The following is a 72,089-nucleotide window of genomic DNA, read 5'->3' on the forward strand; positions in this document are numbered from 1 at the left end:
AAACTGCCATAGGCATGATTGCCCCTGTTGTCATGCAGAGCCAGCAATCACCAGCAAGGGTGGGGTTCGAATTATTAAGCTAGGAGAATGTAGTTTCCAAAATATCTAATGTATTGGTATCTAAACCTGGAAACTGGGATTTAGGATACATTAAGGGATGATATGTGAGCTCAGGGATTTGGGGTTTCAAAAGTTTGATTATCTGAGGATGCTTGACAGCATAAGTGGGTCCTTCACCATCAGAGACCCCTGTAGGGGCCTTAATGGGCCAGCAGGAAGGTTTTCTGACAGTGCCTTGGCACCCAGCTGACTGTAGCTTGCTGTATTTGCCATCTCCTCCCTGGTCAAAGAGAATGGGGGTATAATGAATCGTGGTCCCCCCTGCTGCATGAGTTTTATTTAGGGAGGCTTCAAAAAATTGTTCTCCCTGTTTGTTAACACAAATTGAAGCCGACGCATAACAAGAGACATGCATCGCCTGGGTATGCGTACAAGTTGCAGAACAATTTTGGAGAGCTTTACTTGTACTAGGGGGAATAATCTTTGGCTTGTTAACACACACCCATTTAGGCTGATGAACTCCTCCGAGATTATGGTCAACCTTGGCACAGAGGTAAGCCACCTTAGTCATGCAGTCAGAAGTCTGGGTCCAACTAGTGGGAGCCTCAGTCCAAGATCCTCCCTTGCATTCGCAGGGGGGGGCAAAAAGGTACTCCATCATGTTGGAAGGTGGAGGGCCAAGGCCTCCGCGTTCAAACCTGTTCAGCAGAAGTGCCTTAAGCAGGATCCTCACACAGATTGTTGGCTGTATCTGAAAAGGAGGAAAATTTGTCCTCAGGGGGACGGCCTTCATCCCTGGGTTGAGGTAAGTCATTAACCTGTTTAACCAGGCATTCTGGTAACCATCTTGGGGATGCTTGCTCTTGGTCCAAAACACAAGCTGAGCCTCATCCCCAGATGAGGATAGGATCTGGGCGTTTCCATTTATCTGTAGTGGGATTGCACCACATAACAGGTGTGCGAACAGAATTGGACCAGGGATGCCAGTGTCTGTCTGTGACCAAATGGCCTTCACTGTCTAGGGTAAGAAAAATAAGGGCTAATAATGCATGGTTAAGGCGATCCCTGGGAGTGGTAAATACAAGGGTGGGAGCCTTAAGGCGGGATTACCAAGTCTTTAAGGTAAGCTGGGCAAGTTTCACATGCCTTGGCCCTGAGGGTTGTATGGAATTCCAGTAGTATGACAAATTTGCAAGGTAGCACAAAACTGTTTAAACTTGGCACTGGTATATGCAGGACAATTATCTGTTTTAATATGTATTGGTTTACCCATTACAGAAAAGGCTGAAACAAGATGAGAAAGGACATCTTTGGTATCCTCTCCAGAATGTGGTGATGCAAAAATAAAGCCGCTGAAGGTATCTATAGAAACGTGTATATATTTGGTTTTTCCAAATTCAGGAAAATGAGTAACATCCATTTGCTAAACCTGATTGGGCAGTAATACTCGGGGGTTAACTCCCAAGTGTTGAGTGGGGAGGAAGACAGTGCAACCAGGGCATGTGTTAACTGTTTCTCATGCCTGTTGCCTGGTAATTTTACAAAGTAATCGAAGGCTCTGGGAATTTATATGGTGAAGATTGTGTAACTACATCGCCTTTTGAATGGAGCCAACAAAAATTGGAAAGATGGAACGAGTTGCTGCATCAGCTTGGGCATTACCTTGTGTTAGAGGGCTCGGAAGATCAGAGTGTGACATGATGTGTCCTAAGGAAAATGGATGTTTTCTGTCCTGAATTAGCTGCTGAAGCTGGTGAAACAGAAAGGGTGAATTGGAAGAAGCCTTAATGGTGGGTGAAATCTCCAGCAGGGGCACAGAATGAGCAATGTAGGCACTGTATGTATAAATATTAACAGGATTATCAAAAAATGTTATAAAAACTTGTGTTATGGCAAACAATTCCACAAACTGTGCTGACTGATAGACAGTATCAAAGGTGGTAGGCTTGTTATTGACAACAGAGACTGCACGGCCATTACTGGAACCTTCTGTAAAGACAGGGCTTGAGGAATGGGAGACTTTTGAGTAATTTTGGGAAAAATAAATGGATGTAACTGGACAAAATTTAAAAGGGGGTCATTGGGGAGGTGGTTATGAATTGTTCCCAAAAAGCCTGAAAGGGCAATACCCCATTCATCCCTGTCTGTAGTAAAAATTGGGTTTGGTCCTTAGTATATGAGATTAAAATATTATCAGGGTCTTTGCCAAAATGTTGTCAAGAAAGCAAACGACCTTTAATAATAATAGAAGCTACCTGAGCAAGATAAACGGTAATAACCTTGGAAAATGTGGTGGGTAATAGGACCCAAAGCAAGGGCAGCCTTTATTTTTAAAATGTGGATCTCGCTGTCAAAATATTCCTTTGGGTGTACGAGGAGTGTGGAAAATAACCAGAACCAGAGGAAGGTTATAAGAAATTTGTGTAACAAACTGTTGGGCAATGGCTTCTGTGGCTTGATTGAATGAATGTCATGCCTCGGGAGTAAGCTTTTGAGGGGAGGAGGGGTGGGAATCACCTCTCAAAATATCATTAAGGGGCAAAAGTACACAAGTGGGTAATTTTAAATATGTTCCTAGAAATTGAATATCCCCCAGTAATATTTGAAAATCATTAAGGGTGTGTAGATGGTCCACACATAGTTGTATTTTAGGAATTTGTATCTGATTATCTTGAAGTTTAAGACCCAAATAGGTATAAGGGTCCTGTGTTTGAACCTTATCAGGAGCTATCTGTAGTCCCAAGGTAGTGAGGGTTTTGTCAAAGTCCAAGTAACAATTATTAAGGTCATGGGTATTAGTTTCAGCAATTAACAAATCATCCATATAATGTAAAAAAATTTTGTGGCCATCGCTCTCTCACAAGGTCTACTGCTTGAGCAACGTATTTTTGGCCAAGCCTAGGGCTGTTGGCCATACCTTGTGGAAGAGCCTTCCATTGAAATCTCTGCATAGGGCCTTGAAAATTAATGCGAGCAAGACTAAAGGCAAAATAGCGTCTACCCTCAGGATGTAAAGGAATGGTAAAAAAGCAATCTTTTTAAGTCAATAACCATTTTACAATAGTTTTGGGGAATCGCCACTGGTGTGGGAATGCCTGGTTGTAGTGCTCCCATTGGGCGCATAACTTTATTAATGGCTCACAAAGATTGTAAAAGGCGCCACTTGACTGATTTTTTCTTGATAATAAAAATAGGAGTCATCCATGGTGAGGTTGAGGGCTTTACATGGCCTGCTGCCAGCTGTTCCTGCACTAACATGGAGGTAGCCTCCAATTTTTCTTGGGTAAGGGGCCACTGATCTACCCACACAGGAGTCTGAGTCTCCCAAATAATTTTATCTGCATGGGGTACAGGAGGGTCAGGGACCGACACTAAAAATCCGAAAACACAAGTCCATATGTATTTGTTTTTTGTATGGGTTGTATAGGCTCCACCAGTCCTTGTTTCAGTCTTCCCAGGCCTGTACTAGGAAAAAAAATTCATAAGAAGCATTTGATGAGTCACCATGGAATTGGGACTGGCAAGAATAACTTCCAATGACTCAAAATATCTCGGCCCTATATGTTAACAGGGAGGTCAGGATCAACAAAAGAAGTGACAGTTGACTTATTACCCTCTTTATCAGTCCAGCTAATAGACCTAGAGCTGACCAGAGGATTTTTTGATTTTCCTATCCCTTTAAGGTCAGTCAAGGATGCAGTGAGGGGCCAACCTGATGGCTAGTATTTTTGAGAAATAATTGTGGCATCAGCTCCAATATCTAGAACTCCTTGGAATTCCTTTCCTTCAGTAAGTAAGGTAAGGGTGGGTCTATTGTGAGAAATGGGCTGAACCCAATACACATCAGAGGAGCCCAAGGAGGTAGTCCCCTGAGCTAGGTTTGGGTGGTGGAAATGCCTCCTGAATCCAAGGGAAGGAGTATTAATTGTGCAAGTCTTGTTCCTGCTGGGATGGCGGCAACTCCATTAATAGCAGTGGCCAGTATTTTTATTTCTCCAGTGAAATCATTATCATTAATGCCAGGGAATACCTGAACATCGTGTATGGTAGTAAAGGCTCTTCCAAGAATAAGGGCACACGTATGAGATGGAGGGGGACCCATAATTTTAGTGGGTATTATCTGGGGCCCTTGCATTGAGTCTAATATTGTATCTGTGGTGGCACAGAGGTCCAATCCTGCGCTGCCTGGGGTGGCTAGTTGGAGGGAGGCAATTGTGGAGAAGGATTTTGAAGTAGGTTGGGAGTTTGGAAGGGAAAAAACCTTATTGCCCCTGTGTTTGTCCTGGGGGATGTTGTGGCCAGTGGCTGGCCCTGCAGGGAGTTTCCGGAGAAGCAGGAAGAAATAGGCTGTCTGAGGGAATTTGTCTTAGATCTACACTCACTGGCCCAGTGATGACCTTTACCACATCTATGGAAAAGGGTAGCTGGGGGCAGATAAGCCCCAGTTTGAGGAGACGCCATTCCTAGGATTTGTTTGCCTGTCGAACACTCACGTGCAAAATGGCCAGGTTGTTTACAAGTAAAGCAAGTAGGTGAGCCAGGATTGTGAAAGGCCTTGATAAAGGCAGCCCCTAAAGCGAGACCCATAGCATGGGCTGCACCCACGCCTGCACAGAGTCTAATAAAGTCAGAAAGTTTCCCTTTATCTTTATGTGGTCGAAGGATATCCTGACATGCTGGGTTGGCATTTTCAAAGGCAAGATGTTTTACAAGGGTGCTTTCACATTCGCTTGGTCCATGCAAGCATTCCGCAGCTAGATTAAGCTGGGGAACAAAGTACCTATAAGGCTCATCGGGCACTTGTTGAATTTTTGCCCGGGAATTGGTAGGCGAGGCCTTTTGAGGGAGGTGTCACCAAGCAGGTAAGCCAGCCATCTGAGTCTGCACCAAGATTCCAGGAGGGACACGTGCCTGTTATTTTTAGTGTCAAAAGGCTCATTGCCCACTAGCTTAGCTTAAGTCCCAGATTAAGAGTAGGCCTTAGTTAAAATTTTTTGAGTAGTTTCCCGACATTGCTCTTCGAAATCTGCATTCCATAACAGGAAGTCTCTGGCACTGAGGGTAGTTTGGTCTTGAAATTTCCAATCATTGGGAGTAAGCCATTGTGCGCTGTGGCTTTCTAATAAAGCCAACGTGTCGGGCACAGTGGGGCCATAGTGAGCACAAGCCTTTTTAAGTTTTTCAAGAAAACATAGGCTTAATTTTTTGTAGACTCTGGGTTCCTTCCTGCCTAGGGGTGAACACCTCATCCTCTGAGTCCTGATCTCCTTGATCCATTTCCCCCGCTTCATCCTCTTGTTCCGCGTCTAAATCTGTGACCTCAGCCTGGCCAGGCTTATCTATCTGACTGGTGGTGACTGGGAAGGTGAGAACAGGCCGATGGAGCAGCTTCGCCTTTGTATTAGACCGCTGTGGGCAGGCTTGCGTTGACTCCGTAGCTAAGGCCAATGAACAGAGCTCAGAGTCAAGCTATCTTAATTCTTTTAAAAGTTGGATCTGTTACCGTTTATGTTGGAAGGATGCTGGCAAGGGAGCGAGGTTAGGCAGGGGAAGTGGGGAAAAATATCTGGGGGGGTCACTTGGCCCCTGAAGGGCCAGAGCATAAAAGGCAGGAGGGATATAGGAGGGAGGTGGATGTGTAAATCCTATAGGCTGTGGCAGGGTCCTGAGAGGTGACAGGTCTTCTGAATGGTAGATAGCTGCTTCCTTCTCCAAGATAGCCTCCTCCCCAGGGGTCAAAGTGTCTCTGGAATTTAAAACTGGATAAAGGCATTTTTTAATCATTGGAGCCTAATTCATTAGGGTCGTATTTTGAGGGGGACCTTGAAGGTTCCCAGGGTCCGGGGGAGACTGAGAAGCGTCTATGCGTATACTAATGATGGGCATGCAGAGGGGGGACAAGAGGTCTTTTGCATAGTCTCTTCCCCAATCCTGACAAGTTGTAAGGTACCATTTTCAAAGGGTGAACTTTTAAGAATTTCATTAATTAAGTTCCAGTAAGAAAAGGTGGGAACTGGCATTTTTTCTGGGCCAAAGGGTTCATAATAATCTTTTAAGCAGTCTCCTACTCTAAGCCATTTTTGCCATCAATGGTCCCTTCAAGAAGAAACCATCGACACAATTCTCCTATTTATGAAAAGAAAAATTTTAAGTCCTTTTTCTTAACACGTGCCCCCCATGTCTTGAAGGACTCCTTGAGGCCTGACAAAAACAAATCATGTGATGAAACAGCTTGTCACATGGTGGGTCACTCACCGTGCATCATCCCCACCCTCCTCCTGCATCTGTTTCTCGGTGGTGTCTGCTGAGGCGATCGCGAGCTCCGCTTGACCAAGTCTTCCAGGAGGACGGGGTTCCCCCTCAGTCAAAGGCTTGAGCCCCAGTCGGTGGGTGCCAGATGTCCTGGCCGGCAGGACACATCAACGTGGGCAGCGAACTGAGATGGTGAGGAATGAAGGGACAAGAGACACGAGAGATGACAGCAACACAGGAGTTCTGATCAAGCTGCAAAATTTTATTGTTCACACAGGGGTATTTATATGCTGGATTTGGGAAAGCTCTCTTATTGGCATTTCCTTGATGTCTTCACAAGGTGAGATAACTTCAGGATGTTTCAGGAAGAAAGATGGCCACAGGATGTCTCATGGACACAGATGGCTACAGGATGTCTTCCAGACAGGATGTCTCCTGGGGGCTGTTTCTTGTAAGTGTCTGGCTGTTCTTTGAAGAAGAATTCCTTCTACCCCTGACAGTCAGGGATTCAGTATTTCGAATGGAAAATTGGAAAATGAATCCAATGTGTATGCAAATATGTGCTATCCAAAAATCTGCCCACTCTCATTCAGAACAATGCCTTGACATTTTCTTCACCCCAAGTAAGACACAATTAGAGGAGAAGAGTTTGAAAACCTGTGAATACACATCGGGAATGGAAAATGCTCAGGAGTTCACAACCTTGGAGGTTGTAGAGGAGTTTCCAAAAGTAAGGGACAGGGTAAAAACTCCACAAACATGGAACTCTGCTGGCCTAAAGACTTCTTGAGAAACTGCCTCTGAGGTTGGGCACATGAAATATATGTTGATGACAGAAGCTTTAGCTTCCTTTGTAGTGAGATCATCAAAGCTGGGTCTGCATCTATATGACCTGGAGGACATAGTTTCTTATTTTTCAATGTACCTGAGGCAGCAGGGCCGAATTCTCTCTTTATAGGTAAACTGTTGCCACTGGATGCTAAGTGTCTTTCAGTGTGGACTGTGAAGCCATTTGGTCATCCTCCACTTTTCGTGGTGTTTCTTGCATCTGCACTGGGAGTTTGGTATTTGCTTCACAAAATACCAAAAGTTCAACTGGGACACAGTGCTAGAGGGAGTTCTGTCATGTGTGGTGGGTAAGGGTCTGCAGGAGAATGCACCAACCAGGCTTATATCCCACATAGCTTGCCCCCTTGACCATAGCAATCTGATTCTAAACATTGCCCTGCAACCTCTCCATATAACAAGATGCCTTTACATACAAGGGTATGGGGGCTGCACCATATCAGTCACAAAGCATTTGGAAGCCAATGGCATATCCACATCACCACACCACAGATGTTTTAACACACACCTGCACACCACTGCTCTAGGCCGACTACTCATCAGGCTTCAAGTTACTGACATCTCTGTTCTACACCATTTTCATGAAACCCAGTCAATCAAGACACTGTCTCGTAAACTCATGATCAGCAATAGGACATCCAAAGGTCCTCCAGTGCCACCAGGTGATGGGAATTTCCAAACTTTAATGGTATTTATCTAGCCATTTTTCAAGGATGAAGTTGGAGGCACTGTGGGTTTCAATTCATTCAGGAACCATTAAATGGAGAAGAAGCTCATTTCAATGAAAGCTCTGCAGAATTCTAACAGGCAAGGCTTCCCAAAGACAGGCTAAAAGGTCACAATAAGCCAGGCGTTTGAGGTCTACAATTTGAGGTCCATATGTGTTTTGACTTGCAACGATGGCTGCCATGTCTTTAAGAATAACATGATGTGATACCCTTCCTGAGATTTCCAGTGCTCTTCCAAAAGCCTCCCTGGGCCTAGATCTCAGTTTCCAAGGGTGACTCTCATGCATGGCCTCCTAAAATCCCCAAAACAATACATGGCAATACTTCTTTGACGTCAGTTCCAGAACTCAGTCTCTAAGTGGAATCACACCAGTGTTCAAGCCCAGGTGGACATAGTCATCTCTTCCAACGGCCACAAAAATGACCACAATTAAAACCAAAATACTCCCACATGGCCCTCATCTTCTTCCATGAAGACACTCATCATAACCTCAGGCTATAGGTTTCCATGAGGGGTGCAGCACAAGACAGTATCCAAAATAAGTTCCCTTGCGCCCATTTGCCTAAAGTCAGTGTGGCCGGGACACACTTACTGTAAACCAGGAGTGATCAAAGAGGCCTGCCGTTAATACTGCTCTGATTCTCCATTTTGAGGCCTAATTACAATGGGGTTGAGATTATTTATGTTAATTGGAGTCATGAGAAAACCCAAGCACCTATGGTCTAGCTTCTGCAGGGGTGTGAAGAACTCATTTGACCAAAAGGATCCCTATTCTCAAAGATAGAGGTCAGGAACCTTACAGAGGAAGGCGAGAGACTTCATCCACCATGACTTCTCTTTTGGCCATTTTGGTTTTGTATGCACACATGGGATCTTTCTTTAGATCCATCAGGTGCTGAGAATTTAAGCCACAGCCTCACACAGGGCCAAGAGGCTGATTCAGACACATCCCTTTCCAAAGCAATTAAGCAAATAGCCACAGGTGACGCCCATACATTTCTATTTGAAAACTGTTTTCTTCAGGCTTCACAAAGGGGTGGCCTGAGGCAAAGACCTTCCTGACATTCAGGGCAACAGAAGAATAGGTAAGCAAAATGTCCAAAGCAGGGTTTCTCCACTGAGACATTCCTGGTCACACTGATATCTGAGTTTTCTGAGATGCTCGCCATTCCCTTCAGCTATCCAGTACATGGCCATGTCACAGAGATTTGAGGTGGTACATATCTTGGACACAAAACCATGAGCCTATTCTGGAGAGTGCCCACAATTCAGGCAGAAAACAGGAACTTTAGAAGTTAGCAGGTGTTCCCCATCGATAAGTCAAGCCGCAGTCCATTCATAAATTGGGCAGGATGAAATGTGGGAAGCTTTCTACTAGACAGGACTCACCCATTGATGCATTTTCTTTTCTAATGTCTACAACCAGGGACACAGTGGTATACACAGACATAGAAACACTTGCCTTGTCAAATGACTTACTAGAAACAGTTCCCTCCAAACCAAACAAACCGCCATTCCTGCCTATTCTCAGAATATGAGACAAAACCACAAACCCACACCCACACCCACAAAGACACCTCCTTCCCCCAAGTAGGTCTGTGACTATCCAGAGTGTCCTCTGACTGGTGGGCCATACTATGTTCCAATGAAATGGCCTGTCCTGTCTCAGATCTGGTCTCCTTGGCAAACTCTATGAAGTTGTCAGGATCCAGCAGTGAGCCACAACCTGGTTTCTCAGGAAAAGCCCCTCTTCAGAGCTTTCCTCGTTTTTGGCCATCCTCACATCAGTAGGTACCAAGAATGACTGACTCTGTCTTTGGTAAATCCAAACAAGTGAGACCACTGGGACTGGGACTGCCTCTTGGTGCTTGGCTTCTTGGATACCAAGTTCAGAGAGTTCAATCAACAAAGAAGTGAGGTGAGGTCACTTTCTTAAAGAACTGAATCAGATCACTGCCTTGGTAACCACTATGTCCTAACAGTTGCTTCCAAGACTACCATGAGTTGGATGCTGCCCCTACTTCCTGTGACACTTTCACAACGTAGAATGGTATATCAACCATTGGCACCCGGGAACAGCTCTCCACACCAACCTGGTTTCATCCATCTTCTCTGCATTAAGAAGAGAGAGGCTGATTCTTAAACAACCCTTTATCCTGACCAGGTTGTTTGCCATGGAAGCTGACTTTTGCTCTCTCAGGTCCTTCATAGTTGCCTACATCTTCTCCAGGGATCATATCTGCATGGACCTTGAGGTTCTCAGGAGGTGGAAGATCCCCTACCTTCCTGTATTGTAAGACCAACTCTGTCCCTGCTCTTCTGTAAAGTTAGATTGAGGGAACAGTGTATGATTAGGGTTAATAATATGTTCGATTTGGATTAGGAATCATTCAGCTGGATGAATAATGGTATTGGGAACCTGCGACATTTATAAGTATATTTAGGTGAAATATATGTATAAAAACAGAAATCTAAGTAACATTTGAAGCGCAGAATGGGAGTGGGCCCTTGATTGTAATACTTAGTGTTGAATTATGTTCTGCTCAGATGTCTGAGATAGATCGATATACAATGGTTTAAGACCCTGTACTTTGGATTATTGAATGTATAAGTGAACATCCAGTCAAACAGGGATAATGGGTAGGATTAGGAAGATAGTCAGTAGGTTTAGGAAGAAGAGTGAGTATTGGATTTGGATCAAAAGTTCCTTAGCAATGGAGTTTCGATTAGAGTGTGAATGTAAATGTCAGCACAATTGAAGAGTCAGTCACAATGATGAACTGGGGAAAGTATGTAGGAAAGCTGATATAAATAGAGACATTATGAAATCAGAAAAAGTATAAAGTGAGAGATAGGATTAGATATTTTCAGCAGGGTTGAGTTTGAATATATAATCTTAGGAAGAAACAAATATGTTGTCACAAATAGGATTGAATTTGAGAGCATAAGGCAAACTTTACATGGATGGTTTTAGAAATCCATGTTCACTTTACATTTAGGCTTTGGTGCAAACATAAGTGTGACCTTTTCTTTTTGTGTCCAGAATATTACTGTGATAAAATGTATATGTAGATCAGATGACATGAGTATTTCTTCCACCATTTCTGGGAGAAATATTTTGAAGACGTATAAATTAGTATTGGGTTTACAAAGAGGTGTACCCTGTGTCTATGAATATAGAGACAATGCATGAATAGACAAGACTGTGAATAATTAATATAACTGGTTCCACTTTCATTAATGGATTGATTGAATATCTGAAAATATATAAGAAATCTTATATTGATATACAATCATTCATTCCAACCAGTTATACATCTAATAGTAATATTAGGGTTATTGTTATCATGAAGGGGGTGTGAGTTTTGCTTCAAATATGATTATGGAAATCGAAAATAATATGTTTGGAATGGTATCTCATGAAAAAACCAGTCAAGAAACATGGAGGATTACATGTGTTCTAAAGCAGAAAATGATTGACAGTGAAACAAATGCTTATAATTTTGCTAACGTATGGATGAAATATATATCCTATAATGTGCATAAACTGAAGAAATTGTAACGTACCAGTGGTGAATATGAATGAACATCAAAATACACATCATGTCCCATAGGAATCTACTTGCATTGATGAGAAACTGGATCAATTATTGTTGAAATATTAGGATTTGTATCCACCATTCACTGAAGTTAGTTTTCATTTCTAGGAAAAAAAATATGTATTTCAGGTGGATGAATATTTCCGTGAATAATCTTGTGAAATGTTAGCTATAAATCAACCTACATGAATATGAATGAATTTAGGGAGTGTATAATAAGACACATATATTTTATATTTTAGAAAAATTTAGAGTGTGTGTATATATACACACACACACACACACACACAAACACACACACACACAACCACACAGACATTAAAAATTAGCAATACATATGCCAATCGAAATTCACCATGAAATACATGTCATCCACAGATCCAAAAATATTCATTTTACTGAACATGGGTTTATGTATAATGTTGTTCAACTAGGAAGTTCACCCATAGTTTGAAATTTCAGTTCCAACCGCGTTTAGGAGGAGTGATCTCTTCTCACAATATCTATCTGCCAAGTCAGCCACCTCACAAGAGTTTACGTGTGGTACCAGGTAGAATTCTATATTTGTATATAAAAATACATGTGCTGAATAGGCTACAGAGAAAGGGAGACAGGAATTCACATATTTGTTAACTTTAAAAACCCATGGAACTATTTCAATTAAAAATTGACTAGATTTATAACACCTACACTTTATTATGCAAAAGCCAAGTCTAACTATACACCATGCCTCCTCTGAAATGCTTGTATTTCTATTCTTTTGGCGTTATTTTACTCCATCATATTAGGATTAGAAGTAAGAGTCTAGTAGGGTATGGGTTAGTGTCAGATATTCAGTATTTCAAATGGAAAATAGGAAAATGAATCCAATGTGTATGCAAATATGTGCTACAAAAATTCCCACTTTCATCCAGAACAATGCCTTGACATTATCTTCACCCTTAGTAAGACACAATTAGAGGAGAAGAGTTAGAAAATCTGTGAATACATATCTGGAATGGAAAATGTTCAGGAGTTCACAACCTTGGAGGTGGTAGAGGAGTTTCCAAAAGTAAGGGACAGTGTAAACACTCCACAATCATGGAGCTATGCTGGCCTAAAGACTTCTTGAGAAACTGCCTCTGAGGTTGGGCACTTGAAATATATGTTGTTTTCAGGAGCTTTAGCTCCCTGTGTACGGAGACCATCAAAGCTGGGTCTGCATCTATGTGACCTGGAGGATATGGTTTCTTATTTTTCAATGAACATGAGGCAGCAGTGATGAATTCTCTCTTTCTAGATAAACGGTGGCCACTGGGGGCTAAGTGTCTCCCTGTGTGGACTTTAAAGCCATTTGGCCATCCTCCAATTTTTGTGGTGTTTCTTGCTGCTGCACTGGGTGTTTTGTATTTGCTTCACAACATACAATTATTTTAAATGGGACACAGTGCTGGTGGGAGTCCTGTAAGGTGTGGTGGGTCAGGGTCTTCAGGAGAATGCACCAACCAGGCTTCTGTTCAACATTGCTTGCCCCTTGACCATAGCAACCTAATTCTGAACATTCCCCTGAAACCTGTTCATATAACCAGATGCTGGCTGCACCAAGTCAGTCACAAGCCATTTGGAAGCCAATGACATACCCACATGGCCACACCACAAATGTATTATCAGACACCTGCACACCACTGCTCTAGGCCCACCACTCAGCAGGCTCCAACTTACTGGCATCTCTGTTCTACACCATTTTTATGAAATGCAGTCAATCAAGGCACTGTCTGGTACACTCATGAGCAGCAATAGGGCATCCAATGGTTCTCCAGTGCCACCTGGTCATTGGGAATTTCAAAAATTTCATGGTTTTATCTATCAATTGTTCAAGAATGAAGTTGGAGGCACTTTGGGGTTTTCATTTATCCAAGAATCATTAAATGGTGAGGAAGCTCATTTCAATGAAAGATCTGGAGAACTCTCACAGGCAAGGCTTCCTAAAGAGTGGTCAAAATTTCACATGAAGAAAGGCCCATTGAGGTCTAAAATGTGAGGTCCATGTGTGTTTTGATTCTTAACTATGGCTGCCAAGTTTTTCAGAATAAAATCATGTGATATCCTGGCTGAGATTCTCAGTGCTCTGTGGAAAGCCACCCAGGGCCCAATCTCAGGTTTCAAGGGTGACTCTCATGTGTGGTCTCCTACAATCCCAACACAATTAATGGCAATACTTTCTGTGGTCAGTTCCAGAACTCAGTCACGAAGGGGAATCACACCAGAGTTCAAGCCCATGTGGACCCAGTCATCTCTTCTAACCACCACACAAATGACCACAATTGAAACCCAAACATTCCCACATGACCCTCATCTTCTTCCATATAGACACTCATCATAAACTCTTGCTGGAGGTTTCCATGAGGGGCGCATCCCAAGACACTGTCCAAAATAAGCACCCTTGCCCCTCATTTGCCTAAAGTCAGTGTGGCCTTGACACCCTTACTGTGAACCAGGAGTGATCAAATAGGCCTGCCATTAATACTGCTCTGCTTCTCCAATTTGAGGCCTACTGACTTCAGGTATAGATTCTTTATGTGATTTGGCATCATGAGAGAACCCAATCACTTCTGCAGGAGTTCAAACAACTCATTTGATCCAAAAGATCCCTATTCTCACTTAATGGAGGTCAGGAACCTAACAGAGGAAGGCAAGAAACTTCATCCACAATGACTGATATTTTTACCATTTTGGTTTTGGATACACACATGGGAACTTTCTTTATATCCATCAGGTGCTCAGAATCTAATCCATAGCCTGACCCAGAGCCAAGCGGCTGATTCAGACACATCCTTTTCGAAAGCAATTAAGCAAAGCACCACACGTGATGCCCATTTATTTCCATTTAAAAACTGTTTTCTTCAGGCTTCACAAAGGAGTGGCCTGAGGCAAGGACCTTCCTGACATTCAGGGCAACAGAAAAATACGTAAGCAGAAGGCCCAAAACAGTGTTTCTCCACTGAGACTTTCCTGGTCACACTGATATTTGAGTTTCCTGATATGCTCGCCATTCCATTCAGCTATCCACTACATGGCCATGTCACAGAGCTTGGAGGTGTTACATATCATGGACACAAAACCATGAGCCTATTCTGGGTAGTGGCCAGAATTTAGGAAGAAAACAGGAACTTAGGAAGATAGTAGGGTTTGCCTATTGATAAGGCAACCTGCAGTCCAGTCATAAATTGGGTAGGATGAATGCTGGAAAGCTTTCTTCTAGACAGGACATTTCCATTGATGCATTCTCTTTTCTCATGTCTACAACCACGAACACAGTGAGATACACAGACATAGAAACACTCACCTTGTCAAACGACTTTTTAGAAACAGTCAACTCCAAACCAAACAAACCGCCTTTCCTACCTGTTCTCAGAACATCAGACAAAACCACAAACTCACACCCACATCCACAAAGGCACTTCCTTCCCCCAATATGTCTGTGACTATGCGGAGTTTCCTCTGACTGTGGACCATATTGTTACCCCAAACTGGCCTGCCCTGTCTCAGATCTGGTCTCCGTGGCTAAATCTGTGAAGTTGTCAGGAGCCACCGATGAGCGATTACCTGCTTTCTTAGGAAAAGACCCTCTTCAGAGCTGTCCTGGCATTTGGCCATTCTCACATCAGTAGGTACCAAAAAAGACTCTCTCTGCCCTAGGTAAAACCAATCAAGTGATCCCACTGGAACTGTGACTGGGACTGGCTCTGGATTCCTGGATTCCTGCATCCCAAGTTCGAGAGTTCCATCACCAAGTAAGTGAGGTGAAGTTACTTTCTTCATGAAATGAATGAGGTCGCTGCCTTGGCAACCACTTTGTCCTAACAGTTGCTGCCAAGGGTCCCATGAGATGGAGGCTGTTCCTACTTTCTGTGACACTGTCACAAGTTAGAATGGTATATCAACCATAGGCACTGGGGAACTTCTCTTAATACAGGCTTGCTTTGGTCCATCTTCTCTACATTAAGAAGAGCGACTGGGCTGGGGATGTGGCTCAAGAGGTAGCGTGGTCACCTGGCATGTGTGCGGCCTGGGTTTGATCCTCAGCACCACATACAAACAAAGATGTTGTGCCTGCCGAAAAACTAAAAAATAAATATTTAAAAATTCATTCTCTCTCTCTCTCTCTCTCTCTCTCTCTCTCTCTCCCTCTCCCTCCACTGTCTCTTTAAAAAAAAAGAGAGAGAGGCTGATTCAGACACATCCTTTCATCCTGTCCAGGTTCTTTAACATGTAAGAAGATTTTTACTCTCTTTGGTACTACATAGCTGCCTACAACTTCTCCAAAGATCATTTATTCATTGACCCTTGAGGTTCTCAGCAGGTGGAAGATCCCCAACATTCCTGTATTGTAAGACCAACTCTGTCGTTGCTCTTCTGTAAAGTTGGATTGAGGGAACAGCGTATGGTTAGGGTTAATAAGAGGTTCAATTTGGGTTAGGAATCATTCTTCGGGATGAATAATGTTATTGGAAATCTGGGATATTTAAAAGAATATATAGGTGAAATATAAGTTTGAAAACTCAAATCTATGTAAGTTTTGAAGCCCAGAAGTGTATTGGGCCCTTGTGTAGGATACTTAGCTTTGATTTATGTTCTGCAAAGATGTCTCTGATAAATCAGTATACAATGGCATAGGACCTTTACCTTGGATGATTGAATGTCGAAGAGAATATCCAGTCAAAAAGGGATAGTCGGTAGGATTAGGAAGATAGTCAGTATGTTTAGAAAGAAGAGTGAGTATAAGATTTGGACCAAAAGATTTTTAGCAATAGGGTTTCGGGTAGAGAGTGAATGTAAATGTCAGCACATGTGAAGAGTCATTCACAATGATGAACTGGGGAAAATATGTAGGAAAGCAAATATCAATTGAGACAAAAGAAAATCAGGCAAAGTATAATGTGAGTGATAGGATTAGACATTTTCAATAGGGTTGAGGTTGAATATATAAACTTAGAAATAAACACAAATATGTAGTCACCAATTGGATTGACATCTGAGAGCATTAGGCAACCTGGAAATGGATGTTATTCCTAATCCATGCTCACTTTCCATTTAGGCTTTGGTACAATCATAAGTGTGACCTTTGCATTTTGTGTCCATAATATTACTGTGATAAAATGTATATGTAGATCAGGTGACATGAGTATATCTTCCACCATTTCTGGGAGCAATATTTTGAAGATGTATAAATTAGTATTGGGGGTACAAAGAGGTGTACCCTGTTTCTATGAATATACAGATAATGCATAAATAGAACATACTCTGAATAAAACATATAACTCGTTCCACTATAAATAATGGATTGGATTGATATCTGAAAATATACAGGAAATTAAATGTTTATATAGAGACATTCATTACAACCAGTTATACATCTAATGATAATATTAGGATAAGGATTTTCATGAAGAGTGTGTGAGTTTTGCTTCAAAATTGATTATGGAAATCGAAAATAATGTGTTTGGAAAGAAGTCTCATTAAAAGACCAGTAAAGAAACCTGGAAGAATACATGTGTTCAGAAGCAGGAAGTGATTGAAAGTGAAACAAATTCCTATACATTTTTGAACTTTTGGATGAAATACATATACTATGATGTGCATAAACTGAAGACATAGTAATGTTCCACTGTTGAATAAATATGAACGTCAAAATACACATCATGTCCCATAGGAATCTACTTGCATTGATGTTAAACTGGGTCAGTTACTGTAGAAATATTAGGATTTGTATACACCATTCACTGAAGTTAGTTGTCAGTACTAGGAAACAAATATGTATTTCAGGTGGATGAATATTTTGGACAATCATCTTGTGAAAAGTTTATTATAAATCCACATACATGAATATGAATGAATTTAGGGAGTGTATAATAAGTCACATACATTACATATTTTGAAAAATCTGGAGAGTGTATATATATATATATATATATATATATATATATATATATATATATAGAGAGAGAGAGAGAGAGAGAGAGAGAGAGAGACATTAAAAACTAGCAATATATATGACAGTCAAAATTCATCATGAAATATATATCATCCACAGATCCAAAAATATTCATTTTACTGAACATGGATTTATGTATAATGTTTTTCAACTAGGAAGTTCACCCATAGTTTTAAATTTCAGTTCCAACAGCGTTTACGAGGAGTGATCACTTCTCACAATTTGTATCTGCCAAGTCAACCACCTCACATGAATGTACGTGTGGTACCAGGTAGAATTCTATATGTGCATATAAAAATACATGTGCTTAATAGGCTACAGAGAAAGGGAGAGAGGAATTCACATATTTGTTAACTTTAAAAACACATGGAGAACTATTTCAAAAAAAATTGGCAAGATTTATAACTCCTACCCTATATAATGGAAAAGGCAAGTCCAAGTATACATCTTGCCTCCTCTCAACTGCTTGTACTTCTTTTCTGTTTTTTTTTGTTGTTATTTTTCTCTATCATATTAGAATTAGTAGTCAGAGTCTAGTTGGGTATGTGTTAGGGTCAGAGATTCAGTGTTTTGAAGAGAAAATTGAAAAATGAATCCAATGTCTATGCAAATATGTGCTACTCAAAAATCTTCCCACTCTTATCCAGAACAATGCCTTGACATTACTTTTTACCAAAGTAAGACACAGTTAGAGGAGAAGAGTTAGAAAATCTGTGAATACATATCTGGAATGGAATATGCTTAGGAGTTCACAACCTTGGACGTGGTAGCAGAGTTCAAAAAAGTAAGGAAAAAGGTAAACACTCCTCAAACATGGAGCTCTGCTGGCCAAAAGAATTCTTGAGAAACTGCCTCTGAGGTTGGGCACTTGAAATATATGGTGTTGTCAGGAGATTTAGTTCCTTTGTAGAGAGACCATCAAAGCTGGTTCTGCATATATGTGACCTTTAAGACATGGTTTATTATTTTCCAATGAACATGTGGCAGCAGTGCTGATTTCTCTCTTTGTAGCTCTCTGTGGTCACTGTGGCTAAGTGTCTCCCTGTGTTAACTGGGAAGACATTTGGTCATCCTCCACTTTTCGTGGTGTTTCTTGCTGCTGCACTGGGAGTTTGGTATTTGCTTCATGAAATAAAGGAGTTCACCTGGGACACATTTCTGGAGGGAGTTCTGTCACGTGTGGTGGGTGAGGGTTTGCAGGAGAATGCAATAACCAGGCTTCTATCCCACATAGCTAGCCCCATTGACCATAGCAACCTGATTCTGAACATTTCCCAGAAACCTCTCCATATAACAAGATGCCTCTACCTATTGGGTCTGTTGGCTGTAACCAAATCAGTCACAAGACATTTGGAAGCCAATGGCATATCCACGTGGCCCCACCACAGATGGATTGTCACACACCTGCCCACCACTGCTCTAGGCCCAATAATCAGCAGGCGACAACTAACTGGCATCTCTGTTCTACACCATTTTCATGAAACCCTGTCAATCAAGTCACTTTCTGGTATACTCATGATCAGCATCAGGAAATCCAAAGGTTTCCAGTGCCACCTGGTCATGGGAATTTCAAAAATTTCATGGTATTTATCTAGCCATTATTCAAGGAAGAAGTTGTAGGCACTGTGGGTTTCAATTTATTCAGGAACCATTAAAGGTTGAGGAAGCTCATTTCAATGAAAGCTCTGGAGAACAATCACAGGCAAGGCATCCCAAATAGTGGTCAAAAGGTCACATGAAGCTAGGACCATTGAGGTCTACAATGTGAAGTCCATGTGTGTTTTGACTCTCAACTATGGGTTCCCAGTTGTTCAGAATAAGAACATGTGATATCCTGGCTGAGATTCCCAGTGCTCTGTGGAAAGACACCCTTGGCCTAGATCTCAGTTTCCAAGTGCGACTCTCAAGCTTGGCCTCCTAAAATCCTAACACAATTCATGGCAATACTTCTCTGAGGTCAGTTCTAGAACTCAGTCTCTAAGGAGCATTAAACCAACCAGAGTTCAAGCCCAGGTGGACCCAGTCATCTCTTCCATCTGTCACACCGATGACCAAAATTAAAACCAAAACATTCCCACATGGCCCTCATCTTCTTCCAAATAGACCGTCATTATAACCTCTGACTGGAGATTTCCATGAAGGGTGCAGTGCAAAAGAGTGTCCAAAATAAGCTCCCTTGGCCCTCAATTGCCTAAAGTCAGGGTGGTCTGGACACCATTCCTGTGAACCAGGAGTGATCAAATAGTCCTACAATTACAACTGCTCTGCTTCTCCAATTTGAGGCCTACTGACTGTGGGGTTCCGATTCTTTATGTGAATTGGAATCATGAGAAAACCCAAGCACCTCTGCATGGCTTTGAAGAACTCATTTGACCCAAAGGATCCCTATACTCACTTGATGGATGTCTGCAACCTAATAGAGGAAGGAGAGAGACATCATCCACAATGACTGAATTTTGCCATTTTTTTTTGGATGCACACATGGGATCTTTCTTTAGATCCATCAGGTGCTGAGAATCTAAGCCACAGCCTCACAGAGGGCCAAGAGGCTGATTCAGACACATCCCTTTCAAAGAAATTAAGCAAAGAGCCACAGGTGATGCCCATTCATTTCCATATGAAAACTGATTTCTTCATGCTTCACAAAGGGGTGGCCTGAGACAAAGAGCTTCCTGTCATTCAGTGAAACAGAAAAATAGGTAAGCAAAAGGCACAAAGGATGGTTTCTCCACTGAGACTTACCTGGTCACACTGATATCTGAGTTTTCTAAGATGCTCGCCATTACCTTCAGCTATTCAGTACATGGCCATATGACAGAGCTTGGGGTGGTACCTATCTTGGACACAAAACCATGAGACTATTCTGCAGATTGGGGAGAATTCAGAAAGAAATCTGGAACTTAGGTAGATAGTAGGTGTTGCCCATTGATAAGGCAACCTGCAGTCCAGTCATAAATTGGGAAGGATGAATTCTGGGCAGCTTTCTACTAGACAGGACACATACATTGATGCATTCTCTCTTCTAATGTCTACAACCATGGACACAGCGGTATACACAGACATAGAAATACTCGCCTTGTCAAACGACTATCTAGAAACAGTCCACTGCAAACCAGACATACCACGTTTCCTACCTATTCTCAGAAAATGAGACAAAACCACAAACTCACACCCACATTCACAAAGGCACCTCCTTTTCCCAAGTAGGTCTGTGACTATCCCGAGTGTCCTCTGACTGGTGGGCCATACTATGTTCCCCCGAAATGGCCTGTACTGTGTCAAATCTGGTCTCCTTGGCCAACTCTGTGATGTTGTTAGGAGCCAGCGGTGAGCCACTACCTACTTACTAAGGAAACGCCCATCTTCAGAGCTCTCCTGGCATTTGGCCATCCTCACATCAGTAGGTACCAAGAAAGACAGAATCTGTCATTGGTAAAACTAAACAAGTGAGCCCACTAAGACTGGGATTGGGACTGGCTCTGGGTGCCTGGCTTCCTGGATCCCAAGTTCAGAGAGTTCCATCACCAAAGAAGTAAGGTAGGTCACTTCCTTCAGGAACTGAATGAGGTCAATGCCTTGGAAAACACTTTGTCCTAACAGTTGTTTCCAAAGGTCCCTTGAGATGGAGGCTGCCCCTACTTCCTGTGACACTGTCACAAGTTAGAATGGTATATCAACCATAGGCACCCGGGAACAGCTCTCACCACAGGCCTGGTTTGGTCCATCTTTTCTACATTAAGAAGAAAGTGGCTGATTCAGACACACCCCTTCATCCTGATAAAGTTGTTTGCCTTGGAAGATGACTTTTGCTCTCTCAGGTCCTTCAAGCTGCCTACCTCTTTTCCAGGGATCATGTCTGCATGGACCTTTGAGGTTCTCAGCAGGTGGAAGATCCCCTACATTCCTGTATTGTAAGACCAACTCTGTCCCTGTTCTTCTGTAAAGTTAGATTGAGGGAACAGTGTATCTTTAGGGTCAATAACATGTTGGATTTGGTTTAGGAATCATTCTGCAGAATGAATAATGGTATTTGAAACTGTGATATTTACAAGAATATATATGTGAAATATAAGTATGAAACCATAAATCTAGGTAACATTTGAAGCCCAGAAGGGCATTGGACCCTTGATTGTGATACTTAGGATTGAATTACATTCTGCACAGAGGTCTCAGATAAATCAATATACAATGGCATTAGACCTTGTACCTTGCATGATTGAATGTAGAAGAGAACATCCAGTCAAAAAAGGATAGGTGGTAAAATTAGGAAGATAGTCGGTAGGTTTACAAAGAAGAGTGAGTATAGGATTAGGAAAAAAAGTTTATTAGCAATAGGTTATCGATTAGAGTGTGAATGTAAATGTCAGCACATGTGAAGAGTCAGTCACAATGACGAACTGGGGAAAATATGTAGGAAACAGATAGCAATAGAGCCATTTTGAAATCAGGCAATGTATAAAGTGTGGAATAGGATTAGACATTTTCAGTAGGGTTGAGTTTGAATATATTATCTAAGAAGAAACAAATATGTAGTCACCATAGGATTGACATTTGAGAGCATTAGGCAAGCTGAACATGGATGTTTTTAGTAATCCATGTACATTTCCATTTAGGCTTTGGTACAAACATAAGTGTGACCTTTGCATTTTGTATTCCGAATATTTCTGTGATTAAATGTATAAGTAGATCAGGTGACATGAGTATTTCTTCCACCATTTCAGGGAGCCATATTTTGAAGACGTATAAATTAGTATTGGAGGTACAAAGAAGTGTACACTGCAACTATGAATATAGAGATAATGCATGAATAGAGCATACTGTGAATAAATAATATAACTCGTTCCACTTTAAATAATGTATTGAATTTTTATCTGAAAATATATAAGAAATCCTGTATTGGTATGCAATCATTAATTCCAACCAGTTATACATCTAATGGTAATATCAGAGATATAATTTATCATGAAGTTTATCTGAGTTTTGCTTCAAAAGTGATTATGGATATTGAAAATAATGTGTTTGGAAAGAAGTCTCATGAAAAGACCTGTCAAGAAACATGGAAAAATACATGTGTCCTGAAGCAAGAAGTGATTGAAAGTGAAACAAATTTCTATAAATTTGTGAACTTGTGGGGAAAACTTAAGAGCCACTCCAAGCTGTCCCTTGAGCGCGATAGCCAGTCCGAGGGAATTAGGAGTGGCACGGGACTCGTGGTGCAGTCCTCCAGGCCACCGCTTCCACCAGTGCTGACAACTGAGGTCTCTTGTTCCAGCTTCCGGGGTTTGGCTTCCGGAGGGAAAGCAAATTCGCTGTGGGTTCTCATGCCCAAGCTCTACAAACTTAGGGTCTGAGGGAGACAAACAGGGAGAGTGTGCCCAGGCGTTCATGAAAACAGGGCTCCTAGGAGCAGCAGACCTGGCATGTAGCCAGTATTGTGGTGAGTTTCATAGGTGAGCACGGCCTGGCTTGAGGAAACACCATAGAAGGCCCTAGGCACTCAGGATTGGACACCCACCCAGTCTGGGAGGAAGAGCTGCTGCACAGTGATTGGTTCGCACCTGTTGGGAGGAGAAGCTTGGCCCAGTAGGCACAGCTCCACCTACTGGAAAAGAAGTTAATTTCTATCTATGACTGCATTTATTATTATTTTAATTTGAGTTTTTTTGTTTTGTTTTTGTTTTCTTCCATTTTCATTTTTTTGTTGCTGTTCTTTAACTTTTTAAAAATGTTTTTAATTTTTTTAATTTTTTATTTTGTTATTATTATTTTTTAAAATTTTAATTTTAATTTTATATTATCATTATCATTTTTTTTAAAAAAATTCATTTTCTTTCTTTATTTTCTATTTTTTTCTATTGTCTTTTCATTTCTGTTCCATTTTCTTTTTTCCTCTTCCTTGAATTCTACCTGCCTACTCTCATTCTCTTTAGTGACTTCTTCCCTTGCCTTCTAAAATCTTTCCTCCCAAGCATCATATAAATTTATAAGAGTAAACAGTAATTCAGCAGTCAAACAGACAAAGAAGTAACATGAGCAGCATAAACAACCAAGAAAGAAAAGGAGTGCAAACAATGAAGGACACCCTAAATATTCAGGAGGACCTAGAGTCATCAGAAAAACGGTCATATAAAGAACTCAAGGAATACCTTAGACAGATGGAATGGATCCTTAATGAGGATACATGACAGAAAATCCAAACAGTCAAAGAAAACATTGAAAATGAATTACATACACAGATAAAAGAAGAAGTTAGGCATCTTTATCAGGAGATTGAGATTATAAAAAAATCAAACAATAATTCTAAAAATGAAGGAAATGTTAAACCAAATTAAGAACTCAATTGAGAGTATCACTAACAGAGTGGAGCAAGTAGAAGCCAGAACGTCAGATAATGAAGACAAAATATATCATCTTGAAACGAGTCTAGCCAACTCAGAAAGGCTGGTAAAAAATCACGAGAAAAACATTCAAGAGATATGGGATAACATATAAAAAAACAAACGTATGAGTCATTGGGATAGAGGAAGGTACAGAGATTCAAACCAAGGGAATGAGAAACCTGCTGAATGAAATAATTACAGAAAACTTTCCAGAAATAAAAAAGGAAACGGATATACAAATTACAGATGCATACAGGACACCAAGCACACAAAATCACAGTAGACCAATGCCAAGACACATTGTTATAAAGATATCCAATATACAGAACAAAGAGAAAATAATAAAAGCTACAAGAGAATGGAGGCAGATTACATTCAGTGGTAAACCAATAAGGTTAACAATGGATATTTGATCACAGACGCTGAAAGCCAGAAGATCCTGGAAAAATGTATTTCAAACACTGAAAGACAATGGATGCCAACCAAGAATTCTGTATCCAGCAAAATTAAGATTCAGGTCCGACAACGAAATAAAAATCTTTCATGATAAACAAAAGCTAAAAGAATTTGCAGCCAGAAAACCAGCATTGCAAAGCGCCTTGAGCAAAACACTACACAAGGGAGAAATGAAAAACAACAACCAAAACCATCAGTGAGAAGTACCTTGGTAATGACACAGGCGGGGTGAAAACTAATCATGGAAAAACAAACTAAATTAAAAAAAAAGATAAGTAATCAATCATGGCTGGCAGTACAAACCATACATCAATAGTAACTCTAAATGTTAATGGCTTAAACTCTCCAATAAAGCGACAAAGGCTGGTAACTTGGATTAAATAAACAAATCCAACAATATGTTGCCTCCAGGAGACACATCTGAAATGAAAAGACACACAGGATGAAGGTGAAAGGTTGGGAAAAAATACACGATGAACATGATCCTCGTAAGCAAGCAGGGGTGGACATCCTCATATTGAATAAAATTGACTTCAAGACAAAGTTAATCAAAAGGGATAAGGAAGGACATTATATAGTGTTAAAAGGAAACATTCACCAACAAGACATAACAATTATCAATATTTACACACCAAATAATGGTGCTACAACGTTCATAAAACAAATTCTCCTCAAGTTCAAGAATCAAATAGACCACAACACAATAATTATGGGTGACTTCAACACACATCTCTCACCATTTGAAAGATCCTCCAAACAAAAGTTGAATAAAGAAAGTATAGAACTCAATATCACAATCAATAACCAAGATGTAATAGACCGTATATTATGCCATAGGGCAAAACCCTCAGTAAATATAAAGGTGTGGAGATAATACCATGCATTTTATCTGATCATAATGGAATGAAACTAGATATCAAAGATAAAAGAAGGAAGGGAAAATTCTACATCACATGGAAAATGAACAATATGTTAGAGAATGATCAATTGGTTACAGAAGACATAAAAGCGGAAATCAATAAATTCTTAGAGATAAATGAAATTACAGACACAACATATCAGAATCTATGGGACACAATGAAAGCAGTTTTAAGAGGAAAATTCATCACCTGGAGGTCATTCCTGAAAAAAAGGAAAAACCAAAAAATAAATGAGCTCACACTTCATCTCAAAGCCCTAGAAAAGGAAGAGAAAAACAACAGCAAATGTAGCAGAAGGCAAGAAGTAATTAAAATCAGAGCAGAAATCAACGAAATTGAAACAAAAGAAACTATTGAAAAAATTAACAAAACTAAAAGTTGGTTCTTCAAAAAAAAAATAAGATCAACAGACCCTTAGCCATGCTAAAGACGAGAAGCAAAGAGAGAACTGAAATTACTAACATATGGGATGAAAAAGGCAATATCACAACAGATTCTACAAAAATACAAAAGACAATTAGAAATTATTTTGAGAACCTATATTCCAATAAAATAGAAAATAGTGAAGACATCGGTAAATTTCTTAAGTCAAATGATTTGCCCAGACTGAGTCAGGAGGATACACACAATTTAAACCGACCAATATCAATGGATGGAATAGAAGAAGCAATCAAAAGACTACCAACCAAGAAAAGCCCAGAAACGGATGGCAATAAAGCGGAGTTTTACAAAACATTTAAAGAAGAATTTATACCAATACTTTTCAAGTTATTTCAGGAAATAGAAAAAGAGGGAGCTATGCCAAATTCATTCTATGAGGCCAACATCACCCTAATTCCGAAACCAGAAAAAGACACCTCAAAGAAAGAGAACTACAGAACAATATATCTGAAGAACCAAGATGCAACAATCCTCAATTAAATTCTGGCGAATCGAATACAAATGCACATCAATAAATCTGTGCACCAGGATCAAGTAGGATTCATGCCTGGGATGCAAGGATGGTTCAATATACGGAAATCAATAAATGCTATTCATCACATCAATAGACTTAAAGACAAGAACCATATAATCATCTCGATAGACGCAGAAAAAGCATTCGACAAAGTACAGCACCCCTTTATGTTCAAAACATTAGAAAAAATAGGGAAAACAGAAACTTACCTCGACATTTAAATGCTATCTATGCTAAGTCTCAGGCTAGCATCATTCTGAATGGAGAAAAATTGAAGGCACTCCCTCTAAAATCTGGACCAAGACAGGGATGCCCTCTATCACCACTTCTATTCAATATAGTTCTCGAAACACTGGCCAGAGCAATTAGACAGACGAAAGAAATCAAAGGCATAAAAATAGGAAAATAAGAAAGTAAATTTTCACTGTTTGCTGGGGACATGATTCAATACATAGAAGACCCAATAGGGTCTACAAAAAAACTACTAAAACTAATAAATGAATTCAGCAAAGTGGCAGGATATACAATCAAAACACATAAATCAAAGGCATTTCTGTATATCAGTGACAAAACTTCTGAAACGGAAATGAGGAAAAACACTCCATTCACAATATCCTCAAAAAAAAAAAAAAAAAATACTTGAAAATCAACCTAACAAAAAAGGTGAAAGACTTATACAAACTACAGCACCCTAAAAAGAGAAGTAGAAGAAGATCTTAGAAGATGGAAAAATATACCCTGTTCATGGATAGGCAGAACTAACATCATCAAAAAGGCGAAATTACCAAAAGTTTTCAATAGGTTTAATGCAATGACAATCAAAATCCCAAAGGCATTTCTTGTAAAAATAGATAAAGCAATCATGGAGTTCATACGGAAAAACATAAGACCCAGAATAGCAAAAGCAATTCTAGCAGGATGTGTGAATCAGGGGGTATAGTGATACCAGACTTTAAACTAAACTACAGAGCAATAGTAACAAAAACAGCATGGCACTGGTACCAAAACATGCAGGGGGAACAATGGTACAGAATAGAGGACACAAAGACTAATCCACAAAGCTACAACTATGTTATATGATAAAGGAGCTAAAAGCATGCAATGGAGGAAATATAGCATCTTCAACAAATGGTGTTGGGAAAAATGGAAATCCATATGCAACAAAATGAAACTGAATCCCCTCCTCTCGCCATGCACAAAAGTTAACTCAAAGTGGATCAAGGATCTAGATATCAAATCAGAGACTCTGCATCTGATAGAAAAAAAAACTTGGCTCCGATCTACATAATGTGGGGTCGGGCTCCAAATTTTTTAACAGGACACCCATAGCAGAAGAGTTAATAACAAGAATCATCAAATGGGACTTACTTAAACAAAAAGTTTTTTTTCTCAGCAGGATAAAACATGAGAGAGGTAAATAGGGAGCCTAAATCATGGAAACAAATTTTTACTTCTCACACTTCAGATAGTGCCCTAATATCCAGAGTACACCAAGAACTCAAAAAATTAGATAATAAGATGACAAATAACCCAATCAAAAAATGGGCCAAGAACCTGAACAGACACTTCTCAGAGTAGGACATACAATCAATCAGTAAGTATATGAAAAAATGCTCACCATCTCTAGCATTCAGAGAAATGCAAATTAAAACCACCCTAAGATACCATCCTACTCCTGTAAGATTGGCAGCCATTATGAAGTCAAACAAAAACAAGTGCTGGTGAGGATGTGGGGAAAAGGGTACTATTGTACATTGATGCTGGGACTGCAAAATGATGCGGCCAATTTGGAAAGTAGTATCGAGATTCCTTGGAAAGCTGGAAATGGAACCACCATTTGACCCAGCTATTGCCCTTCTCGGACTATTCCCTGAAGACCTTAAAAGAGCGTATTACAGGGACACTGCCACATCGATGTTCATAGCAGCACAATTCACAATTGCTAGACCGTGGAACCAACCCAGAAGCCCTTCAGTAGATGAATGGATAAAAAAATGTGGCTATTGTGAATGGAATGGTTTTCCTCATTTCCATTTCAGAAGTTTTGTTGCTGATATACAGGAATGCCTTTGATTTATGCGTGTTGATTTTATATCCTGCCACTGTGCTGAATTCATTTATTAACTCTAGCAGTTTCTTTGTAGACCCTTTTGGGTCTGTTAAGTATATTATCATGTCATCCGCAAATAGTGATAATTTAAGTTCTTCTTTTCCTATTTTTATGCCTTTAATTTCTTTTGTCTGTCTGATTGTTCTGGCGAGTATTTCAAGAACTAAATTGAATAGAAGTGGTGAGAGAGGGCATCCCTGTCTAGTTCCAGATTTTAGAGGGAATGCCTTCAGTTTTTCTCAATTTACATTTATGTTAGCCTGAGGCTTAGCATATATAGCTTTTACAAAGGTGAGGTAAGTCCCTGTTATCCCTAGTTGGGAATCAACCTAACAAAAGAGTTGAAAGATTTATACAATGAAAACTATAGAACCCTAAAGAGAGAGATTGAAGAAGATCTTAGAAGATGGAAAAATGTACCCTGTTCATGGATAGGCAGAACTAATATTATCAAAATGGCGATATTTCCCAAAGTTCTCTACAGGTTTAATGCGATGCCAATTAAAATTCCAATGGCATTTCTTGTAGAAATAGATAAAGCAATCATGAAATTCATATGGAATAACAAAAGACCCAGGATAGCAAAAACAATTCTATGCAGGAAGTGTGAATCTGGAGGTATAGCGATACCAGAGTTCAAACTGTACTACAGAGCAATAGCAACAAAAACAGCGTGGTACTGATACCAAAACAGGCAGGTGGATCAATGGTACAGAATAGAGGACACAGAAACCATTCCACAAAATTACAACTTTCTTATATTTGATAAAGGGGCTAAAAACATGCAATGGAGGAAGGATAGCATCTTCAACAAATGGTGCTGGGAAAATTGGAAATCCATATGCAACAAAATAAAACTGAATCCCTTTCTCTCGCCATGCACAAAAGTTGACTCAAAATGGATCATGGAGCATGATATCAAATCAGAGACCCTGCACCAGATAGAAGAAAAAGTTGTCTCTGATCTACAAATTGTGGGGTCAGGCTCCAAATTCCTTAATTGGACGCCCATAGTCCAAGAGTTAATAACAAGAATAAACAAATGGGACTTACTTAAACTAAAAAGTTTTTTTCTCAGCAAGAGAAACAATAAGAGAAGTAAATAGGGAGCCTACATCCTGGGAACAAATCTTACTCCCCACACTTCAGATAGAGCCCTAATTTCCAGAATATACAAAGAACTCAAAAAATTAAACAATAAGATAACAAATAACCCAATCAACAAATGGGCCAAGGACCTGAACAGACACTTCTCAGTAGAGGACATACAATCAATCAATAAGTACATGAAAAAATGCTCACCATCTCTAGCAGTCAGAGAAATGCAAATCAAAACCACCCTAAGATACCATCTCACTCCAGTAAGACTGGCAGCCATTAGAAAGTCAAACAACAATAAGTGCTGCCAAGGTTGTGGGGAAAAGGGTACACTTGTACATTGCTGGTTGAACTGCAAATTGGTGCAGCCAGTATGGAAAGCAGTATGGAGATTCCTGGGAAAGCTGGGAATGGAACCACCATTTGACCCAGCTATCGCCCTCCTTGGACTATTCCCTGAGGACCTTAAAAGAGCATACTATAGGGATACTGCCACATCAATGATCATAGCAGCACAATTCACAATAGCTAGACTGTGGAACCAACCTAGATGCCTTTCAATAGATGAATGGATAAAAAAAAATGTGGCATCTATACACAATGGAGTATTATGCAGCACTAAAAAATGACAAAATCATGGAATTTGCAGGGAAATGGATGGCATTAGAGCAGATTATGCTAAGTGAAGCTAGCCAATCCTTAAAAAACAAATGCCAAATGTCTTCATTGATTTAAGGAGAGCAACTAATAACTGAACAGGGGGAAAGAGCATGAGGAAAAGATTAACTTTAAACTGAGACGAATGAAGGGAGGGAAAGAGAGAGGGAAGGGAAATTGCCTGGAAATGGAAGGAAAACCACATCGTTATACAAAATCACATATATGAGGTTGTGAGGGGAAAGGGGGGGAGGGAGAGAATGGAACAACAACAGATGAGGCAGAGGAGGAAGATGGGAGGGGAGAGGAGGGGAGATAGTAGGGGATAGGAAAGACAGCAGAATACAACAGTCACTAATATGGCATTATCTAAACATTGTGAATGTATTACTGATGTGATTCTGCAATTTGTATTTGGGGTAAAAAGGGAAAAGCATAACTCACATGAATCAAATGTATGAAAGATAAAAAAATAAAAAAAAATTAAAAATTAAAAATAAAAAATGTGGCATTTATACACCATTGAGTATTACACAGCATTAAAAAATGACAAAATCATTGAATTTGCAGGGAAATGGATGGCACTAGAGCAGATTATGTTTAGTGAAGCTAGCCAAACCCTAAAAAACAAATACCAAATGTCTTCTTTGATATAATGAGAGCAACTAACAACAGAGCAGGGAGGAAGAGCAGGAAGAAAAGATTAACATTAAACAGAAACATGAGGTGGGGGGTGGAAAGAGAGAGATAAAGGAAATTGCATGGTAATGGAGGGAGACCCTCATGTTACACAAAATTACATATAAGAGGTTGTGAGGGGAATGGGAAAATAAACCAGGAGATAAATGTATTACAGTAGATGGGGTAGATAGAGGAGATGGGAGGGGAGGGGCGATAGTAAAAGATAGAAAAGTTAGCAGAATACAACAGTTACTAATAGGGCATTATAAAAATGTGGATGTGTAATCGATGTGATTCTGCAAACCGTATTTGGGATAAAAATGGGAGTTCATAACCCACTTGACACTAATGTATGAAATATGATATGTCAAGAGCTTTGTAATGTTTTTAACAACCAATTAAAAAAATAAAATAATAATATGAAATAAAATAATTGAAAAAAAACACATGGAGAAATATTTTACTCTCATCCAGAACAATGCCTTGACATTACCCTCGCCCCAAGTAATACATCATTAGAGAAGAAGAGTTAGTAAATCTGGGAATACATATCTGGAATTTAATATGCTCAAAAGTTCACAACCTTGGAGGTGGTAGAGTAGTTTCCTAAAGTAAGGGACAGGGTAAACACTCCACAAACATGGAGCTCTTCTGGCCTAAAGACTTCTTCAGAAACTGCCTCTGAAGTTGGGCACTTGAAATATATGTTGTTGTCAGGAGCTTTAGATTCCTTTGTAATGAGAGCATAAAAGCTGGGTCTGCATCTATGTGACCTGGAGGACATGGTTTCTTATGTTCCAATGAACATGAGTCAGCAGTGCTGAATTCAATCTTTGTAGATAAACTGTGGTCACTGGGGGCAAAGTGTCTCCCCGTGTAGACTGTGAAGCCATTTGGTCATCCTCCACATTTTGTGGTGTTTCTTGCTGCTGCACTGGGAGTTTGGTATTTGCTTCACAAAATACAAGGAGTTCAACTGGGACAAAGTGGTGGAGGGAGTTTCTCACGTGTGGTGGGACAGGGTCTACAGGAGAATGCACCCACCAAGGTTCTATCCCAAATAGCTTGCCTCTTGACCATAGCAACCTGATTCTGAACATTGCCCTGAAACCTTTCCAAATAACAATACGTCTTTACATATAAGGGTCTACTCGCTGCACCATGTCAGTCACAAGCAATTTGGAAGCCAATGGAAGATCCACATGGCCGCACCACAGATGATTTATCACACACCTGCCGACCACAGCTCTACGCCCACTACTCAGCACGCTCCAAATTACTGGCATCTCTGCTCTACACCATTTTCTTGAAACCCAGTCCATCAGGCACTGTCTGGTATACTCATAGTCAGCAACAGGATATCCAAAATTTCACCAGTGCCACCTGGTCATGGAAATTTAAAAAAAAATTTCATGGTGTTTATCTAGCCATTTTTCAAGGATGAAGTTGAAGGCAATGTGGGGTTCACTTCATTTAGGAACCATTAAATGGTGAGGAAGCTCATTTCAAAGAAAGCTCTGGAGAACTCTCATAAGCAAGACTTCCCAAAGAGTGGCCAATGATCACATGAAGCTAGGCGCATTGAGGTCTACAATGTGAGGTCCATGTGTGTTTTGACTCTCAACAATGGCTCCCAAGTCTTTCAGAATAAAATCATGTGATACCCTGGCTGAGATTCCCAGTGCTCTGTGCAAAGCCAACCTGGGCTTAGATCTCAGTTTTCAAGGGTGAATCTCATGCGTGGCCTCCTAAAATCCCAACTCAATTTATGGCAATACTTCTCTGAGGTCAGTACCACAACTCAGTCTCTAAGGGGAGTCACACCAGAGTTCAAACCAAGGTGCACCCAGTCATCACTTCCAACTGCCACACAAATGACCACAATAAAAACCAAAACACTACCACATGACCAACATCTTCTTCCATATAGACACTCATCATTAATTCTGGCTAGAGGTTTCCATAAGGGGCTCCGCCCAAGACAGTGTCAAAAATAATCTCCCTTGTCCCTCTTTTTGAATAAAGTCAGGGTGGCCTGTACACCCTTCCTGTGAACCAGAAGTGATCAAATAGGCCTGCCATTAATACTGCTCCGCTTCTCCAATTTGAGAACAACTGACTGTGAGTTTTAGATTCTTTATGTGAATTGGAGTCATGAGAAAACCCAAGCACCTATGGGATAGAATCTGACACAAAGAATCCCTATTTTCACTTGATGGAGGTCAGGAACCTTACAGAGGAAGGCGAGAGACTTTATCCACAATGACTGCTGTTTTTGCCACTTTGGTTTTGGATGTACACATGGAATCTTTCTTTAGATCCATCAGGTGATGAGAAACTAAGCAACAGCCTCACACAGAGCCAATGGTCTGAATGAGACACATCTTTTTCAAAGCAATTAAGTAAAGAGCCACAGGTGATGCCCATTCATTTCAATTTGAAAACTGTTTTCTTCACAAAGCGGTGGCCTAAGGCAAAGACCTTCCTGACATTCAGGGCAACAGAACAATAGGTAACCAAAAGTCCCAAAGCAGGGTTTCTCCACTGAGACTTTAATGGTCACAGTGATTTCTGAGTTTTCTGTGATGCTCGCCATTCCCTTCAGCTATCCAGTACATGGCCATGTCACAGAGCTTGGAGGTGGTATATATCTTACACAAAAAATCATGAGCCAAACATGGAGAGTGGCCAGAATTCAGGAAGAAAACAGGAACTTAGGAAGATAGCAGGCGTAGCCCATTGATACGGCAAGCCGCAGTCCATTTATAAATTGTGCAGGATGAATTCTGGGAAGCTTTCTACTACACAGGAAACATCCATTAATCCAATATCTTTTCTAATGTCTACAACCACGGATAACAGTGGGATACACAGACACAGAAATACTCGCCTTGCCAAACGACTTACTAGAAACAGTTCACTCCAAACCAAACAAACCGCGTTCCATGCCTATTCTCAGAACATGAAACAAAACCACAAACACATACCCACACCCACAAAGGCACCTCCTTCCGCCAAGTAGGTCTGTGACTATCGAGAGTGTCCTCTGACTTATGGGCCATACTATGTTCTCCCGAAATGGCCACTCCTGTCTCAGATTTGGACTCCTTGGCCAACTCTATAAAATTGTCAGGAGCCAGCTGTGAGCCACTACCTGCTTTCTCATGAAAGGCCCCTCTTCAGAGATTTCCTGCCATTTGGCCATCCTCACAACAGTAGGTACCAAGAAACACTGACTCTGTCCTTGGTAAATCCAAACAAATGAGACCATTGGGACTGGAACTGGAACTGTCTTTTGTTCCTGAATTCCTGGATCCCAAGATCAGAGAGTTCCATCACCAAGGAAGAGTGGTGAGGTCACTTCTTTCAGGAATTGAATGAGGTCACAGCTTTGGAACCACTTTGTCCTAACAGTTGTTTCCAAAGGTCCCATGAGATGGAGGCTGCCCCTACTTCCTGTGACATTTTCACAAGTTAGAATGATATATCAACCATAGGCACCCGGGAATAGCTCTCCACACAGGCCTGGTTTGGTTCATCTTCTCTACATTAAGAAGAGAGAGGCTGACTCAGACACAACCCTTCATGCTGACCTGGTTGTTTGCCATGGAAATTGACTTTTGCATTCTCAGGTCTTTCATAGCTTCCTACATGTTCTCCAAAGATCATTTCTGCATGGATCTTTGAGTTTCTCAGGAGGTGGAAGATCCCCTACATTCCTGTATTGTAAGGCCAACTCTGTCTCTTCTCTTCTGTGAAGTTAGATTGAGGGAACAGTGTATGGTTATGGTTAATAACATGTTTGAATTAGTTTAGGAGTCATTCTGCTGGATGAATAATGGTATTGGAAGCTGTGATACTTCTAATAATATTGAGGTGAAATACAAGTATGAAAACAGAAATCTAGGTACGAATGAAGCCCAGAAGTCATTGGGCCCTTGATTGGGATAATTAGCTTTGAATTATGTTCTGCAAAGGTGTCTCAGATAATTTGAAATACAATGGCATACGACCTTGTACCTTGGATGAATGAATGTAGAAGAGAACATTCAGTCAAAAAGGGATAGTTGGTAAGATTAGGAAGATAGTCGGTGGGTTTAGGAAGAAGAGTGAGTATAGGATTTGGACCAAATGTTTTTTAGCAATAGGATTTCGGTTAGAGAGTGAATGTAAATGTCAGCACATATGAAGAATCAGTCACTATGATGAACTTGAGGAAAATATGTAGAAAAGCAGATATCAATAGAAACATTACAAAATCAGGCAAAGTATAAAGTGAGTGATAGGATTAGACATTTTCACCAGGGTTGAGTTTGAATATATAATCTTAGGAAGAAACAAATATGTTGTCACAAATAGGATTGACATTTGAGAGCATTAGGCAACCTGGACATGGATGATTTTAGTAATCCATGATCTCTTTCCATTTAGGCTTTGTTACAATCATAAGTGTGACCTTTACATTTTTTGTCCAGAATATTACTGTGATAAAATGTATATGTAGATCAGGTGACATGAGTATTTCTTCCAGCATTTCTGAGAGCAATATTTTGAAGTCCAATAAATTAGTATTGGGGGTACAAAGAGGTGTACTCTGAGTCTATGAATATAGAGATTATGCATGAAGAGACCACATTGTGAATAAATAATATAACTGGTCTCACTTTAAATAATGGATTGAATTGATATCTGAAAATATATAAAACAAAAGTTCTTTAGCAATAGGGTTTCAGGTAGAGAGTGAATGTAAATGTCAGCACATATGAAGAGTCAGTCATTATGATGAAATTGGGAAAATATGTAGAAAAGCTGATATCAATAGAGACATTATGAAATCAGGCAAAGTATTAAGTGAGTGATAGGATTAGACATTTTCACCAGGGTTGAGTTTGAATATATAATCTTAGGAAGAACAATTATGTAGTAACCAATAGGATTGACATTTGAGAGCATTGGGCAACATGGACATGGATGATTTTAGTAATCCATGTTCCCTTTCCATTTAGGCTTTGGTACAATCATAAGTGTGACCTTTACATTTTTTGTCCAGAATATACTGTTATAAAATGTATATGTAGATCAGGTGACATGAGTATTTCTACCACCATTTCTGGGAGCTATATATTGAAGACGTAAAATTAGTATTGGGGGTACAAAGAGGTGTACCCTGTGTCTATGAATATAGAGATAAAGCGTGAATAGACCATACTGTGAATAAATAATATAACTGGTTACAACTTTAAAAAATGGATTGAATTGATATCTGAAAATATACAATAAACCTTATATTGATATACATTAATTCATTCCAACCAGTTATACATCTAATGGTAATATTAGTGTTTTGGTTTATCATGAAGAGTGTGTGAGTTTTGCTTCAAAAGTGATTATGGAAATCGAAAATAATGTGGTTGGAAAGAAGCCTCATGAAAAGACCAGTCAAGACACCCTGACAATACATATGTTCTGAAGCAGGAACTCAATAATGTTGAAACAAATTCCTATAAATTTGAGAACTTGTGGATTAAATGTATATCCTATGATGTGCCAAAATTGAAGAAATATTAATGTACCAGTGGTGAATACAAATGAACGTCAAATTACATATCATGTCCGATAGGAATCTACTTGTATTGATGTTAGACTGGGTCTGTTACTGTAGAATTATTAGGATTTGTATGCACCATTCCCTGAAGTTAATTTTCATTACTAGGAAACAAATATGTATTTCAGGTAGATGAATATTTCTGAGAATAATATTGTGAAAGTTGGTTATAAATCCACATACATGAACATGAATGAATTTAGAGAGTGTATATAACACACATATATTTCATATTTTGAAAAATCTGGAGAGTGTTTATATATATATATATATATATATATATATATATATATATATATATATACACACATACACACACAAAAAAACCACACATACATAAAGAAGTAGCAATATATATGCCAATCGAATTTCATCATTAAATATTTATCATCCACAGATGCAAAAGTATTTATTTTACTGAACCTAAATCTGTGTATAATGTTGTTCTACTTGGAAGCTCCCCTATAGGTTTAATTTTCAGTTCCAACAGTGTTTAGGAGGAGTGATGTCTTCTCTCAATTAGTTTCTGCCAAGTCAGCCACGTCACAAAAATGTACTTGTGATACCTGGTAGGATTCTATATGTGCATATAAATATACATGTGTGAATAGGCTAGAGAGAAAAGGAAAAAAGAATTCACATATTTGCTTACTTTAAAAACACATGGAGAGTATTTCAATTAAAATTTGACTAGATTTATAACTCCTACCTTATATAATGCAAAAGGCAAGTCCAACTATCCAACATGCCTCCTCTGAACTTCTTGTATTTTTATTCGGTTTGGGTTTTTTTTTTCTCCATTTTATTAGTATGAGTAGTCTGAGTCTAATAGGTATGGGTTAGTGTCAGGGATTCAGTATTTCAAAAGGAAATTTGGAAAATGAATACAGTGTGTATGCAAATATGTGCTGCAAAAATATCCTCCCACTCTCATCCAGAACAATGCCTTCACATTACCTTCGCCCCAAGTAAGACACAATTAGATGAGAAGAGTTAGAAAATCAGTGAATATATATCTGGAATGGAACATGCTCAGGAGTTCACAAGCTTAGAGGTGGCAGAGGAGTTTTCAAAAGTAAGGGACAGGGTAAACACTCCACAAACATGGAGCTCTGCTGGCCTAAAAACTTTGTGAGAAACTGCCTCTGAGGTTGGCCACATGAAGTATATGTTGTTTTCAGGAGATTTGGCTTCCTTTGTAGTGAGACCATCAAAGCTATGTAACCAGGAGGACATGGTTTCTTATTTTCCAATGAACATGAGACAGCACTGGTGAATCCTCTCTTTGTCGGTAAAGTATGGCCACTGGGGACTAAGTGTCTCCCCGTGTGGACTGTGAAGACATTTGGTCATCCTCCAATTTTGTGGTGTTTTTGCTTCTGCACTGGGAGTTTGGTATTTGCTTCACAAAATACAAGGAGTTCAACTGGGACACAGTGCTGGAGGGAGTTCTGTCACGTGTGGTGCATCAGTGTCTATAGGAGAATGCACCAACCAGGCTTCTATCCCTCATTGCTTGCCCCATTGCTCCCTTGTCGATATTAACCTGATTCTGAACATTAGCCTGAAAACTCTCCATATAATTAGATGACTTTACATATAAGGGTCTGCTAGCTGCACCATGTCAGTCACAAGCCATTTGGAATCCAATCGTAGATCCTCATGGCCCTACCACTGATGTTTTATTACACACGTGCCCACCACTGCTCTAGACCCACTACTCAGCAGGCTCCAACTTACTGGCATTTCTGTTCTACACCATTTTCATGAAACCCAGTCAATCAAGGCACTGTCTGGTAAACTCATGATCAGCAACAGGACATCCAAGGTTCTCCCGTGCCACCTGGTCATGGGAATTTCAAAAAATTCATGGTATTTATCTAGCCATTTTTCACGGATGAAGTTGGAGGCACTGTGGGTTTCAATTCTTTCAGGAACCATTAAATGTTGAGGAAGCTCATTTCAATGAGAGTTCTGGAGAACTCTCACAGGCAAGCCTTCCCAAAGAGTGGCCAAAAGGTCACATTAAGCCAGGCCCATTGAAGTCTACAATGTGAGGTCCATGTGTGTTTTGACTCTCAACTCTTGCTGCCAAGTTTTTCAGAATAAAATCATGTGATATCCTGGCAGAGATTCCCAGTGTTCTGTGGAAAGCAACCCTGGGCCTAGATCTCAGTTCCAAGGGTGACTCTCATGTGTGGCCTCCTAAAATCCCAACAAAATTCATGGCAATACTTCTTTGAGGTCAGTTCCACAACTCAGTCTCTAAGGGGAATCTCACCAGAGTTCAAGCCCAGGTGGACCCAGTCATTTCTTCCAACCGCCATACAAATGACCAAAATTAAAACAAAAACACTCCCACATGGCCCTCATCTTCTTACATGTTGTCATTCATCGTAATGTCTGGCTGAAGATTTCCATGAGGGGTGAAGCCCAAAATAAGCTCACTTGCCCCTCATTTGCCTAAAGACAGGGTGGCCTGGACACCCTTCCTGTGAACCAGGAGTGATCAAATAAGCCTGCCATTAGTAATGCTCTGTTTCTCCAATTTGAGGCCTATTGATTTTCAGGTATAGATTCTTTATGTGATTTGGAGTCATGCGAAACCCCAAGCACCTCTGCAGGGCATGGAAGAACTCATTTGACCCAAAGAATCCATTTTCTCACTTGACGGAGGTCAGGAACCTAAGAGAGGAAGGCAAGAGACTTCATCCACAATGACTGATCTTTTTGCCATTATGGTTTTGGATGCACACATGGGATCATTCTTTAGATCCATCAGGTGTTGAGAATGAAAGTCACAGCCACACACAAGGCCAAGAGACTAATTCAGCCACATCCCTTTACAAAGCAATTAAGCAAAGAGCCACAGGTGATGCCCATTCATTTCCATTTGAAAACTCTTTTCTTCAGGCTTCACAAAGGTTGGCCTGAGCCAAAGACTTTCCTGACAGTCAGTGCAACAGAACAATAGGTAAGGAAAAGGCCGAAAGAAGGGTTTCTCCACTGAGACTCCCTTTTCACACTGATACCTGAGTTTTCTGAAATGCTGGCCATTCTCTTCAGCTATCCAGTACATGGCCATGTCACAGAGCTTGGAGTAGTAAATATCTTGGAAACAGAACCATGAGCCTATTCTGGAGAGTGGCCAGAATTCAGGAAGAAAACAGGAACTTAGAAATATAGAAGGTGTTGCCTCTCAATAAGACAAGCTGCAGTCCATTCATAAATTGGGCAGGATGAATTATGCGAAGATTTATACTAGACTGGACGCATCCATCAATGCATTCTCTTTTCTAATGTCTGCAACAACAGACACAGTGTGATACACAGACACAGAAACACTCGCCTGGTCGAACGACTTACTAGAAACAATCCACTCCAAATCTAACAAACCAACTTTCCTACCTATTCTCAGAACATGGCCTGTCCTCTCCCAGATCTGGTTTCCTTGGCCAACTCTGTGAAGTTTTCAGGAAAAAGTGGTGAGCCACTACCTGCTTTCTGTGGAAAGGTCCCTCTTCAGAGCTCTCCTGGTGTTTCGCCATCCTCACATCAGTAGGTACCAAGAAAGAATGACTCGGTTTTTCGTAAATCCAAACAAGTGAGCCCACTGTGACTGGGGCTGCCTCTGGGTGCCTGGCTTCTTGGATACCAAGTTCAGAGAGTTCCATCACCAAGGAAATGAGGTATGTCACTTTCTTTGGAACTGAATGAGGTCACTGCCTTAGCAACCACTTTGTCCTAACAGTTGCTTCCAAGTACCCCATGAGATGGAGGCTGCCCCTACTTCCTGTGACACTTTCACAAGGTAGAATGGTATATCAACCATAGGAACCCAGGAGCAGCTCTCCACACAGGCCTGGATTGGTCCATCTTCTCTACAATAAGAAGAGAGAGGCTGATTCAGACACATCCCTTCATCCTGACCAGGTTGTTTGCCATGGAAGATGGCTTTTGCTCTCTCATGTCCTTCATACCTGCCTACATCTTCTCCAGGTTTCATTTCTGAATGAACCTTTGAGGTTCTCAGCAGGTGGAATGTCCCCTACTTTCCTGTATTGTAAGAACCACTCTGTCCCTGCTCTTCTGTAAAATGAGATTGAGAGAACAGTGTATGTTTAAGGTTAATAACAGGTTCTATTTGGGTTAGGAATCATTCTGTGCAATAAATAATGGTATTGGGAAACTGCAATATTTACAAGAATTTCGAGGTGAAATATAAGTATGAAAAAAAGAAATCTAGGAATGATTTGAAGCTCAGAAGGGCATTGGGCCCTTGATTGGAATACTTAGTTTTGAATTATATTCTGCAAAGATGTCTCAGATAATTCGATATACAATGACATAGGACCTTGTACCTTGGATGACTGAATGTAGAAGAGAACATCCACTCAAAAGGGATAGTCGGTAGGATTAGGAAGATAGTTGGTAGGTTTAGGAAGAACAGTGAGTGTAGGATTTGGACTGAAAATTCTTTATCAATAGGGTTTCAGTTAGAGAGTGAATGTAAATGTCAGCACATATGAAGAGTCAGTCATTATGATGAAATTGGGAAAATATGTAGAAAAGCTGATATCAATAGAGACATTATGAAATCAGGCAAAGTAGTTAGTGAGTGATAGGATTAGACATTTTCACCAGGGTTGAGTTTGAATATATAATCTTAGGAAGAATAATTATGTAGTAACCAATAGGATTGACATTTGAGAGCATTAGGCAACCTGGATATGGATGATTTTAGTAATCAATGTTCTCTTTCCATTTAGGCTTTGGTACAATCATAAGTGTGACCTTTGCATTTTTTGTCAAGAATATTGCTGTGATAAAATGTACATGTAGATCAGGTGACATGAGTATTTCTACCACCATTTCTGGGAGCAATATATTGAAGACGTAAAATTAGTATTGGGGGTACATAGAGGTGTACCCTGTGTCTATGAATATACAGATAAAGCATGAATACACCATTCTGTGAATAAATAATATAACGGGTTCCAACTTTAAATAATGGATTGAATTGATATCTGAAAATACACAATAAACCTTATATTGATATACATTCATTCTTTTCAACCAGTTATATATCTAATGGTAATATTAGTGTTTTGGTTTATCATGAAGAATGTGTGAGTTTTGCTTCAAAAGTGATTATGGAAATTGAAAATAATGTGTTCGGAAAGAAGTCTAATGCAAAGACCAGTCAAGAAATATGGAGGAATACATGTGTTTTGAAGCAGGAAGCGATTGAAAGTGAAACAAATGCCTATAAATTTTGCTAAATTGTTTATGAACTATATATCCTATTATGTGCATAAACTGATGAAATAGTAATGTACCAGTTTTGAATAAAACTTAATGTAAAAATACACATCATGTCCCATAGGAATCTACTTGTATTGATGTTAAACTTGGTCAGTTACTGTAGAAATATTAGGATTCCCGTGCCTCATTCACCGAAGTTAGTTTTCTTTTTTTATATAATTTTTTATGGTTGTTCAAAACATTAGATAGTTCTTGATATATCATATTTCACACTTTGATTCAAGTGCGTTATGAATCCCATTTTTACCCCGTATAGAAATTGCAGAATCACATCAGTTACACATCCATTGATTTACATATTGCCATACTAGTGTCTATTGTATTCTGCTGCCTTTCCTATCCTCTACTTTCCCACCTCCCCTCCCCTCTCCTCCCCTCTTCTCTCTCTACCCCCTCTACTGTAATAAATTTCTCCCTTTTTGTATTATTTTTCCCTTTCCCCTCACTTCCTTTTGTATGTAGTTTTGTATAACCCTGAGGGTCTCCTTCCATTTACATGCAATTTCCCTTCTCTCTCTTTTTCTCTCCCACCTCTCATCCCTATTTAATATTAATCTTCTTCTCATGCTCTGTTCTTAGTTACTCTCTTTATATCAAAGAAGGCATTTGGCATTTGTTTTTTAGGGATTGGCTAGCTTCGCTTAGCATAATCTGCTCTAATGCCATCTCTTTTCCTGCAAATTCTATGATTTTGTCATTTTTTCATGCTGAGTAATACTCCATTGTGTATAAATGCCACATTTTTTATATCCATTCTTCTAGTGAACAGCATATATGTTGGTTCCACAGTCTTGCTATTGTGAATTGTGCTTCTATGAACATTGATGTAGCAGTGTCCCTGTAGCATGCTCTTTTAAGGTCTTTAGGGAATAGACCGAGAAGTGGAAGAGCTGGGTCAAATGGAGTTCCATTCCCAGCTTTCCAAGAAATCTCCATACTTCTTTACAAATTGGCTGCCCAAATTTGCAGTGCCTCCAATAATGTACAAGTGTACCTGTTTCTCCACATCCTCACCAGCACTTGTTGTTGTTTGACTTCATAATGGCTGCCAACCTTACTGGAGTGACATGGTATCTTATGGTGGTTTTGATTTGCATTTCTCTGACTGCTGGAGATGGTGAGCATTTTTTCATGTACTTGTTGTTTGATTGTATGTCCTTTTCTGAGAAGTGTCTGTTCTGGTCCTTGGCCCATTTGTTTATTGGGTTATTTGTTATCTTATTGTCTAATTTCTGTATACTCTGAATATTAGGGCTCTATCTGAAGTGTGAGGAGTAAACATTTGTTCCCAGGATTTAGGGTCCCTATTTACCTCTCTTATTGTTCCTTTTGCTGAGAAAAAAACTTTTTAGTTTGAGTAAGTCCCATTTGTTGATTCTAGTTATTTACTCTTGTGCTATGGGTGTCCCATTGAGGAATTTGGAGCCCGACCCCACAGTATGTAGATCGTAGCCAACTTTTTCTTCTATCAGATGCCGTGTCTCTGATTTCATATCAAGCTCCTTGATCCATTTTGAGTTAACTTTTGTGCATGGCAAGAGAAAGGGATTCAGTTTCATTTTGTTGCATATGGATTTCCAGTTTTCCCAACACCATTTGTTGAAGATGCTATCTTTCTCCATTGCATGCTTTTAGCTCCTCCATCAAATATAAGATAGTTTAGTTTTCTGGCATGGTTTCTGTGTCCTCTATTCTGTACCATTGGTCCACCCCCTGTTTTTTTACCAGTAGCATGCTATTTTTGTTACTATTGCTCTGTAGTATAGTTTGAAGTCTGGTATCGCTATACCGCCTGATTCACACTTCCTGCTTAGCATTGTTTTTGCTATTCTGGGTCTTTTATTTTTCCATATGAATTTCATGATTGCTTTCTCTATTTCTACAAGAAATGCCGTTTGGATTTTGATTGGCATTGCATTAAACCTATAGAGAAGTTTTGGTAATATCGCCGTTTTGATGATGTTAGTTCTGCCTATCCATATACAGGATATATTTTTACATCTTCTAAGATCTTCTTCTATTTCTCTCTTTAGGGTTCTGTAGTTTCCATTGTATAAGACTTTCACATCTTTTGTTTGGTTGATTCCTAATTATTATTATTTTTCTTTTAGGATATTGTGCATGGAGTTGTTGTCCTCATTTCCATTTCAGAGGATTTGTCACTGATATACAGGAATGCCTTTGATTTATGCGTGTTTGCTGGGAGCCATCAGCCAAGTAGGTATGACAAATTCCTTGCCAGCTTACTCCCATGCTGTCTAGTGGAAGGACTTCTGAAAGGTGACCTTGCTCAAGGACCAGGGCAGGATCCGTGTTTAGGGTGTTCCCCCTTTAGAATAGGGCAGTTTAGCATAATAGGAGATTAGGGTGTTCCCCCTTTAGAATAGGGCGTATCCTGCTGCTGAGTTCCTCTTGAGTGCTTAGGGTCAGACAGTATATTTTAGGAGACAGAAGCCCATGCGGAGTGGATTAGGGCAGAGTGTGGATTTGGGAGAAGTGGATTTGGGCAGAGAACGTGGATTCCCCCAGAACGTGTTTGTAGACGGCCGGTGTGAGTTCGGGAATAAAAAATTGCTGTTTGAATCTACAAGCTGTGTGGAGACTCGTGATTTGTACCCAGCCAGAGACTGCGGCATTTGGTGGCTCGTACGCGGAACACCTGAAGCTTGGGGGTAAGTGAAATTACTCGCCCCTGAAGGAGAGCGAAAGAATGGGTGACCATTTCAAAAAACAATGTGTTCTTGTTCTAATTTATTTTGTTTTTATTTCAAGTTGCCTGTTCCTAGAACTTTCTCAGGCAAACTGGGGAAAATGGTTGACTCAAGGTTTTAAGTTGTTCGCCTCCGAGGAAGAGAAATTGTTAGAGAAAGGAGGCACCCCAATAAGACCAAGAACAGCTAGGGCATATGTTGATACAATACAAAAATGCAGCCCATGGCTTTTAAACGAGAAGTTGTTAAATATATCAATGGGACCATCATGGTATCCTGTAGAAGGATTTTTCTTCAACAAGAAAGAGATGGCTAATTCTGTTTACTATGCTTGTCTAAGATCTTGGTTTTTACAGACATCTGATTAATTTACAAAGCTAAAGTGTTAAAATATCAACCAGTAAATATGAAATCAAGTACTCTTTACTTATTAAGTTCCATAAGGTAATATATTTAATCATTATGTGTGTTTTCATAAATTGGTGAATGGAAAAATGTTTAATAGTGCTTTGGTCTGTGTCTTTGCTAAAACAAGGTTACTAACTGTTAAGAGTCTATCAGGTGTAATTTATATTCAAAGAGTATAAGAAGTTTCAGTTGGGTTTCAATTACAGTATTATAGTATCATAAAAAACATGAAAGTCTTTCATCTTCTTAAAGTGGATTAATTTGTCTAAATCAGAAATTTTAAAAGGGTTATTTCAGAATGTGAATTTATAAAAAGGATTAATGGCTAGAAAAGAAATATTAAAAGATTGAAGATGTGAAAATATATTTTAATATAAAAGGTTAAAAGAAAAAGAAATATTTCTAGATGAGGTAATCTCTGTGTGGTAAAGTAAAACAGAGGTAAAATGCCATTTAAAAAGATTTTGAGGAAACTAAACTTACTTTAAAAGCTTGAGAAAGGGGAAAAAAAGTATTTGTACATGGCAGATTGAGACAAAGCTTCTTAATGGAGTAAAAAAGGCCTTTGGTTTAAGGGCAGCCATGTAAACTAACATTAAGCGATTTAAACAGAATCTAAGCCTTGTTTAAAAGAGTGAAGCTATAGGTGGTGAAAAAGTACATTTAAAAGTACAGCATAGATGATAATTAAAAGGCTTTAGAAGGTTAATTTGAAGGTGGTTAAGATGCCTTCATGACGGAGGAAAGATTGTGTCATTCGAAGCCTAGTTAATCTTATAAATTGGAAAGGGGTATATATCCCCCAAAGATAAACTTAAAATAACCCTTTTTACTCTAGACTTTTTAAATTTGGATTCATCAGGACTTAGTGCTGCGGAAAGGCATATGTATCCAAAAAAATGTTCATAAGACTAAAGTACTTTGGAAAGATATTTTAACGGGACAATGGAAAGATACTGACCCAGTGATTTTCTGGAGTCGGGGTTCTGTTTGTTTTTCCACAGGGAGAAGAACAGCCGATTTGGATTCCAGAAAGACTAACCAAAAGGATTTCTACAGATCAAAAAGAAGATAATTTGACTCAAATCCATAATAGCTGATATCCAGAACTCCAGCTTGGCCATTCTTACATCTGCGACTGTGATTAACCAGGATGCTTTTTTCAATATCTATTTTATAATTGCATTTTTCCACATCATAAGGTTCTATTTTTATTTTTTGAGCTCATACAAACCTAGGTTAATGTTTTTCTGATCAGTTTTATTTTTTTTGACTATGGAGTTTTTAAACATTGCAATGGAGATTTCACCTAGGTAAAGCTACAAGGCCTTTACTATTATCTTATGTGTTGTATGTTTGTTTGCACATTTGTGTTTTGTGTTATATGTCTGTGTGTCCATATTTCATATATGAGGAGCGCTCATGAAAAAATGGATCCGAATTATTTATTTTTTATTCACGTGATTTAAATGGCTTAATTTAAATTAAGTAAACAGCTGTTAAGGATTCTTTTTAAAGGTGGTTAACAGATCTGCTTGTTTACTAATTTAAATCAGGTAAACAGCTGTTAAGGATTGTTTTTTAAGTAGGTTAACAGATCTGTTTGTTTACTTTCACCTTTCCTTTTCATTATATTTAATAATTCTTTTCAGGATAATGTCTTTTTAGCATCATTGCCAGAATTCCTAACTTCATCCCAATGAATATAACTCAACAAGTATGCTCAATCAAGGAGTCAACTTACTTTGGGAGGAAAACGGACTTTGGGAGGAGATGGACAGATTGATAGATTCCTGCACTTTGAACTGCTTACAGAACTTGCCTAGACTATGTAACTACGTTTAGTGCAGCAAATTGTGGTAATGCTGGCATTTCTTTGCTGATGGTGTCACCAGTGATCTTTACTGATGGTGTCACCAATGATGCAATTTTTCCAAAGGAACTGTCAATTGGCTTGGTGTCGAGGCATTTCTGTATCCTCCTCCCTTCTGCTAGTGATGGTCTAAATTTGGGGGCCAATGGCTATATGCTGGACCGGCAGTCAGTGACGGGTATGATCCAATTGCAGTGGTATCAACCTAAGACAGGAGGCTGACGCCTAAAGTTCAGTTGCCTAAAGGTCAGTTTTCCGATGATGGGTAAGAACCATATGTTGAACTGGACAACCTACCAGGCACGGTCCTTAAGCCACATTACCTGGTGTTTAATTAGTCAGAAGGGGGGAGATGCTGGGAGCCATCAGTCAAGTAGGTATGACAAATTCCTTGCCAGCTTACTCCCATGCTGTCTAGTGGAAGGACTTCTGAAAGGTGACCTTGCTCAAGGACCAGGGCAGGATCTGTGTTTAGGGTGTTCCCCCTTTAGAATAGGGCGGTTTAGCATAATAGGAGATTAGGGTGTTCCCCCTTTAGAATAGGGCAGTTTAGCATAATAGGAGATTAGGGTGTTCCACCTTTAGAATAGGGCGTATCCTGCTGCTGAGTTCCTCTTGAGTGCTTAGGGTCAGACAGTATATTTTAGGAGACAGAAGCCCATGCGGAGTGGATTAGGGCAGAGTGTGGATTTGGGAGAAGTGGATTTGGGCAGAGAACGTGGATTCCCCCAGAACGTGTTTGTAGACGGCCGGTGTGAGTTCGGGAATAAAGAATTGCTGTTTGAATCTACAAGCTGTGTGGAGACTCGTGATTTGTGCCCAGCCAGAGACTGCGGCACGTGTTGATTTTATATCCTGCCACTTTGCTGAATTCATTTATTAGTTCCATTAGTTTCTTTGTAGACCCTTTTGGGACAGCTAGATATAGAATCATGTGATCTGCAATAGAGATAATTTAAGTTCTTCTTTTCCTGTTTTTATGCCTTTTATTTCTTTCATATGTCTAATTTCTCTGGCCAGTGTTTTGAGAACTATGTTGAAAAGAAGTGGTGAGAGAGGGCATCCCTGTCTTGTTCCAGATTTTAGAGAGAATGCCTTCAATTTTTCTCCATTCAGAATTATGCTAGCCTGAAGCTTAGCATAGATTGTTTTTACAATATTGAGGTATGTTCCTCTTATCACTAGTTTTTCTAGAGTGTTGAACATAAAGGAATGCTGTACTTTGTCGAATGCTTTTTATGCATCTATCGAGATGATCATATGGTTCTTATTTTTAAGTCTACTTATGTGGTGAATAACATTTATTGATTTCCGTATATTGAACCAGCCTTGCATCACACGAATGAATCCTACTTGATCAGGATTCACAATTTTTTGATATGTTTTTGTATCCAATTTGCCAGAATTTTATTGAGGATTTTTTCATGTAGGTTCATTAGAGATATTGGTCTGTAGTTTTCTTTCTTTGAAGTGTCTTTGTCTGGTGTAAGAATCAGGGTGATGTTGGCCTCGTAGAATGAAATTGGAAGATCTCCCTCTTTTTCTATTTTCTGAAATAGTTTGAAAAATATTGGTATTAGTTCCTATTTAAAGGTTTTGTAAAACTCTGCTGTATACCCATACCGTCCTGGGCTTTTCTAATTTGGTAGTCTTTTGTTGGTTTCTTCTACTTTCTCAGTCGATATTGGTCTGTTTAGGTTGTCTATATCCTCCTGACTCAATATGGGCAGATCATATGACTTAATAAATTTATCGATGCCTTCACTATCTTCTATTTTATTGGAGTATAAGGATTCAAATTACTTTCTGATTATCTTCTGTATTTCTGAAATATCTGTTGCGATATTTCCTTTTTTAATCCCTTATGCTAGTAATTTGAGTTCTCGCTCTTCTTCTCTTCATTAGCATGGCTAAGGGTCTGTCGATTTTATTTATTTTTTCAAAGAACCAACTACTAGTTTTGTCAGTTTTTTCAATTGTTTCTTTTGTTCAATTTTATTAATTTCAGCTTTGATTTTAATGATCCCTTGCCTTCTACTTCTTTTGCTGTTGCTTTTGTCTTCTTTTTCTAAGATTTTGAGATGAAGTATGAGATCATTTATTTGTTGGTTTTTTTCTTTTTTAAGGAATGATCTCCAAGCAATGAATTTTCCTCTTAGAACTGCTTTCAATGTGTCCCATAGATTCCAATATGTTGTGTCTGCATTTTCATTTATCTCTAAGAATTTTTAAATTTTTTCCTTGATGTCTTCTATAACCCATTGATCACTCAGTAACCTATTGCTCATTCTCCAAGTGATGCATAATTTTTCCTTCCTTCTTTTATCATTGATTTTTAGTTTCATTCCATTATGATTAGATAAGATGCATGGTATTATCTGTACTCCTTTATATTGTCTAAGAGTTGCCCTGTGACATAATATATTATCTATTTTTTAGAAGGATCCATGTGCTGCTGAGGAAAAATGTAACTGCTTGATGTTGGGTGTTATATTCTACATGTCAAATAAGTCTAGGTTATTAATTGTGTTATTGAGTTCTATAGTTTCCTTGTTCAACTTTTGTTTGGAAGATCTGTCTAGTGGTGAGAGAGGTGTGTTCATGTCTCCAATGATTTTTGTATTGTGGTCTATCAGACTCTTGAACTTGAGAAGAGTTTGTTTGATGAACATAGCTGCACCATTTTTTGGGGCATATATATTTATGATTGTTGTGTCTTGTTGGTGTATGGTTCCCTTGAGCAGTATGTAGTGTCTCTCTTTATCCCTTTTGATTTACTTTCGCTTGAAATCTATTTTATTTGATATGAGAATGGACACTCCTGCTTGTTTCTGAAGTCCATATGAGTGATATGTTTTTTCCCAAACTTTCACCGTCAGTCTATGTATGCATTTTCTTATCAAATGTGTCTCCTGTAGGCAGCATATTGTTTGGTCTTGTTTTGTGATCAATTCTACTAGCCAGTGTGTCTTAATTGGTGAGTTTAAGCCATTAACATTTAGGGTTATTATTGAGATATGGGTTGTTCTTCCAGCCACATTTGTTTATTTATGTAACTAAACATGGTTTGTTTTCCTCTTTGATTATTTCCCCCCTTTAATGTCCTACCTTCCATTGTTGGTTTTCATTTTTATTTTCCATTTCCTCTTCCTGCAATGTTTTGCCGAGTATGTTTTGAAGAGATGGTTTTCTCACTGCAAATTCTTTTCACTTTTGTTTATCGTGGAAGGTTTTAATTTCATCTTCCATCCTGAAGCTTAATTTCGCTGGATACACAATTCTTGGTTGGAACCCATTTTCTTTCAGTGTTTGAAATATGTTATTCCTGGATCTTCTAGCTTTCAGAGTCTGTTTTGAAAGATCAGCTGTTATCCTGATTGGTTTACCCCTAAATGTAATCTGCTTCCTTTCTCTTGTAGCTTTTAAAATTTTCTCCTTTTTCTGTATGTTGGGCATCTTCATTATAATGTGTCTAGGTGTGGATCTCTTATGATTTTGCACATTCGGCGTCCTTTAGGCTTCTAGGACTTGGGATTCTGTTTCATTTATCAAGTCTGGGAAGTTTTCTCATATTATTTTATTGAATAGGTTCCTCATTCCTTTGGTTTGGACCTTTATACTTCCTGTATCCCAATGATTGTTAAGTTTGGTCTCTTTACGTTAGCCCATATTTCTTGGATATTCTGCTCATGGTTTCTGAACAGTCTTGCTGAGCTGTCTATGTTCTTTTCAAGTTGAAATACTTTGTCTTCATTGTCTGATGTTCTATGTTCTAAGTGTTCTACTCTGCTGGTAGTATTCTCAATTGAGTTTTTAAGTTGGTTTATTGCTTCCCGCAATTCTAGGATTTCTGTTTGTTTGTTTTTACAACCTCTATCTCCCTGTATAGTTGATCTTTTGCTTCTTGGATTTGTTTATGTAATTCATTGTCGAAGTGATCTTTCATTGTCTGATTTTGTTGTCTAATGTCTTCCTTGAGACTCCAAATCATCTGAAGCATGTGTATCCTGAATTCTTTATCTGACATTCCATGTGATGCAGCTATTATGTCTTCAAATGTTGTGTTCACCTGCATTGCTTGTGGTCCGTTCTTTCCTTGTCTTTTCATACTGCTCGCATTTCTCTCTGCTTGATGAAACTGTTGTGTTTTTGAAATTTTACCCCTATATATTTATATTGCTCTTGTATAGTTGAAAAGTCTCCCTTGCAGGAGTGGGGGGCGGTTGTGCTGCTCCCCCAATTGGGGGGATCTATCTACCACGCTGACGGGCTGCTCCCCCTGTTCTGCTGGTTGGTTGCAGGACTACCTATCTTGCAGGCGCGGCCGGCGGCTCTACTCTGCCCTTACTCCAATTGGTATGACGTGTCTACCATGCCGGCAGGCCACTGGGCCTGTTCGCTGAACAGTCGCAGGTCTGCCCATTTTGCGGGCACAGGGGGCAGATCTGCTATGCCCCTACTCCAATTGGGGTGACGTGACTACCTCGCCGGCGGGTCGCTGGGCCTGTTCTGGGAACGGGCTGCCGCTCTGTTCTGCCCCTACTCCTATTGGAGTGACCTGATAACCACGCCGGTGGGCCGCTGGCTTGTCCTGGGCGTGGGAGAAGGCTCTGCTCTGCCACTACTCCAATTGGGGTGCCGTGTCTACCACACCGGCGGGTCGTTGGGCCTGTTCCGGCCACGAGCGGCGGCTCTGCTCTGCCCCTACTCAAATTGGGGTCACGTGACTACCACGCCTGCGAGTCGATGGGCCTGTTCAGGGCACAGGCGCTGGCTCTGCTCTGTCCCTACTCCAATTGGGATGACGTGACTATCATGCCTACGGGTCCCTGGGCCTGTGCCGGGCGTGGGCAGTGGCTCTGCTCTGCACCTCTGGCTTGATGACAAAGTGAGAAACTCGGGTGTTTGTGACTCACTTTCTTTGTGAGGAGACCAACTGTTTCTGTCACCTCTGGTATTGATGAAGTTATCTCCTCCGCCGCTTTGTGATGACATCAGATCTCTACCATGTTGGAATTCCATGCGAATGGCAGCATTTCGTTCTCTTTGCCGGGTGACCAAAGCAACGGGTGAGTCCTGACCGGCCCTCTCAAGCCCCATCTCAATCCTGTTGCCACTGCCTATGAAGGCTCGGTAGGTATTTACCTCCACAGTATTCAGCAAGACCTGGACCGCGAAGCAGTTTCCTTGGGTTCTTTAGACCTGGGTCTGATCAGTTCCAGGAGCCAGAATTTGGCCGCTCTGGGCTTGCTGTATGTTCTGATAGGAGCAGGCCTGAGTAATTTGTCTGCGAGACACAGGCGAATGGCAGCCTGATATTACCTGTTCTATAGCTGAATGAGCTGCGATCAGTCGAAAACAGGAATGGTGACGTCAGCTCTCCAAGATGGTGGCCCCTGGCTTTCTCTGTGGTCTGACCGGTGTGGAAAACTGAATTGGACCGCTTCCTTCCCCCGTCTCAAACTCAGAATTCAGCAATGAGCACAGTGATTTCACAGCTGGCAGGAGCCCACAGAGTCCACACTGCTGAATATTTGTGTTGGTATCTCGTTGTTTCTCAGCATGCGCCGCAGACTCTAGCAGCAGGGCGATTTGCTGAATAAGCAGCATGACACTCCGTGTGGACAAATCACTCACGTTTGAGCCCCGTAGCTGATCCTTGTGAGATGGAAATACTTCCACTAGGTTTTGGAGCACCCCAATCTTCCTGGAAATTCCTAAAAAGATAGGTTTTAGCCATTCTAACTCGTCATTATCCTGCACAGTGACGCTGTACATGGGGTTGATGCATTCATTTCATCGCCATTATATGATCCCCTGAAGTTAGTTTTCAGTACTAGAAAACGAATCTGTATTTCAGGCTGATGAATATTTCTGGAAATAAACTTGTGAAAAGTTGATTATAAATCCACATATATGAATATGAATGAATTTAGAAAGTGTATAATAAGACAAATAAATTTCATATTTTGAAAAATCTGGAGAGTGAAAATATATATATGTATATATATATATATATATATATATATATATATATATATATATATATATACACACACACACACCCAAACATTAAAAAGTAGCATTATGTATGCCAATTGAAATTCACCATGAAATATATATCATCCACAGATCCAAAAATAATCATTTTACTGAACATCGATTTATGTTGTTCAACTAGAAAGCTGACCCATATGTTGAATTTTCAGTTCCAACAGCGTTTAGTAGGAGTGATCTCTTCTCACAATTTGTATCTGCCAAGTCAGCCACCTCACAAAATGTACGTGTGATACCAGGTAGAATTCTATATGTGCATAAAAAAATACATGTGCTGAATAGGCTACAGAGAAAGGGAGACAATTATTCACATATTTGTTAACTTTTAAAACACATGGAGAACTATTTCAATTAAAATTGGCTAGATTAATAACACCTACCATTTATCATACGAAAGGCAAGTCCAACTATACACCATGCCTCCTGTGAACTTCTTGTATTTCTATTTTGTTTGGGTTATTTTTCTCCATCATATTAGGATTACAAGTAAAAGTCTAGAAGGGAATTTGTTAGTGTCAGGGATTCAGTATTTCAAATGGAAAATTGGAAAATGTATCCAATTTGTAAGCAAATATGTGCTACAGAAAAATCTTCCCACTCTCATTCAGAACAATGCCTTGGCATTACATTCGCCCCATGTAAGACACAATAAGAGGAGAAGAGTTAGAAAATCTGTGAATACATAAATGGAATGGAAAATGCTCAGGAGTTAACAAATTTGGAGGTGGTAGAGGAGTTTCCAAAAGTAAGGGACAGTGTAAACACTCCACAAACATGAAGCTCTGCCAGCATAACATGTGGAGAAACTGCCTCTGAGGTTGGGCACTTGAAATATATTTTGTTGTCAGGAGCATTAGCTTCCTTTGTAGTGAGACCATAAAAGCTGGGTCTCCATCTATGTGACATGGATGACATGGTTTCTTATTTTCCAATGAACATGAGGAAGCAGTGCTGAATTTTCTCTTTGTAGGTAAACTGTGGCCACTGGGGGCTAAGTGTCTCCCCATGTGCACTGTGAAGCCATTTGGTCATCCTCCACTTTTCGTGGTGTTTCTTGCTGTTGCACTGGGAGTTTGGTATTTGCTTCATGAAATAAAGGAGTTCAACTGGGACGCAGTGCTGTAGGTAGTTCTGTCAGTTGTGGTGGGTCGGGTTCTGTAGGAGAATGCACCAACCAGGCTTCTATCCCACATAGCTTGCCCCATTGACTATAGCAACCTGATTCTGAACATTGCCCTGAAACCTCTTCATATAACAAGATGCTTTTACATATAAGGGTCTACTGGCTTCAAAATGTAAGTCACAAGCTATTTGGAAGCCAATGGCTGATAAACATGGCCACACCAGAGATATTTTATCATACACCTGCCCACCATGGCTCTAGGAACACTACTCAGCAGGCTCCAACTTACTGGAATCTCTGTTACACACCATTTTCATGAAACCCAGTCAATAAAGGCAATGTCTTCTATACTCATGATCAGCAAGAGAACATCCAAAGGTTCTCCAGTGACACCTAGTCATGGGAATTTCAAAAATTTCATGGTTTTTTCTAGCCAATTTTCAAGGATAAAGTTGGAGGCACTGTGGGTTTCAAATCATTCATTAACCATTAAATGGTGAGGAAGCTCATTTCAATGAATGCTCTGGAGAACTCTCAGAGGCAAGGCTTCCCAAAGGGTGCCCCAAAGGTCTCATGAAGCCAGGCCCATTGAGGTCTACAATGTGAGGTCCATGTGTCTTTTGACTCTCAACTATGGCTGCCAAGTCTTTCGGAATAAAATCATGTGATATCCTGGCTGAGATCACCTTGGCTCTGTGGAAAGCCACCTTGGGCCTAGATCTCACTTTTCAAGGGCGAATCTCATGCATGGCCTTCTAAAATCCCAACACAATTCATGGCAATACTTCTCTGAGGTCAGTTCCAGAACTCAGTCTCTATGTTGAATCTCACCAGAGCTAAAGCCCAGGTGCACCCAGTCATCTCTTCCAACTGCCATACAAATGTCCACAATTAAAACCAAAATACCCCCACATGGCCCTCATCTTCTTCCATATAGACACTCATCATTACCTCCGGCTGGAGGTTTTCATAAGATACACAGCCCACGTCCGTGTCCAAAATAAGCTCCCTTGCCCCTCATTTGCCTAAAATCAGGGTGGCCTGAACACCCTTCCTGTGAACCAGAAGTGAACAAATAGGCCTGCCGTTAATACTGCTCTGCTTCTCCAACTTGAGGCCTACTGATTGTGAGGTTTAGATTCTTTATGTGAATTCATTTTTTTGTTGTTGTTGTACTTTAACTTTTTAAAATGTTTTCCTTTTTTTAATATTTTTATTTGATTATTATTATTATTTTAAATTTTAATCTTCATTTTTTTAAATGATCATTATTTTTAAATTTTTTTCTTTCTTTATTTTCTATTTTTTTCTTTTGTCTTATCATTTCTTTTCAATTTTCTTATTCCCCCTTCCTTGAATTCTACCTGCCTACTCTCATTCTTTTTAGTGACTTTTTCCCTTTCCTTCCAATATCTTTCCTCCCAAGCATCAAAGTAATTTATAAGAGTAAGCTGTAACTCAGCAGTCAAACAGAGCAAGAAGTAACATGAGCAGCATAAAAAATCAAGGAAGAAAATAAGTACAAACAATGAAGGACAGCCTAAATATTCAGGAGGACCTATAGTCATCAGAAAAATGGTCATATAGAGAACTCAAGGAATACCTTAGACAGATGGAATGGAAACTTAAAGAGGATACGAGACAGCAAATCCAAACAGTGAAAGAACACATTGAAAATGAATTACATAAACAGATAAAAGAAGAAGTTAAGTATTTTTATCAGGAGATAGAGATTATAAAAAAAAATTAAACAATAATTCTAGAAATGAAGGAAACGATAAACCAAATTAAAAACTCAATTGAGAGTATCACTAACACTGTGGAGCAAGTAGTAGACAGAATGTCAGATAATGAAGACAAAATATATCATCTTGAAAAGAATCTAGCCAACACAGAAAGGCTGGCAAGAAATCATGAGTAAAACATCCAAGAGATATGGGATAACATTAAAAAACCAAATTTATGAGTTCATCTGGATAGGTACACAGATTCAAACCAAGGAAATGAGTAAACTACTGAATAAAATAATTACAGAAAACTTTCCAGAAAGAAAAAGGAAACGGATATACAAATTGTACATGCTTACAGGACACCGAGCACACAAAATCACTGTAGACCAACATCAAGACACATTGTTATGAAGATATCCAACATACAGAACAAAGAGAAAATATTAAAAGCTATAAGAGAAAGGAGGCAGATCACATTCAGGGGTATATCAATAAGGTTGAGAACGGATTTTTCATCACAGTTGCTGAAAGCAAAAAGATCCTGGGATAACGTATTTCAAACACTGAAAGACAATGGATGCCAACCAAGAATTCTGTATCCAGCAAAATTAAGCTGCAGGTACGACAATAAAATATAAATATTTCATGATAAACAAAAGCTAAAAGAATTTGCAGCCAGAAAACCAGCATTGAAAAGCATCTTGAGCAAAACAATACAAGTAGAAGAAATGAAAATCAACAACCAAAACCATCAGTGGGAATTGCCTCAGTAATGATAGAGGGCTGGGGAAAAGCTAATCATGGAGAAACAAACTAAATATAAAAAAAAAGATGAATAATCAAACATGGGTGGCAGTACAAACCATATATCAATTGTAACTCTAAATAATAATGGCTTAAACTCTCCAATAAAGCGAGATAGGCTTGTAACTTGGATTAAAAACGAATCCAACTATATGTTCCCTCCAGGAGACACATCTGAATGGAAAAGATATACACAGGCTGAAGGCCAAGTTTGGGAAAAAATATACCATGCACATGGTCCTCGTAAGCACCCAGGGGTGGCCAACCTCATATCGAATAAAATTGACTTCAAGACTAATTTAATCAAAAGGGATAAGAAAAGACATTATATACTGTTAAAAGGAACCATTCACCAAAAATACATAAAAATTTTCAATATTTATGTACCAAATAATGGTGCTGCGATGTTCAAAAAACAAATTCTCCTCAAGTTACAGAATGAAATAGACCACAACACAATAATTATGGGTGATTTCAACACACCTCTCTCACCATTGGACAGATCCTCCAAACAAAAGTTGAATAAAGAAACTATAGAACTCAATATCACAATCAATAACCTACACTTAACTGACATTATAGAATATATCAACCATCATCAAGTGGATATCCTTTTTTTCTCAGTAGCACATGGATCCTTCTCAAAAATAGACAATATATTATGCTATAGGGCAACCCTCAGGAAATATAAAGGGGTGGAGATAATACCATGAATTTTTTCTGATCATAATGGAATGAAACTGGAAACCAATGATAAAAGAAGGAAAGAAAAATCCTACATCACAAGGAAAATGAACAATATGTTACTGAATGATCAGTGGGTTACAGAAGACATAAAAGAGGATATCAAAAAATTCTTAGAGAAAAATGAAAATACAGACACAACATATCGGAATCTATGGGACACAATGAAAGCAGTTTTAAGAGGGAAATTCATCACCTGGAGGTCATTCCTGAAAAAAAGGAAAAACGAACAAATAAATGAGCTCACACTTCAACTCAAAGCCCTAGAAAAGGAAGAGCAAAACAACAGCAAATGAAGCAGAAGGCAAGAAATAATTAAAATCAGAGCGGAAATCAATGAAATTGAAACAAAAGAAACTATTGAAAAAATTAACAAAACTAAAAGGTGGTTCTTCGAAAAAATAAATATTTTCGACAGACCCTTAGCCATGCTAATGAAGAGGAGAGAGAACTCAAATTACTAACGTATGGGATGAAAAAGGCAATATTACAACAGATGCTTCAGAAATACAGAAGACAATTAGAAATTATTTGGAAAACCTATATTCCAATAAAATAGAATATAGTGAAGACATTGATAAATTTCTTAAATCATATGATTTGCCCAGACTGAGTCAGGAGGATACACACAATTTAAACAGACCAATGTCAATTGATAAAACAGAAGAAGCAATCAAATGACTACCAACCAAGAAAATCCCAGGACTGGATGGGTATACAGCGGAGTTTTACAAAACCTTTAAAGAAGAATTAATACCAATACTTTTCAAGTTATTTCAGGAAATAGAAAAAGAGGGAGCTCTGCCAAATTCATTCTATGAGGCCAACATCACGCTCATTCTGAAATCAGAAATAGACACCTCAAAGAAAGAAAACTACAGACCAATATATCTGATGAACCTAGATGCAAAAAATCCTCATTAAAATTCTGGCGAATCGAATACAAAGGCACATCAAAAAAATTATGCACCATGATCAAATCGGATTTATACCTGGGATGCAACGATGTTTCAATATACGGAAATCAATAAATGCTATTCACCACATCAATAGACTTAAAGATAAGAACCATATGATCATCTCGATAGAAGCAAAAAAAGCATTCGACAAAGTACAGCATCCCTTTATGTTCAAAACATTAGAAAAACTAGGGATAACAGGAACTTACCTCGACATTGTAAGAGCTATCTATGCTAAGCCTCAGGCTAGCATCATTATGAATGGAGAAAAACTGAAGGCATTCCTTCTAAAATCTGGAACAAGACAGGGATGCCCTCTCTCACCACTTCTATTCTATATAGTTCTCGAAACACTGGCCAGAGCAATTAGACAGACAAAAGAAATAAAAGGCATAAAAATAGTAAAATAAGAAAGTAAATTATCACTATTTGCGGGTGACATTATTCTATACATAGAAGACCCAAAAGGGTCTACAAAAACTACTAGAACTAAAAAATGAATTCAGCAAAGTTTCAGGATATAAAATCAACATGCATAAATCAAAGGCATTTCTGTATATCAGCGACAAAACTTTTGAAACAGAAATGAGGAAAAACACTTCATTCACAATATCCTCAAAAACAAAATAAAATTATTGGGAATCAACCTAACAAAAGAGGTGAAAGATTTATACAATGCAAACTACAGAATCCTAAAACGAGAAGTAGAATAAGATCTTAGAAGATGGAAAAATAAACCCTGTTCATGGATAGGCAGAACTAACATCATCAAAATGGCGATATTACCAAAACTTCTCTACAGGTTTAATGCAATGCCAATCAAAATCCCAACAGCATTTCTTGTAGAAATAGGTAAAGCAATCATGAAATTCATATGGAAAAAAAAAGCCCCAGAATAGCAAAAGCAATTCTAAGCAGGAAGTGTGAATCAGGCAGTATAGTGATAGCAGATTTCAAACTATATTACAGAGCAATAGTAACAAAAACAGCATGGTACTGGTACCAAAACAGGCGGGTGGACCATTGGTACAGAATGGAGGACACAGAGACTAATCCAAAAAGCTACAACTATCTTATATTTGATAAAGGAGCTAAAAGCAAGCAATGGAGGAAATATAGCATCTTCAACAAATGGTGTTGGGAAAAATGGAAATTCATATGCAACAAAATGAAACTGAATCCTTTTCTCTCGCCATGCACAAAAGTTAACTCATAGTGGATCAAGGAGCTAGATATCAAATCAGAGACTCTGCGTCTGATAGAAGAAAAAGTGGCTCCGATCTACATATTATGGGGGTTGTGCTCCAAATTCCTTTATTGGACACCCATAGCACAAGAGTTAATAAACAAGAATCAACAAATGGGACTACTTAAACTGAAAAGGTTTTTCTCAGCAAGAAAACGAATAAGAGAGGTAAATAAGGAGCATACATCATGGGAAGAAATTTTTACTCCTCACACTTCAGATAGAGCCCTAATATCAAGAATATACAAAGAACTCAAAAAATTAGACAATAAGATAACAAATAACCCAATAAACAAATGGGCCAAGGGCTTGAACAGACACTTCTCAGAGGAGGACATACAATCAATCAAAAAGTACACGAAAAAATGCTCACCATTTTTAGCAGTCAGAGAAATGCAAATCAAAACCACCCTAAGATACCATCTCAATCCAGTAAGATTGGCAGCCATTATGAAGTCAAACAACAACAAGTGCTGGCAAAAATGTGGGGAAAAAGATACACTTGTACATTGCTGGTGGGACTGTAAACTGGTGTGGCTAATTTGGAAAGCAGTATGAAGATTCCTGGGAAAGCTGTGAATGGAACCACAATTTGACACAGCTATTGCCCTACTCGGAATATTCCCTGTAGACCTTAGAAGAGTGTACTACAGGGATACTACCACATCGATTTTCATAGCAGTACAATTCACAATTGCTACACTGTGGATCCAACCCAGATGCCCTTCAATAGATGAATGGATATAAAAAAATGTGGCATTTACACACTATGGAGTATTACGCAGCACTAAAAAATGACAAAATCATGGAATTTGCAGGAAAATGGATGGCACTAGATTATGCTTAGTGAAGCTAGCTAATCCCTAAAAAATAAATACCAAATGTCTTCTTTGATATAATGGAGCAACTAAGAACAGAGCAGGGAGCAATAGCAGGAAGAAAAGTTTAACATTAAACAGAGACATGAGGTGCGAGGGTAAGTGAGAGAAAAGGGAAATTGCATGGTAATGGAGGAAGATCCTCACTGTTACACAAAATTACATATTGTTGTGAGTGGAATGGGAAAATAAACATGGAGAGAAATGAATTACAGTAGATGGGGGAAAGAGAGAAGATAGGAAGGGAGGGGAGGTGAGATAGTAGAGTATAGGAAAGGTAGCAGAATACAACAGTAACTAATAGGGCATTATGTAAAAATGTGGATTTGTAACCGATGTGATTCTGTAATCTCTATTTGGGGTAAAAATGGGAGTTCATAAGCCACTTGAATATAATGTATGAAATATTATATGTCAAGAGATTTGTAATGTTTTGAGCAATCAATAAAAGAAAAAAAAAGTAGCAATATATATGCCAATCAAAATTCATCATGAAATATATATAATCCACAGATCGAAAAATATTCATTTTACTGAACATGGATTTATGTATAATGTCATTCAACTAGGAAGCTCACCCATAGGTTGAATTTTCGGTTTCAACAGTGTTTAGGAGGAGTGATCCTTTCTCACAATTTGCATCTGCCAATTCAGTTACCTCACAAGTATGTACGTGTGGTAGAAGGTAGGATTCTATATGTGCATATAAAAATACATGTGCTGAATAGGCTACAGAGAAAGGGAGACAGGAATTCACATATTTGTTAATTTTAAAAACACATGTAGAAATATTTCAAAAAAATTTACTAGATTTATAACTCTTACACAATATAATGCAAAAGGCAATTGTAACAATACACCATGCCTCCTCTGAACTGCTTGTATTTCTATTCTGTTTGGGTTATTTTTCACCATCATATTAGAATTATAAGTCAGAGTATTGTAGGGTATGTGTTAGTTTCAGGGCTTCAGTATTTCAAATAGAAAATTGGAAAATGAATCGAATGTGTAGGTAAATATGTGCTACACAAAAATCTTCTCACTCACATCCAGAAGAATGCCTTGATATTAGCTTCGCCCCAAGTAACACACAGTTAGAGTAGAAAAGTGTGAAAATCTGTGAATACATATCTGGAATGGAATATGCTCGTGAGTTCACAACCTTGGAGGTGGTAGAGGAGTTTCCAAAAGTAAAGGACAGGGTAAACACTCCACAAACATGGAGCTCTGCTGGCCTAAGACTTCTTGGGAAACTGACTCTGAGGTTGGGCACTTGAAATATATTTTGTTGTCATGAGCTTTAACTTCCTTTGTAATGAGACCATAAAAGCTGGGTCTACATCTATGTGACCTGGAAGATATGGTTTCTTGTATTCCAATGAACATGAGGCAGCAGTGCTGAATTCTGTCTTTGTAGGTAAACTGTGGCCACTGGAGGCTAAGTGTCTCCCCATGAGGACTGTGAAGACATTTGGTCATCCTCCACTTTTCGTGGTGTTTCTTGCTGCTGCACTGGGAATTTGGTATTTGCTTCACCAAATACAAGGAGTTCTACTAGGATCCAGTGCTTGAGGGAGTTCTGTGATGTGTGGTGGGTCAGGGTCTGCAGGAGAATGAACCAACCAGGCTTCTATCCCACATAGCTTGCCCCAATAACCATAGTAAACTGATTCTGAACATTGCCCTGAAACCTCTCCATATAAAAAGATGCCTTTATATATAAGGGTCTGATGTCTGCACTATGTCAGTCACAAGCCATTTGGAAGCCAATGGCCGATCCACTTGGCCCCACCATGGTTTTTATCACACACCTGCCCACCACTGCTCTAGGCCCAATACTCAGCAGGATACAAATTACTGGCATCTCTGTTCTACACCATTTTCATAAAATCCAGTCAAACAAGGCATTCTCTGGTATACACATGGTCAGCAACAGGACATCCAAAGTTTCTCCAGTGCCACCTGGTCATGGGAATTTCAAAAATATCATGGTATTTATCTAGCCATTTTTCAAAAATTAAGTTGGAGGCACTGTGGGTTTCAAATCATTCAGGAACCATTTAGTGTTGAGAAAGCTTATTTCAATGCAAGTTCTGGAGAACTCTCACAGGCAAGGCTTCTCAAAGAGTTGCCAAAAGGTCACATGAAGCCAGGCACATTGAGGCCTACAATGTGAGGTCCATGTGTGTTTTGACTCTCAACTATACCTTCCAAGTCTTTCAGAATAAAATCATGTGATATCCTGGCTGAGATTCCCATTGTTTTGCGGAAAGACACCCTGGGCCTAGATCTCAGTTTCCAAGCGTGAGTCTCACGAATGGCCTCCTAAAATCCCAACACAATTCATTGCAATTCTTCTCTGAGTTCAGTTCCAGAACTCAGTCTCTAAGGGGAATCACACCAGAGTTCAAGCCCAGGTGGACCCAGTCATTTTTTCCAACCACCACAAAATGACCACAATTAAAATCAAAACACTCCCACAGGGCGCTCATCTTCTTTCATATAGACACTCATCATTACCTCTGGCTGGAGGTTTCTATGAGGGGCACCGCCTAAGAACGTGTACAAAATAAGCTCACTTGCCCTTCCTTTGCCTAAAATCATGGTGTGCTGGACACTCCTCCTGTGAACCAGAAGTGATCAAATATTCTTGCTGTTAAAGTGTTCCGCTTCTCCAATTTGAAGCCTACTGGCTGTGAGGTATAGATTTTTTATGTGATTTGGAGTCATGAAAAAACCCAAGCACATATGGGCTAGCCTCTGCATCGATTTGAAGGACTCATTTAATCCAAAGGATCCCTATTCTCATTTGATGGAGGTCAGGAACCTGAAACAAGAAGGCAAAAAAATTCATCCACAATGACTTCTCTTTTGGACATTTTGGTTTGGGAAGCACATGGGATCTTTCTTTAGATCCATTGGGTGCTGAGAATCTAAGTCACAACCTCACACAAGGACAAGAGACTGATTCAGACACATCCCATTCCAAAGCAATTAAGCAAAGAGCCGCAGGTGAAGCCCATTCTTTTTCATATGAAAACAGTTTTCTTCAGGCTTCACAAAGGGTTGGCCTGAGGCAAAGACCATCCTGACATTCAGGGTAATAGAAATAGAAGTAAGGAAATGGCCAAAGCAGGGTTTCTCCACTGAGAATTTACTGGTCACACTGATATCTGAGTTTTCTGAGATGCTCTCATTCTCTTCAGCTATCCAGTACATAGCCATGTCACAGAGCCTTGTGGTGTTACATATCTGGGACACAAAACCATGAGCCTATTCTGTAGAGTGGCCAGAATTCATTAAGAAAACAGTAACTTAAGAAGATAGTAGTTGTTGCCCATCCATAAGGCAAGGTGAAGTCCATTAATCAATTGGGCAGTATTAATGTGGGGAAGCTTTCTACTAGAGACAACAAATCCATTGATGCATTCTCTTTTCTAATGTCTACAACCACGGATACAGTGGGAAACACAGACATAGAAACACTCACCATGTCAAAGGACTTACTAGAAACAGTCCACTCCATACCAAAAAAACCGCCTTTTCTACCTATACTCAGAACATGAGAAAAAAACCACAAACTCAAACCCACAATGGCAAAGACACCTCCTTCCCGCAAGTAGGTCTGTGACTATCCAGAGAGTCTTCTGACTGGTGGGCCATATTATGTTCCCCCGAAATGGCCTGTCCTGTCTCAGATATGGTCTCCTTGGCCAACTCTGTGAAGTTGTGAGGAGACAGCGGTGAGCCACTACCTGCTTTCTCAGGGAAGATGCCTCTTCAGAGCTCTGCTGGCATTTGGCCATCCTCACATCAGTAGGTACCATGAAATACTGACTCTGTCTTTGGGAAAAGCAAACAAGTTAGCCCACTGGGACTGGGACTGGGACTGGCTCTGGATGCCTGGCTTCCTGGATCCCAAGTTCAGAGAATTCCATCACCAAGGAATTGAGGAGAGGTATCTTCCTTCAGTAGCTGAATGAGTTCACTGCCTTGAAAACCACTTTGTCCTAAAAGTTGCTTCCAAGGTTCCCATGAGATGGAGGCTGCCCCAACATCCTGTGACACATTCAGAAGTTAGAATGGTATATCAACCATAGGCACCCTGGAACAGCTCTCCACACAGGCCTGGTTTGTTCCAACTTCTCTACAATAAGAAGAGAGAGGCTGATTCAGACCCATCAATTCATCCTGACCAGGTTGTTTGCCATGGAAGATTACTTTTGCTCTCTCAGGTCCTACATAGCTGCATACATCTTCTCCAAGGATCATTTCTCCATGGATCTTTGAGGTTATCAGCAGGTGGAAGATCACCTACATTCCTATATTGTATGACCAACTCTGTCCCTGCTCTTCTGTAAGTTATATTGAGGGAACAGTGTATGTTTAGGTTTAATATCATGTTTGATTTGGCTTACGAATCATCCTGTGAGATGAATAATGATATTGGCAAACTTCGATATTTACAAAAGTATATAGGTGAAATATAAGTATGAAAGCAGTAATCTAGGAAAGATTTGAAGCTCAGAAGGGAATTGGACCCTTGAGTGGTATACTTAGCTTTGAGTTATGTGCTGCACAGATGTCTCAGATAAATCAATATACAATGGCATAGGACCTTGTACCTTAGATGATTGAATGTTGAAGAGACTTTCAGTCAAAAAGCGTTATTCGGTAGGATGAGGAAGGTAGTTGTTAGGTTTTAAATGAAGAGTGAGTATAGGATTTGGACCAAAAGTTCTTTAGCAATAGGGTTTCGGTTAGAGAGTGAGTGTAAATGTCAGCACATGTGAAGAGTCAGTCACAAAGATGAACTGGGGAAAACATGTAGAAAGCAGATATCAATAGAGACATTAGGAAATCAAGCAAACTAAAAAGTGAGTGATAGGATTAGACATTTTCAACAGGCTTGAGGTTGAATATATAATCTTAGAAAAAAACAAATATGTAGTCACCAATAGGATTGACATTTGAGAGCATTAGGCAACCTGGACATGGATGTTTTTAGTAATCCATGCTCACTTTCCATTTAGGTTTTGGTACAATTGAAAGTGTGACATTTTCTTTTTGTGTCCAGAATATTTCTGTGATAAAATGTATATGTATATCACGTGACATCAGTATTTCTTCCACCATTTCCGGGATTAATATTTTGAAGACATATAAATTTGTATTGGGGTACAAATAGGTATACCATCTGTCTATGAATATAGCAATAATGCATGAATAGACCATACTGGGAATAAATAATATAACTGGGTCCACCTTAAATAATAGATTGAATGGATATCTGAAAATATATAAGAAATGTTATAATGATACACAATCATTCATTCCAACCAGTTATATATCTAATGGTCATCTTAGGGTTATGTTTTATCATGAAGGGTGTGTGAGTTTTGCTTAAAAATTGATCATGGAAATCGAAAATAATATACTTGGAAAAAAGTCTCATGAAAAGACCAGTCAAGAAACATAGGGAAATACATGTTTTCTGGAGCAGGAAGTGATTGAAAGTGAAACAAATGCATATAAATTTGCTAAGTAGTGGATGATGTGCATTAACTGAAGAAATACTAATGTACCAGTATTGAATAATAATGAACTTCAAAATACACATAATGTCCCATATGAATCTACTTGAATTGATGTTAAACTAGGTCAGTTAATGTAGAAATATTAGGATTTATTTGGAACCTTTCACTGAAGTTAGTTTTCAGTACTAAGAAACAAATATGTATTTCAGGTGGATGAATATTTCTGAGAATAATCTTGTGAAAAGTTGATTATTAATCCACATACATGAACATGAATGAATTTAGGAAGTGTTTATAAGACACATATATTTCATATTTTGAAAAATCTTGAGAATATATATATATATATATATATATATATATATATATATATATATACACACACAAACACACACACACAAAGACATTAAAAGTAGAAATATATATGCCAATCGAAATTCACCATGAAATATATATCATCCACAGATCCAAAAATATTCATTTTACTGAACATGGATTTATGTATAATGTTGTTCAACTAGGAAGCTCACCCATAGATTGAATTTTCAGTTCCAACAGCGTTTAGGTGGAGTGATCTCTTCTCACAATTTGTATCTGCAATGTCAGGCACCTCACAAAAATGTACGTGTGATATCAGGTAAGATTCTATATGTGCATATAAAAGTACATGTGCTGAATAGGCTACAGCGAAAGGGAGATAGGAATTCACATATTTGTTAACTTTAAATACACATATAAAACTATTTCAATTAAAAAATGACTAGATTTATAACACCTACCATTTATCTTGCAAAAGGCAAGTCCAATATACACCATGCCGCCTGTGAACCGCTTGTATTTCAATTCTGTTTAGGTTATTATTCTCCATCATAATAGTATTAGTAGTTAGCGTCTAGTAGGGTATGGGTTATTGTCAGGAATTCAGTATTTCAATTGGAAAATGAATCCAATGTGTATGCAATTATGTGATATACAATATTCTTCCCACTCTCATCCAGAACAATGCCTTGACATTACCTTCACCCCAAGTAAGGCACAATTAGAGAAGAAGAGTTAGAAATTCTGTGAATATATATCTGGAATGGAAAATGCTCAGAAATTCACAACCTTGGAGGTGGTAGAGGATTATCCAAAAGTAAGGGACAGGGTTGATCACCCAACATGATCTTTCATTAAAATTGTGAGCCATCTTGCCGCAAAGCCATGAAAAGATAATTTTTGCTTTACTATAAATTACTGCAAATTCTGAACCTACTTAGAATGCCTGCCCATGCCTTGAACTCATCTCTGCCTGGCTCTCTGACCAGATAACAGCCCTCTCTGAAACTTTAATGACACCTCATAAATATTGGCCTTCCCTGGCCAGACAATGACACTCTCTGAGTCTCTAATGGTCCTCATAATTTCTGATGCTGGGGCCACCAAAAAAAAAAAAAAAAAATGTAAGCTACAATTAGTGTGATGCTTGTCAAAGTTCTGTTTTCTGTAACCCCCCTTTTGTGTAACTTTCTGGGCTACAAATCTGGGCTGTAGGAAAGGTGGGTTTGCTGTCTTGTTCCCGCCTTTTTGAGAGGGAGAGGCAGCCCAGCCGGTTGAAATATTAAGGTTGCCTTAATTTGATTTTAATTGGAGTCAGTGGTCTTTTCTTGTGTTGTGGTCGAACATTTTGGAGTTCCCCAGCGACATGACCTGACCAGATCACAAGGCCAGACTGCTGGAAATTCTGAAGCTGATCTATCTTCCAGGACTCCGGGCTGGAGAGCCAAGTTCCAAGGCCTTGGAATGAGCCTTCAGTCCGTGGATCACTGCAGTGAACCATTGCACTAAAACTATTATCAAGCACCTGGTGGAGGAGGCCTCCATAGGTAAGAGGTGCCTTTATAACATCTGATATCCCGTTAAGGGAGTACTCTTCTGATGACAGAGAGGTGGCCTGAGAAGGCTCACATATACTCCTGTCCGGGACAGTAATGGGAATCCTTCTTTCCTATGTTCTGTTCTGTAGGGAATACCTCTGAAAGTGTAGAGAGGTGCCGACTGGCACGCAGGAGCTCCTACCCCGGAGCTTTAGCAAGACGCTGAATTGCTCCTCTGTTTTTCTGTTTATTCGCCGAGTTTCTGTTTCTTTGTGTTTTGTTCTGTGTTCTATATGTTTTTTATTTGTTTGTTTTTGTGCGTTTTGTTGTGTGATTTCTGTGGTAAAAACTTATGGATATTGGAAGTGAAAATGGGTAATAAAGCAAGTAAGCCTGACACTCCTTTGGACTGTGTTCTAAGGAAATGCGATGCACTTTACCCCCCTTTGTTAAGCAGGATGAGAGAAGCCCCTAGCTGGCTGTCTAGAGCACGCCCACTGCAGAGGGCAATGCCTGCTGGGGACCTAATAACTGAGTATCTCTCAGGTTAACAAGTGAAACTCCTTTAAAACCCCTTGTCCCTCCAGATCAAGAGAGTCACAACTTTGGACAGAGTCGCCTGTTTTTCTCCTTTGTTAGCAAAGCAGTAAACCTCCCTTTTTCTTTTTCTCAAACCCTGTCCTTATTATTAAATTGGTATTAATTGGCTTCAAGGTCCAGAACCGAAATTTAAGTTACGAATTTTGATTCCACCCCTGACCCCAGAATTTTTCAGAGCTGACTACTGAAATGTTAGGTGCTGCAGCGTGCTTGGGGTGGATCCGAACAAGAGGAGCTAATCCTGTAAGTAAAAGACAGGACTGAGGGACTCCCAGCAGCTGCTGAAGTCCTGTTGCTTCAGTGAATTCCCTCCTTCCTTCCCTGCACTGTAAGGATAATGCCACCTCTGCCTTCTTAAAAAAGAGAAAAAGAAAAAGGGGAAACTAAATGCAGTAAAGTCACCATGGAGACCTTTGACATTACATTTCAGGTTGCCCCTCTGTGAAAACATCTGATCCTCTTATGGGGACATCTATCGTGCCACTGGTGTAGGAGATTTTTCTCTTATCTGCTCTGTTTTAAAGGCTTCTGTCCTGTCAGCCTTAGTCTGGAGCTCCTTTCTGTCTGTCTTTTGTCTTTGTTTCTGGCCCTTTAAGACATGTGCAATAATGTGTTGATATTATAAATTGTTTCTTGGGAAGGATCTTAGCTGAATGTGTGTCTAAATGATGATGATTTATTGTAACAATCTGGTATCTGAATGGGTTTTTGAAGCATTGCACAATCTTGCAGTTAAAAGTCGGGTTTAGGTAATTGTTTAGTTTATGATTTCAGATAATTCATGCCAGAGAACTTAAATACTTAGGATGGAAAACTAAAGAATTCTACTTTCAAGTTGGCAAGTAACTTCACAATCATTCAGTCTTTTTTTTCACCAATTTTTAATTGGGTAGCCTGGGAAAATGTCACAGTGTGTACCAGTGCATTAATTTGGACAAGGATAGTAAATCATAGTATGGTATCTGTTGACAAAACAAGATGTTAAGGTATAAAATTTTGTGAATTGTATCTTAAAATTGTATCATAATTTTCAACATCTGAACCTGAAAATTATGGTTAAAATGCCTTAGGCCTGAGGTTTCTGCTCAGAATAGCAGTTTTGTTCCGCTCCTTCCAGAACTCAGCCAGGACTTATGTTGAAATGCAAATGAAGGAAGTCTGCAAGCTCAGTAGGAAACTGATCTGATGTCTAAGTGGGGAAAAAAAAGGTAAATTGTATGGTATTTACTAATTACTGGCCATTCATTTTTTCTAGGACTCTCATTTTTTCCCTTAGATTCTGTATTTTTTGAGCTCATTATTTTGATCCTACAGAACTAGGGTAATATTTTTCTGATCAGTTCTATCTTTGACCAACAGTGGAGTTTTAAAACATTGCAATGGAGATTTCACCTGCGAAAAGCTACAAGGCTTTTACTATTATTATTTGTGCACACTTTTGTTATGTGTTGTATGTCGATATATCCATATGTCCGTATATCATATATATGATATACAAATTAACATATATAAGGAGTGATCAGTAAAAAAAAGGAGCACTCATAAAAACAAATTTTAAAAAGTGGATTCAAAGATCTTTAATTCACGTGATTTAAATGGTTCACTTTAAATTTGGATAAACAAATAACAATAAATGTCTTTAAATTTAAGCTTACAAGTTTTTCTAGCTGCTCAAAAATCTAATAAAATATTAATGTCTATAAAATGTCTAATATGCCTTGGTTCTAGGACTTTTCCTTTAACAAAAAAAATGGTTTACTCTGTTCAATACATTTCTGTAATATTTTGATAAATAACTGAAGTAAATTTGATATGGGATTACTCATTCATGAGTACTTTTGTTAGATATCTGATTGATTTAGTAACGTCTGTATAAGTTTGTTCTAAAGTCTGTATAAGATTGTAAAAATCAGTCATGTGATAAAGCGACAAAAATTTCTTAAACAAAAGTTTATCCATAACATTGTGTTTATTAAGTTTTATTTTTCTAGAGAAAGCAACCATAAAAATTAAACAATTGATTAAATAAGAACTGTTATTTTAGAGAACTGTACTGCCATTTCTTTAAAAGCTAAACTTGGTTAATGTAGAAACATCAATGTCATTGTGATGCTATTAATGTGCTCATATCTTCCAGGTATACAAGTCTGCAAGGTAGAAACTTTAAAAGAGCATTACATCAAGCTGGTGTTCTAAAGTTGTGTGGTAAATATATATATATATATATATATATATATATATATATATATATATATATATATATATATATATATATGATTTATTTACTTGTTATCAATAAGATATTTAAAGTTTTATGTTACTTTTTACATTGGGGAAAAATTTAAATATATTTTTAAGTTAATGAGAGCCTAGTCTATGTAAAGGTTAAAAAACTTTCAGCCTCTCTTTAATTCATGTTTTAAATGTTATATCATATGGTGTTAGCTAATGTTCATGTGACCTCAAACAATTTATGTAAACTTTGTAAAATGATATTTAAAAAACAAAGATCAGCTTTAGAACTAAAACACTTAAGATTTGTATAGATCCCTGCCTTACCTGAGATAAGGCTCTGTGTCTCATCTTACAACATGTGAGAATAACTACGAAAGCAGTAGGTCAGATGTTATTTAATTTAAAGTGATGTTCAAAAGTTTTTTTTTTTTTTTTTTTTTTTCTGTCAAGATTACTAGGATCTCAAACAGGGAATATGATGTATAACTCAGCCAAAAGAAATTTGGGTGACTGTCTTGTTCCCCCTGCTTTGGGAGGGAGAGGCCGCCTGGGCAGTGGAAATAATAAGCTTGCTTTAATTTGATTTTAATTGGAGTCAGTGATCTTTTCTTGCATCCTGGTCTAATAGGTAAAGGCTATACAAACATGGAGCTCTGCAGGCCTAAAGACTTCTTTAGGAACTGCTACTGAGGATGGGCACTTGACATATATGTTGTTGTCAGGAGCTTTAGCTTCCTTTCTAATGAGACCATCAAAGCTGGATCTGCATCTATGTGACCTGGAGGACATGGTTTCTTATTTTCCAAAGGACATGAGGCAGCAGTGCTGAATTCACTCTTTGTAGGTAAACTGTGGCCACTGAAGGCTAAGTGTCTCCCCGTGTGGACTGTGAAGCCATTTGGTCATCCTCCACTTTTCATGGTGTTTCTTGCTGCGGCACTGGGTGTTTGTTATTTGCTTCACGAAATACAAGGAATTCAGCTGACACACAGTGATGGAGGGACTTCTGTCACATGAGATAGGTCATGGTCTGCAGGAGAATGCACCAACCAGGCTTCTATAACACATAGCTTGTCCCCTTGACCATAGCACCTGATTCTGAACATTGTCCTGAAACGTCTCCATATAACAAGATGCCTTATATGGAGAGATTTCAGACATATAAGTGATTCCTGGCTGCACAATGTCAGCCACAAGCCATTTGGAAGTCAATGGCAGATCCACATGACCTGACCACAGATGTTTTATCACACACCTGCACACCACAACTCTGGGCCCACTACTCAGCAGGCTCCAACATACTGGCATCTCTGTTCTACACCATTTTCATGAAACCCAGTCAATCAAGGCACTGTCTGATACACACTTCATCAGCAAGAGGACATTGAAAGGTTCTCCAGTGCCACCTGGTCATGAAAATTTCAAAAATTTCATGTTATTTATCTAGCCATTTTTCAAGGATGAAGTTGGAGAAATTGTGGGTTTCAATTCATTCAGGAACCATTAATGTTTGAGGAAGCACATTTCAAGGAAACTCAGGAGAACTCTCAGAGGCAAGGCTTCCCAAAGAGTGGCCAAAAAGACACATGAAGCCAGGCCCATTGAGGTCTACAATGTGAGGTCCATATGTGTATTGACTCTCAACTATGGCTGCCAAGTCTTTCAGAATAAAATAATATGA

This window comes from Callospermophilus lateralis, chromosome 9 (assembly GCF_048772815.1).
Source record: "Callospermophilus lateralis isolate mCalLat2 chromosome 9, mCalLat2.hap1, whole genome shotgun sequence".
Classification (NCBI taxonomy): Eukaryota; Metazoa; Chordata; class Mammalia; order Rodentia; family Sciuridae; genus Callospermophilus; species Callospermophilus lateralis.